Below are 72,089 nucleotides of genomic sequence, written 5' to 3' on the forward strand. Positions count from 1 at the left end.
ATCCTCTTTGAATTTTATATTTCTCAAGAATGTTGCCGGCATATGGTGTAGCTCTAGGGGAGATTACCTTCTCGTTGTCGTAGATGTAAATATTTTATGGGTGTGAAGTTGCAAGATTCACACCCTGTCTCGCTCCATACGATATGGCACTTTAAGATTCATCTTGTTTAATGAATCGCTCCAGCGAGTATAACTACTCATGATGTGTTTAAACCTGGGTATCTTGCGCTGAGCTCTTATAGCTGTGGAATCTGGGTCATGTAGTGTAGCGCTGGGGCAGGGAAGGCCATTCACTACGGAGGTCTCTAGCACTCATGCCGAGGCAAGATCTGCAAATACCTGAAAGTTATCAGAGTCTAACCTTGCCCCCCCCTCCCCCTCTTATGTGTAACCACTTCCTTCAACAGCAAGATGATCCCTCAATCTGGACACAAGAAGGATTACTAGAATACAATAACACACATAGCAGAATGTAAATGCAAAGTATTGTACTCGTAAGAGTTTTATTTCATGAGCCTTCATCTTGAACTCTTTCATCTCATAGTGCTTAGTTTCCATAACCATTTTCAACCTGTATACTTAAGTGGTATCGTATGTATCTTTTGGTCGTTTTGGTTATTAATTTCTCGAGATTTGCCTAAATCCATTCTGAAAGGAAGTTTGGCTTTAAGTGAATCCTAAGACTGCTCATTGACTATAGAATTCCGAATGGCAAAGCAAGTATGCCGCCTCAGCGAAAGATTCTTACTAATTGAGAGCTAACAGTGGGTTTCATATGAGCTTTAACACTGGTCATTCCATAATTTTAGATATGGATAGGCATTTGATTTCGTATCTTTATCGTTATCACTTTTCATCTGAAAGAATTTTTCTAGAGAAAATCTCTTGTGAAATTTAGTTTAGTTTTTCCATTCGTGATTATCCCTTTTTGTGGAGTTTCTTTCTCTTTTATTGATAATTGTTGTTTAAATTCATGATTAGGTGTTGATTGCCAAAATAGAAGGTTTAAGAAGTTTAGATTTAAAAAATTCAAACTAATAGATCTTCAAATAGAATGTCATTACAAGTTGACGGCACTGATTTCGAGACCTTGGAAGTTACAACTAGGAATTTGAACGTGTACTGTACACGGATAATTTATTCAGTTGATAAAAGTGGTGAAAACTCTTTTTGTACGTGTACAACTACTTTTATTTATATCTTGGAACCCTTGAAGTGGTCACATTCTTTTTAGTGTTTACTAAAAAAAAAAACGGGTTAAAAAACTGGTTAAAGCTGTGACATCAGCCAAATTCAAAATGAGCCCGGAGGATAGATATATAGACATGTATGACTAGCCAGGTGAATCCAACATTGACAGGACCGCTTCTAGTTACGACAGGATTATGCCGACTCCCTTGGCGTTCTTTATTTAAATTATTTGTGTGTTAGTGTTTGCTTTTCGTTAATCTTTAAAAATGCATGAAGATCTTCGTCCTTCATGCTTGATTTTGGCGACCATCCTGTTAGCCCTCAATGGCTTGTTACTCAATCTTCGTTATGCGGTCCTGTTGTAGAGTATAATGTGGCTTCAATTTATATCAAGTCTTTTGTGTTAAATGTTGGCTAGGACACCAATCTTGATTAGCCAGATGTTACTCCATTGGATCCCTCTTTGGTTACGGCTCGTTTCCCCTTTGCTTACACGTACATCGAATTGTCTGAGCTACTTATCCTATACACATTCTCCTCTTTCCTCTTACACATGACATTACCATAACCTTTTTTTTTTTTTTTTTTTTTTTTTTTTTTTTTTTTTTTTTTTTTTTTTTTTTTTTTTTTTTTTTTTTCCAAGGTGTTGACTACTGCACTGTAATTGTTCGGCGGCTACTTTCCACTTGGTAAGAATAGAAAAGACTCTTGAGCTCTGTTAAGCAATTTTTCTAGGTGAAGGGTACTTCAAAATCATTGTTCTGTGCTCTTGGTTGGTGCCCTAGCCTCTATGCCATGGTCTTCCACTGTCTTGCGTTAGAATTTGTTTGCTTGAGGGTACACTCAGGCATACTGTTCTGTTTCCTGATTTCATTCCATCACTGCTATTTTCCTTGGGCATAATTATAGTATCCTGCTTCCCCAATTATTATTGCAGCTTAACTAGTAATAATAATGATAATGGCTAAGGTATAGTTTCATCCGTTTATAGAGAGAGAGAGAGAGAGAGAGAGAGAGAGAGAGAGAGAGAGAGGAGAGAGAGAGAGAGTCTTAACAAAATTATCTGAAGGGACAGTGGGCACGTAGTTAAGGGTGCAAAATAAACAGGAACACTTGGCCAGCTATGAATAGAATTAGGACTTCGTTACCAAGACTGCCTCACAAGACTGACCTTGTTCAAGTGTCATTGCTCTGTTAGCATATTTACTTCTTAAGAGATAAGAGCTGATAATCTGCGATAGGATCAGAGTTTGTTGGCGCAAATTAACCGGAAAATTTGTATTTGTTCCTCCAGAGGTCACTTGCTTCGGTGATTCCCTGTTTTTATTTTGAGAGAGAGAGAGAGAGAGAGAGAGAGAGAGAGAGAGAGAGAGAGAGAGAGAGAGAGAGAGAGAGAGAGAGATTCTAATTTGAAAGTAGCCAACATGGGTTACTCAGTATTATTTTCGTACCAACAATAAAGTCATTTTCTCTATTTATCGTGCGCTGGTCTATTTGTATTTTGTTTACTAAATACCGTGGACTTTTGAACTGGTGGAAATTGTGAGAGCAAATTTTGTTTCTTTATAAATGTTTTTCATTAATTCTTCCTTGAAATGTTCACAGAAAGCTATTACAAATTTTCCCGTTATCATTTGTTTGTATTCATGTTAAGCATCTTTTCTCATATCTATATAAGTTAGGATAGGTCCGTACTTTGGAGCTGAAGGTGATATCAATGAAACTTCTCAATATTTAGATTTAGAGTGATACATCTCATAATATATGATCTGGAAGCTTTTACTGTTTGAAGGTTTGAAGGTCGCTCATGAATGGCAGAGGCAAGGGACAGTGACATAGCCATAGCAAGCAGGACAATGCCCTAGAGACTGACCATGTGTCATATGATCAGCGCCCAAGCCTCCTCTCAAATCAAGCTAGGACCAGGGAGGGCCAGGCAGTGGCTGCTGATGACTCAGCAGATAGACCTATAGACTCCCCCGAACCCCCCAACCTTAGCTCACAAGGATGGTAAGGTTGTAGACACTAATGGCACTAACGAGATTGAGCGGGACTCGAACCCCCAACTGGCGATCACCAGGCAGAGACGTTACCAATCAGGCCACAACAACCCTTGGCATGCTATTAGCCTGGTGAAGATATACTATCTTGATTAAGAGTAGCCCCATTGAAGTATTGACCACCGTATATTTACAAACGCTATCAGGGGTATCTAGGGAATATGGTAAGACCATGTGACTCTCTGGCGCGCTGTGCAGAAATAAGGGGGCCGGGGGTTAGGACTCTCCCATTCCTTAGGATTACAGTAAACCCTGATAGAATGCGGCCAAAAGAATTACGAGTAAAGTAACCAAGTGGTTTCCGAAAAAAGAGAAGAAATTGTGTTGGTTCTGAAGCCAAGTTTTCTATCTTCGAGATGGGGATTTTGACTTCAATTCCTCCACTTGGTGTTTGTGTTCACATGCAAGTTTGTTTTTTAAATCTCTTGATATTCTAAATTGTTTCCACCAGATGTGAAAAGACTTCCCCTGAAATGTACTGCGAGCGAGAAAAGAATTGTCCAACTAGTTTAATCTCCTCGAGGGAATTTACCTCGAAAGTTGCACAGGTTTTATAAGACTGAAAATTCATGTAACATCACATCATTGAAATTGCTTTAGCTACCTCGGATGTCCAAAGGAGGATATTTAATTCTGTTTTATCTCAAATACTCTGAGCGCTATTATGGTGGAATTTGGAATTAAATATAGATTCATTATTTGATATTGCTACAATGAAACAAATTGCGATTATAGATTGAAATTTTATTAATTTGGAGAGTGATTCCCTTGATAAATTTTCGCCTGCTATCTACATGCCACTTGATAGTTCTTATAAATCCCTTGGGGATATAGAGATGTTAAAGTCCAAGGAATTATTGAGAGCAAGTAGGGCAGATTGCATGGTGCCGTTGAAAAGGCTATACATTCCCTCATTAGCATCAAACAGCAACTGATGCATAAAGAGTAAGGCTATTAGATCACTAACTTCAGCCACATTTAAAAAAAAATCAAATTTTAATGTTGATTACTGTCTAGAAACTTGCTCCTTCTAGATCGACGATATATCAATAATTTGTCTCCGGAAGTCCATCCCTCGCTAGAATTTTTTCCGGACAGAGTAATTATTACTATTGGCATCATAACTTTCATTCGAATTATTATACTTTTCGAATAGGGAAAACGGTTGGCAAGATATTTAATATCTTGCTTTTCCTAGAAGGATGGTGGGAGAATAAATGTTTGTTTCCTTGTTTCGTAACTTTCGATGTGGATAGTTTGGATACATTTAAAGCTATGACAAATGACACGTTAGAGAGAGAGAGAGAGAGAGAGAGAGAGAGAGAGAGAGAGAGAGAGAGAGAGAGAGAGAGAGAGAGAGAGAGAGAGAGAGAGAGAGCGCGCTTTGTTGTTGAGGCCAGCACTAAATAAAATCTACGCAATTTACCACTCGCATTTCAGTTTGTTTTCTATAGGGGGAAAAAAGTGAGGGGGTGGGTGTGGTGAATAACGTAAGATTTTTATATTATCAATACATAATTGCAATTGATAATCTGATATATCGTCCATGGATATTCCAGGCAATAAATTTTAGATAAACCCACCTGGAAAATTTGAATTTGACCGTGTAGAAAGTTCACACAGACGACGCCATTTTCATACGAATGAAAGCAATAAGAGTGTGTATTGGCCCTTTAGGGGTTTGTGTTGTTGTGTACAATGAGAAAGGGGAAGCGGGTCATCCGGTTGAATTCGAGCATGTGTTGTACTCGTGCAATTGCAGTGGACAGTGCGATGTTTATTTTCACCTCCCAAGTGTTGCGCATCCCTTTGTAAGAGAAGTTAGCTAGCCAAATGTCCTTAATTGACTTGACGGTCATAGCAGGTGCTAAGACACATTTTACGGGATTCGTGGAAGAGACTTGAAAAGATGGAGCTTGGCACTTTGATAAGGCTTTAGTGAAATATTTCTCCTATTTTGTAAAAATAAAGGTATATACTGTATCAAATTAAATGTAATTTTAAGGATATTCTCATTAATATCCGTAAATTATGACTTTGTTATATATATATATATATATATATATATATATATATATATATATATATATATATATATATATATATATATATATATAATTATTTAATGAAGTTCCTTGGTTTATTTGTTCTTTCCTTTTCTTTAAATTTGTATCGATAGATAAGAAAGACATACCACTGCCTTGATCAATTTCTATAACTTTAAGAAAGCCTGCAAAGTATTGTCTCATAATCGCCAAGGTTTTTTGAAATAAAAGTTAAAGGGTTTTCCCATATTTGGGTTGGTTGATTGATGGCTTGGCGAAAGTCGAAAATTGAATCCGTAAATAGTATCTTGGGAGTTTCAACCGTGAGTGCACGGTTTCTGGAGAGAGAGAGAGAGAGAGAGAGAGAGAGAGAGAGAGAGAGGAGAGAGAGAGAGAGAGAGAGAGAGAGAGAGAGAGAGTTGGCAGTGAATGAGATAGGACGACCATGATACGCTGCCAACTTTGTACTTCTTTGGAAGGGATTGCCAGTCATGTCTATTTCCGTGATATTTTCCAACATTCTCCACGATTGAAACTTCTTATCTGTTGTTATGTACTGTTACAAGGCTGGAAAGTAATCTCCAAACTTTTGGAGTACACAAAGAAGTTGGGATTCTGGCCTAAAAAACTATAGAAAAACCAGTTTTTAGCGCCAGCAGCAAGTGTGGCTATTGGAATGTGAGTAGTGTTGTCGATGACGTAGGCATGAGTAAGTTCGTATGTACTTGTCTTGAGAGACTACCTGGAGGGGCTGGGATTTGGGGGGAAGGGGGCGGTCGTATCATCGCCTACAGTGTTACGGTGGTGAGTGCGGGACACCAGAACGAGGACCAGTCTCTCGCACGCCAGAAAGTTGATTGGTCGCTACCGCTCTAAATCTTCGAAACAGTTGGCGTGCTCGTCCACCTAAACACACCAAATACACGTGCTTCGTGCTCACTTGCAAAGCTGTCTTCGGACCACTCCACTACTTGTGGATCTCGTCAATTGTGATTTGTTTAGTTGATCGTGGCAACGCCTGCGAGGAAGTTAGCCGTTAACGACGGGAGATCCTTTTTTTTTTTGCAAGTTGATTGCGCCTAATACCTGAAGGAGATTGACGTTCGACGTCAATGTCTCTAGAACCCCAGACCTGTGATATCTTCTGGTGATAGAAATAATTACCCGGTACCTGATATTTTTAAGTTTAATTCATACGTGTGCCTTTTTTAATATTGAATTGGCCCTAACAAACGGCCAGCTGCAATACCAAGATGCTTCTAGAAGTTGAACCTGTGTGGCTCACCTGCGGCTATAAGGAGGTAGGTGTTGCCCTCTTTTCTCTGCAGTGAACTCCCTCTTCTCTTAAAGTTAATCTTTAGTACATCTTTAATGTCCCCATGTTAAGGAATCTTCGTTATTGAATTATCGTCTCGTTAGCGTTTTATTTTTCAATTAATATGGGATCGCTACCTTGTGTGATTTCATGAGGGATGCTGTGATTATGGTTGCCTTCACCTGAAGCATTGCTTCGCTATTTTCGTTTTGGTAGAAGTTATCATCATTCATAATAAGTGGTATAAACACTGATAATTGCAAAAGCATTTGCAATATCAATTTCATCGCGTAAAGTGAATAAAAAAACAATTCTTAGTGTGTTATATAACGGCACATAATGTTTGGAATTGTGATGGACTATTTCAAATATGTTGTCTTGTGACAATGCTCTTATATTTTTAGAAAATGATTCAGAGCCAAGATATTTATTAGCATGGGCACGTTTTTGACACACATTAGAGGACATTTCCTATCTTACGTAATATACCGTCAGAAAATTCCATTCCTTATCTAATGAAGCATTTTTTTTTTACTGTCCTTGGGACAAATTTGTCGAGTTGCTCTACACTTACACAGTCAGACTTTTGCCTTCAATTAAGCTCAATTAAGCCTAAAACTAATAACTCCATCCAGCTGTCATTCCTAGCCAGTTAGATTTGTATGACCTGAACGCCGTATCATATGATTCACCGGGTTGGGTAACCAAGCCGGATCTTGCCTTTGAGGAATTTTTAATTCGCCTCAAGATTTTCTCTTCCCGGTGTAGTTTTCATTTTTATCTGAGAGGCCTATGGTCATTTTCCTAATTGGTCATTGATGAACTTCATTTCGCTATAATTCATAGAATTTTCATAGATATTTTACGAGTGACCACAAAATTGATTGCATCATGATAACATAAGGTTTTTATGTATCAATACTTAAATCCAGTCAGAGCGAAACGCATATCATGATTATAAAGCAGTTCTTGACCCGGACTATCGACGAACGAGATTTTAACAGATAAATTTAGTTTTTATATACTGTATATATATATATATATATATATATATATATATTATATATATATATATATATATAAATTTATATATATATATATTTATATATATATATATATATATATAAATTTATATATATATATATTTATATATATATATATATATATATATATATATATATATATATATATATATATATATATTTATATACATATATACATATATATATAATTTATATATATATATATTTATATACATATATACATATATATATAATTTATATATATATAATTATATATATATATATATATATATATATATATATATATATATATATATATATATATATATATATATATATATATATAAAGGTGGTTTTAAACCTGGAAAATAAATAATTTTAGCGATTATTGAAAGTTTGACGTTAATGAGAGAGAGAAATATGCGAAGGAATTAATTTATCTGTGGGTGTTGCAGTCAGAAGTGTTCAGTTTCTAGTTATTAGAATTAATCTTATCTCTAAACTTGTTTTTCTTTTTCTTATCGTTTCTTCGTTTGTTTGTCTTTGCAATCCTTGAGCTCATAACGTATTTGCAGTTCTGAGATATTGGCATAGTAATGCTGATTTTTAAAAAAGTGTATTGTGGTAATTAGCAAACTTTTTAAAATGTATGGTATATGATTTAATTTGTTTAACATAGTATGTTAGTCATGTTATTTGATATGCAGGACTTTTACACGCACATACTAATTATATATATATATATATATATATATATATATATATATATATATATATATATATATATATATATATATATATATATACTGTATATTGAAGCAATTTAGATATTTCGAAATTTGCAAATAATTATTTGATAAATGATTTTTGTATATTGTTTTTTGTCTCCAGTCATTTATCAAATAATTCCTTTGTAAATTTCAGATTATTTAAATTTTACACAAATATTTGTTACTGCTACATACACTTGACAGTAATATCAAATAGCTACACTTACTATATAAACTTAGCTTTCAACAGCTTGAAATTTATTTTTGGCATAGAAGGATTAAGCCCTCCGTGAATTAAGAATACCAAAATATGTGATTAGGTTTATATGCTTTTACTCCTTAGTATGGAAAATTAATTCTAATTTATACAGATGGCTCAAGAGTTTAAAAAATATATGTAAACATGGTCGTTATTGTTTGCAATTATTTTTGCTTTGAGTCAGTTGATTTTCATTTATGAATGTTTTTAAATCGATAAGTACAATGGTAGATTTACTAAACTTTTTTTTTTTTTTGTGCATGCAGTATACTTTGTTTTTATATAGCCACACATTTTTTACAGTAAAATAAATATTGAACATGCTTCACTGCATAAACGTGATCTTGTATGTTAATACGTTTCTGAATAATCTTTGCAGGATGGTGGAATGCGATGCCAGTCTTCAGAGGAAGAAGAAAGAGCTCCATCTTACTTATCTTCCCTTACTTCAGAGGATGATGAACCTACGCGTTATGATCCAATTCCTACCGATGTTATACCCTGCCAGCCACTACCAACAAGCATTAGGACTCCTCAGGTAGGATTATTTGTTTTAAGGTTTGTTGTTGTTGTTTGTAGAGATTGCCTGGCCCTTTTGGCCAGACACGGGCTTTTGCAATCTTGCAGCCCGTAGGGTTTTACGGTTTAAAGTGAAATACTACACACCACTGCTTTTATATCCAACATAAAGATATTTTTGACGTTTTTAGAGAAATAATCTTTGCATATTTATTTTGTTCATTCTCTAGGAGCCGTCTTTAGTCCTTAGTGAGCTGTTAGATGCTAATGAGCCTGTGACAAGTGACCGTGGCTCATGGGGATTACGTGGAGATAAATCTCATTGTGACGAATTTCACCGCACTGCACCTAGATACAGGTAAGCATATTGGGTGTTCATCCTAAATTCTATAGTTTTAATTATGTTTCAGTATAAAATGAAGAAATTACATGATCATTGTTATTTTATAAATCAAAATACGTCATACGGAAGGACAAGTTGAAGATACATTTTATACATTCCAATACAACTTATTTTTATTTCCAGCCGGTTTGATGACGAAAGCCCCGTTCAGAGTAGCTGGTATCGTAGCAGTGATGACGACGTTATGTTATCTCCACGTTCATCGCAAGCATTCATTGATACTACAGGAGCACCTCCAGGGCCTGGTGATCACAGCCCACCCCCTGGACAAAGTGCTGTGAAAATCCTTATGAAGAATATCAATTCTATCAAAAAGAAAATCAAGCGCTATGAAGAAGAATTTGAGGCAGCTTTTGGATATCGACCATCCCATAGTGAAAAGATGAAGGATAAGAATATTAAGAAAAGTATGAGCGAATTGAGCAAGGCCCGAAAAGAACTGAAACGTAAGTAATAGAGAAGAAAATTATCAAGTATCGTTTAAATATATCTGTACAGTACTGTAATATACCTATATGAATTTGAAAAATAGTTATGATACAGTTGTTACTCCATGATTGAACTTTTTGTTGTTTACAGAAATGAAGGATGATGTGGCTGGCATGATGACGGTACCAACTGTTTTTCCACTTTCGTTACTTCGATGCCAAGAAGCCACCAACCCTAGTGCAAGGAATAATACCCCAACATCAAATACTGCTGACACAATTAGGCAAGTTGAGGACAGGCTAAGAGAGAAAAGGACAGCTGTAGGCCGACCATGCGATCTGAAAAATATGAACAATGCCGAAATGCAAGACGAAAAGACTGCTCTACAGAAAGCTCTTTTGTATTATGAATCTGTCCATGGCAGACCAATCACAAGAGAAGACAGAGATTTGGCCAGACCTTTATATGATCGCTATCGTCAAGTCAAGAGAATAGTTGTAAGAACAGGCTCTGTAAGTATTAAATCTTTCTCTCTTATTTCAAGTAAATGTAAAATTATCTCAAGTCAACTATGAGTAAAATAATCTCCCTTACTTCAAGCAAAATTAGAATCATTGGCTGTATAAATTTCAAGTAATAGTATGGCTGCTTCACCCATGTCGCTAAATTAGAACCTGAACACAAGAAATATACTCATTTGAGCTAAGGCTAATGATATTCGCAACCTTTTAAGTTCTTTTTGTAGATTTTTCATCCTTTTGTCTTTTTACATCATGAATTTATTGTGCATGCATTTGAGATTAGATAATTTGTAATTAGATCATTTATAAATGAGACTATAAACTAAAAAGGAAATATATTTTTTTCAGAGAACAAAAGAAAACCTCGTTGAACTTGCACCAATATTAGAACATGTAGCCATGGACTTCACCTTAGCCTCTCCTCAACATCGTGGGTCGTTACAAGATGAAAATGAGAGACCTGTATCCTTACCACCTTCTCCTCCTACAACTCCACCTGTATTTGAGACACCACCTGTCTTTGACTCTCCTCGTTCAACACCTACTCCAAGTGATGATCCCAAAACTGGCAGAGCTTTGGGTGATCTTCACGCTCTTCCAATTAGTGAACTCAGAGAAAGGAAGAAGGAAGCACGCGAAGAAAAGAAAAAATTGAGGCGGGCCCTTCGGGAATTTGAAGAAAACTTTGAGCGGGAATTGGGCCGTAAAGTACAGAAAGAAGACAGAGGGCCAATGGAACAGACATACTTAGATTACAAGCATGCCAAGGCTAAGCTTAGACTTCTTGAGGCTTTACTCTCAAAGCATGAGCCCCAGAAGGTTTGAAAACATCGCTGTCTTGTGTTTGGTATGAGCTTATTTTTGTTGTAACGTTGTCCGAGGACAGCACTCGAGCTTCTTTTATGTGGTAGGACGGTACCAAAAACATGATTTGGTATTTTCACTTGACATAGTCATATTCAGGATTTGGTATGCTGTATTTCAATGATATTTTCTTCATTTTAATTTTATCTCTTGAAGTGCAGCTAGGAGGATAATGTATGGGTCTGGAAGCAAGAGAATATTCTTAGTAGTATGTTTTCTATTTAGTTCATGTAAACACAGATGGGTCACGCATGAACTGTGATAGTTTTGAAAGTTCCCGTAGAAGGTTGTTAAATGAAGAATTCCTAGTTTTCTTGATAGAGTTACAATACTAACCTCTTAGAATTAATAAGACCTCAAGATAATTTTTAGTCAGATAATTCTTTTATTCTGTAAGTTGGGCAAAGAAAAATGATTAAAAAGTAATTTTGTAATGAATTTACAAAAGTTCTTTTTGTTATAAAATGCCAAGAACTGCATTTCAAACTTCCAGTGCTTTCTGTATAAAAGCTGAATTGTGCTAAGTGTAAGGTACCTGAATGTAGCATTAAGGTACAAGAGCTGTGTGGACCCTTGGGGCATGTCATTATCATTATTTTGTGAAACTGGGAAACTTAATTTTGCAGTATACCCTTTCTCTTTTTGTTACTTTTGATAGAACTCATTCTAAAAATAATGGCCTTTGGAAAAAAAGAAATCTTGAGGATTACAATGACTTACGTAAGAAAGAACTTTAGAATTTATAAGAACCCAAATACAGTACCTAGAGTTTGTTTGGATGCTTGACAGTATGTGTATATCCTCACTAAACATACCTTGTATGCATTTACAATTTGTATTCTTTACGTGTTGGGCAAATATTACCCTATCACTTGTAGATGATGTAGCCTATTTTATATGCCATCATTCTGATGAAAACATCAGGCATGAGGGCAGTGTGTGTTCCATATTTGGTAGATTTTTTATGTACTATACATGTTCTACACAAGATTAAGCCACATGTCAGCATCAGTGCATTGGAACATCATTGTTGTCACAACTGTATATCATTTGTAAGGAATATATATATATATATATATATATATATATATATATATATATATATATATATATATATATATATATATATATATATATATATATATATATATATATATATAGTTTGAGGAACCAAGATGTACGGTGAATGCAGTTGCATAAGTTGTTTGGTTTGTAAAATACTTTCAAGAGGTGTTTGTATAGCATGCTATATATTGATGATTTTGACTTTAGACATATGTACACTAATATTCTAGTTATGCCTTAACAAATACATTAAAATATTTTACTTGAATATGTTCTGCTTACATTATATTAGTAATGATGCAAATGCATTCACTCTTAAAACTCGAGTGAAATTTTTGTAACAGGCTGTAGGGTATAATAGTCATTGCATTCACAAGTAGGACATGATTTAAAACTACAATCCCAACTACCACACATTATACAGTACGTACTATGCTAGCCTCTAGTTCAATACAGCTTCAAATTGCCTGTTGTTACTTTGATATGAATAAGTAGATGAATAATAGTATTACATATATATATATACACATGTATGTGTATGTATACAATATACATATATATATGGTTATGTGTATGTTATTTCTAGATTGTGAATTGGTCTTGTACCTGTTAGGCTATATATGCAGTTAGTAGAAGATATACTGCACTTTATAAACGAAAATTAACTATATATATATACATATATATGCATATATATCTATATATATAGTGTATATATAGATGTCAATGCACACATACATATAGTACTGTATATATCTTATGTTGTATATGTATATATACATTTATATTGTAGAGTAACAAACTCCATTTCAAATAAAGACTGAATTGACTTTGAAATGGGGATTGTTACCTGGTGAAAATTTTATATATATATATATATATATATATATATATATATATATATATATATATATATATATATATATATATATATATATATATATATATATATCTGTTTATATGTACTTATGTATGTGTGTATATATATAAAGCAATTGTGGTGTTTGCTCAAAGCAAGGATTTTACTTTTTTCCTCAAAAGATATTTTTCAAAACTTGAATCTAGATGATGCCTCTGTAATTAATTTTCATAAGGCATTAATTATGAAGCATTAATAGAAAACATTGTTTCTATGTAGAAGATATGAAACTGCTTGGCAGAAGTTCCTAATGTGCTTGTAATAAAGAAGAGTAGCATACTATACATATTTGGAAACATCCCTAAATTTAAAAAAAAAATCTATATTTATACAGACTGGATGAATAGTTGCTTGATGAAAGTATTGTCATGGAATTGAAATAAATTGGTTTAGTAAAACTGCATAGTCATTTGTCTTCAATCTGGTATAGACTAGTTGTAACCACAATACTTGGATAAGAAACACAGTTGGAAAAACTAAATAATGTTATTCATTCATTCATTTGACTGAAACTCTATAAATGACCTCAACAGCTTTGCTTCATATTTGCTTGTGAATGCAATTTTGAATATTTGAAAAATAATTTGAAGAGGTCCAAGTTACAAAGACTCATTTTATATAGATTAACAATAAACTGAATGAGCAACTACCATGAATATTTTCTACCCTGTTAAATCATTCATTGGGACAAATTATATTTATTACACAACAACTTAGTCTTCAATTTATCTAACCATGTGGAGACTTTGTTTGCACACGTAAGTAGAATTGGAATAATGCAAAAGTTGCATCAAATGGCAGTTGTGTCTCAAATAAATGCATAAAGCCATCCCTGACAGGAAGCCAATTGAAAAGGCCAGTACTTGAATAAAATAGTCTATATTTGTGCAGTAAATTAGAGCCAAGTTAAATTTTTGTCATAGTATTTTTGGTATAAGGACAATAATTCTAAGGGGTGAATGGTAAATTTTTAATCTGCAAATTCTAAAATAGTGAGGAAAGTATAAAAAATTTTCATTCAGAAATACAAACTCTAATGTACTACTGTATAGGCATTCAAGGCAGGTAATCAAGTGCGATTGTGAGTGTAGCCAATTAAGTAAACTGCCTCATTCTGATATAGCTTTCAGTGGAGCAACTTTAGCTATTCTTATTGGCTAGTGGCCTCTCATTCAGTATAAGTTTGTCCTTTAGAATGTAAGCAGTGACAGTTTCATTGCTCACATATCTAAAGTTTTGGAACGTCTTTTTGGCAAAACGTTTAAGTACCGTATATACTCGTGTAATGTTCGATTTTTGAAGGCCTATTTTTCAGTTAAAAAAGTAAGGGTCGAACATTACACTAGATATATATTTGAAAAATTTACTTATCAGTAGGTCATCGTAGGCTATGCTTATACGTATATAAGATTACCTACCGGTAGGTAAACATAGGCCAGGCCTATATATACAGTACTAACAATGTTCATTTAACACCAGGCATATTATTAGCATGGATTTTATTTCCTAACACATCATAAATAGTTTTTTTCCGCTACCAGTAATGACTTTACCATAACGCAGCAGGTATGAAGCTAGCAAACAGTCGGGTTGCGTATGTTATAACGTGATATGGTTAATGAAAAAATTAGGCTCATTTTATTTTACTTGGTATGGTATATTAATTGATATTGTTAATAAACCGGAACAAATTTTTCTTAATTGAACGTTATTTGTCGTTTCAGCGGACAGCGGCTGCAATAAGCTTGAATTTTGCAGTAAATTTTTTATATTTCTTGGTGGACATCTTAATGGGTTATGAGTAAATTCTTATTCATTTATATTGTGAGGGAAAAAATGATTTAACGGGTAATTATAATCACCGTAATTACCTGCAATTACCGGTAATGGTAATTTGTTACTCAAAACGATGAACTAATTTTGTTTGCTACTTTGGGTCTTTTCGGTTTGAGTGCCTATCGAATTTTAATTTATTTTTTATTCCAATGTATGTATTTTGATGTGGAAAACCCCAAAATGATAACCATTTTGTGGAGAAATTATTTATTGATGGATGTGATAGGTAGTGGCTGTAAGGGGGGGGGGGGTCGCAGGGGCTAGGCCTAGGTAGGGGTACAGGGCCCTAAGTTAGGTGGTTGTATTAAGTTCGGTAGTGTCCCAAAAATCACTGTGGCCTTAAGGGGGGGCGGAGGGCCCCCCCCCCGGTAGGCCTAGGTAGGGATACAGGGCCCCTATGCTAGGTTAGGTGGGTTTTCTTAGGTTCATTAGTGCCCTGAAAATCAAGAAAACGCACAGAGAAATTGCAGCATTTCAGTAAGATATTGATTGATATAAGCCAGTTTAAGTGTTAATAAATAATTTCTCCACAAAATGGTTATCATTTTAGGGTTTTCCACATCAAAATACATACTTTAGAATAAAAAAAAAACATTTAAATTCGATAGGCACTCAAACCGAAAAGATCCGCTACTTTCAGTGTTTGCTTGTTTTTGAAAGCTATTAGGCGGTGATGATAATCGGTTGTTTGCAACTAAAGTGTTCGCTAGAAAATGTACGCTGAATACTCAGTTGTTATTGTAAACAGATGTTAGTATTTAGGTGTTCCGATTAGTTTTATACATTTGTTTGTCGCACTTAGGCCTAACCCTTACTTTGTTGGTAATTATGGTAGGCTGGAGATACAAGACCTCTAGCCTACTGCCAAAATCAAGACTCGAACATTACATGAGGTATATGATGAATTCATGATTTTGAAGGCAAAATAAGGTGGTCGAACATTACACGTGTAGGCCTATATACGGTAGGTGTACCCTTGTAATCATCTGTTCCCTTGTTTGTAACTTGGCTTTGACGGAATGTAATGCCCTCACAATCTCCAATACTGTACAGAAGTTACTTGATTGTGGCCGGAATTTTGTATGATTGGCCTTGATTTTAGTACTGCCTGTGACCATGTTAATCATGATGCCGGTGTTTTCAAACTCAAATAGCTAGGAGTAGTTGGAACTTTTCCTAGCGTCTTCATTTGATATTTAAGTAATAGATTGCAAGGAGTTATTGTTGATGGGCACCATAGTGAATATAGATATGTGGTATCTGCTCTTCTTCGGGGTAGTGTTCTTGGCTCATTACTTTTCAAACTTACACATTTGTGGTTTGGTTAAAAAAGCTGGTTACGTATGCAGATGATGCTACAGTACTCTGTCTGCTACAATTCCATCTGAATGCAGATCTGGGGTTACTTAATCCCTTAATAGGGACATAAGTAGAATTAGTGCATGAAGCATGAAGTTGCACCCTAACAAAAATCTAAGTATGATTGTAAGTAGGTCGAGAACAGGGGCTCCAAAATATCCCTATCTTCACGTTGATAATGTTTCTTTAACTCTATACAACTGCTTTAAAATTGTAGGTGTGACTCTTGATTGCAAATTTATTTTTGAGAAACACATGGTCTGCAGCTTCTTCAATTGCACAAAAAAATAGGATTATTATGAAAGTCTTTCAAGATGTTTGATGATCCAACTATTCTGAAGTGTTTTAATTCTTTCATTCTATCTAGTTTGTAGTTTTATTATACTGTTTGGTCTTTAGCTGCTGACTCTCATCTTAATTTGTAAGACAAGAACTTGCAGTCTATTAAATTTCTTATTTCTGATGTAGACACCAATGTCTGGCACCATTGTTAAATTAGTTCTTTATGCATAATTTACATAATTCTGACCATCCTTTACAATCAGATACATCCAGACTGTACCCTTCTGTGTGTAGTAACTAGGCATGCAGTTTATTCGGTGCCGTTATAGTATGTGGCCTACGGAATTTTGTCTCTGATATAGTATGTGGCCTACATACTGTTATTACGAATATTGATCATGTAAGTACACATGGATTTCAGTATTTAACTATGTAGTTAATGTTAATGTTGTGTAAGGGGGGGGTCCAGGGGGGCGCAGCCCCCCCCCCCCCCCCCCCCCGGGTAAGGACACGGCTTTTAGCATAGGTTAGGTGGGTTTTTTAAGTTAGCTTCTCCCGTCGTACTCGTAGGTAAGGACACGGCTTTTAGCATAGGTTAGGTGGGTTTTTCAAGTTAGCTTCTCCCGTCGTACTCGTAGGTAAGGACACGGCTTTTAGCATAGGTTAGGTGGGTTTTTTAAGTTAGCTTCTCCCGTCGTACTCGTAGGTAAGGGCACGGCTTTTAGCATAGGTTAGGTGGGTTTTTTAAGTTAGCTTCTCCCGTCGTACTCGTAGGTAAGGACACGGCTTTTAGCATAGGTTAGGTGGGTTTTTTAAGTTAGCTTCTCCCGTCGTACTCGTAGGTAAGGACACGGCTTTTAGCATAGGTTAGGTGGGTTTTTTAAGTTAGCTTCTCCCGTCATACTCGTAGGCAAAGAAACTGTTCTTTTAAAATTGTATTGTTAGATATTAAACAATTGTGAAAAATAATTGATTTCATTACATATATATACAAACTCTTCCTAAGGTAGGACACATTCAAAGCGGCTTAGGTAGGACACATTCAAACCAGGTAGGCCACATACTGTAACAGATCCAAAAAGGTAGGCCACATACTGTAACAGATCCAAAAAGGTAGGCCACATACTATAACGGCACCGTTTATTCTAACAGTCATGGCATGTGTTCTAGCTTAGGGTGCCCTGACCTCACCTGACTTAGATTCCTGTGTCTTTTACTTCGCAGGGGTTGAGGTTATGGACATTGTTCATATCAGATCTTGTAATGAAAAAATACAGGAGCATCACAAAATTTTAATACTATTTGACTTATGAATAATCAGTCAAGTAAGATATTTTTCTTAGATTTTTAATAAACAGGACCACTTTTATTCAGCGTAACTATCTGATAGAGTGGAAGTAGAATAAAATAAGTTGCATGTCTGTAGAGCTACTTACAGTACCATATCTGTGCTATTCAAAATCTCAGCATAACTAAATAGTTGTTTGAAACTATACATACATTAGCTCTTTTGTGCCAATAATAAAAATAATACAAGTATGCATAATAGGGCTCTTCTAGCCTAACTTAACACTATGGGGTACTCGTCTAACCCCTTAACCAACACCCTGAACAACCCTCAGACCACTGATTGCTTACTCCTATACTGTATTCTCCTCATTTCCCTCTTCACTCCCAGTCACATCATCCATGTACTGTTTTTTTTTAATTTCCATGTTTCTTTATTTTAGTTACGTTCATAATATTTGAATATGACAGTATGTATACTTTATATGTATCATAGATTAGTAATATCAATGTTCTGTGTGTGGATGAAAATCAAAAGTGGGTCAAAGGACAACAATGGCTAATCTCATTATTAATGGCCATATAGCGGGATTATAATCATTGAGTCTATAGCACCCTGAATTATGGTGAGTTTTGGTTTAGGCCAAACCCCCCCCCCCCCCCAACCCAATAAAATAGTTCATGGTTACTTCATGTGCTCCACTTGTTTTTTAAAAATCAATTTACGCCTTCGTGAATTTCCTATGTCTCCTGTATTCTCAAACCCCTCTCTGAGGTTCTCCCTACTCTGGACGAGGGTGTGATAGGTGTATTACTTTTCGTGTGCTAAGGTACCATCTAAAAGACAAACTCTGGTTCATTGATGATTGTAGACATACTTATTTGGAGGAGCAGGAGGCCTATCATCTGTGGAGGAGTAACAGATCAGGTTTGACTTGGAATAACTATACTCAACTTAGAGCTTTAGCTCAGAGTTTATGCTTCAACTGAAAAGGAATACAGTTTAACCATAAAAGAAACCCTTTCTGGTACAACCCAGGAACATGAGTGAGGTTCTACCCTTAAATCTGCTCTCTTTGGTGTAGACGCAACAGTACCTCCTTTCCTTAATCCAGATGGCTCTGTCACTTACTGCCCTAAGGAAAAGGCAACCCTTTTGGCTCTTGTGTTTGATGATAGTAAACAGAGTAATAAGAAATTTGATCTTCCTCATTCCTCTTTTCCTGAGGCTAAACCAAGTAGTTTAGCCTTTCGATCTCATGAAATTAAACCTCTCTTGATGGACCTTGATGCTTATGGTGTGTACCCAAATGGTATTTTTTCTTTGTTTGTTATAAAAACAGCAGATTTCTTAGCTCCAAAGTTCTGTTATTTTGCGCAAGAAAAGGTTCTTTTAGTACTTGCTGAAGAATCAGTAATGTTACTCCATTATGTAAATGTGTTTGTAGTAACTCAAGTCCAGCTAATTACCGCCCAATTCCCATAACTCCCATATTATCTGAAGTTTTTGAACGTCTTTTGCCAAAAGTTATATATAGGTTTGCAGAAGGCAATCATTTGCTCCCTCTTTTGCAATTGGGCTTTTGTAAAGGCCTTGCGACATGTGATGCCCTTATTAAAATTTCCAACACTGTACAAAAATCCCTTGATTGGGGTCAGGAAGTTTGCATAATTGGCCTTGATTTTAGTATTGCCTTTGACCATGTTAATCATATGGCCCTTGTTTTCAAACTTGAACAGTTGGGAGTACGGGGGTCTTTTCTTAGCATTGTTATTGAATTTCTAAGTAGTATATCGCAAAGAGTTGTTGTTGATGGGCACTATAGTTAGTATAGGAATGTGATATCAGTTGTTCCGCAGGATAGTGTTTTTGGCCCATTACTTTTCATACTATATACACATGACATGTGGTTTGGCGTAGAAAACAAGCTCATTGCATATGCAGATGATGCTACTCTCTCTGCATCAATTCCATCACCTGAATGTAGAGATTGGGTTGCGGAATCCCTTAATAGAGATCTAGCTAAAATTAGTGCATGGCGCAAATTATGGGGCATGAAGTTGAATCCTAACAAAGCTCAAAGTATGACAGTAAGTAGGTCGAGGGCAGTGGCTCCTAAGCATACTGATCTCAGCATTGTTAATTTTCTTTAACTCTGTATGACAAAATTTTAGGTGTGATTTCTTGACAAATAATTTTCTTCTGAAAAACACTTTAGGGGTATGTGTCTTCATCAATTGTACAAAATAATTAGCTTATTGAGAAAGATTTTCGGTGATTAATCTATTTTGAAGTGTTTTAATTCTTTCATTCTACCTTGTTTCGACTGTTGTTTTTCTCTCCGGTCTTCAGGCGCATATTCTCATCTTAATTTGTTGGGCAGGAACTTAGTCATTTTAAATTTCTTATTCCTGATCTAGATATTAATCTCTGGCACCGTTGTTCAATTAGTTTGCTATGCATGTTGCATAAGGTTTCTCATAATTTTGACCATCCTTTATACTCAGATCTTCCTGGACAGTACAACCCTGTTCATAATTCTAGTTATGTAATTAATTCTAATGGTCGGGTCTTCTCCATCATGAGACTCAATACTACACAGTATTCTAGAAGTTTTATTCCAGCTATGACCAAATTGTGGAATGATCTTCCTAATTGGGTGGTTGAATCGGTAGAACTTCAAAAGTTCAAACTTGCAGCAAACATTTTTGTGTTGAACAAGCTGACATCAGTCTTTTATAGTTTATTATTATTATTATTATTATTATTATTATTATTATTATTATTATTATTATTATTAGCTAAACTGCAACCCTAGTTGGAATAGCAGGATGCTATAAGCCCAAGGGCTCCAACAGAGAACAATAGTCCAGTGAGGAAAGGTAATAAGGAAATAAATAAAATACAAGAGAAGTAATGGACAATATAAACTGTTTTGGGAACAGTCATGACATTAAAATAGATCTTTTATATATAGACTATAAAATCATACAATAACAAAAGGAAGAGAAATAAGACAGAAAAGTGTGCCAGAGTGTACCCTCAAGCAAGAGAACCCTACCCAAAGACAGTGGAAAACCATGGTACAAAGGCTATGGAACTACCACAGACTAGTGAACAATGGTTTGATTTTGGAGCGTCCTTCTCCTAGAAGATGTACTTACCATAGCTACAGAGTCTCTTCCCTTATCAAGAGGAAAACAGCCACTGAACAAGTACAGAGTAGTAATTGTAACATTTAAAGAACACTGGAGCGTATGAGAGAGACTGTGATTCGACCACTTTAAAAAATTCATCTTTCTAGAGATATATTGGCCAAAGTCCCTTCCCTCTACCTCTACCTCTGCCGAGATTAGAGCCTGGTTTTCAAAAGCAATGTGCACCTTATGTATTTTTAGGGGATTAAGCATTTGATCTGCATGAAAACTTAATGAGGCCATATGGAGGAAGAATATCAAGTGCAAAAAAGAGAGTATTCAATTATCGTTAAGAAGAGGAAGAAGGTATAGCGAAAGTAACAAATGGAGGATATTCCATCAACCCCTTAACGTATGTCTCAATCTCGTTATAAATATTGTCAAACAGATGTGTTCTTCATAACTTTGTAAGATTGGCTTTCATTTTGAAAAAAAAAAAATTAACAGTAAATGAATTAGAGAAGCTTGAACTTTATAGTAGTGGCTACCTTTGTGATTAGACATTTGCATTATCTTAAGGTATGTAGTAGTCTTAAAATTGTAACAACTGGTTAGCCACTTCTTATCATAATATGTCAGTGTAAGAGTATAAATACCACAGTATGTAATAGCGATGTGCAGAAAGTTTTTTCTATTTGAAGGCGTGATTTAGGTAAGCTCAGTTATAGCCATGAAAGGTAATTAACGAAAAAAAAAACACATTTTCACACACTCTTACTAAACGTTCTACACCACCTTTATTCCTTAAATGCTTGAAACGATGCTACCAAAATGATTACAAAACTTTTCTTGAACGTTCCATACCAGTACAGTATTGAAATGACACTTGTATCCCCTACATTTTGAAGAAAAAATGGCAAAATGTACCAGATAAGAGAGTATCCCAGTGATTCACTTCAGCTGTCCTATCTTTTTCTATCCTCCTTTAATCACCTATGCAATATCCTGCTGTTCACGAAAGAATGTTGAAAATATTTAAAATTTAATAATCTTTTGTCCTAGCTAAGGAGCAGAAACTTTTTTAATAATTTAATTGTAGGTGAATTTTTCTATAATTCTAATAAAATTGTGTTCTCCAGTATCAATAAAATGGCCTCCAATGGACGATTCTATAAAAAAAGTTATGATTTGCATAAACAACAATGGCCATGAAAACCAAATACAGATGGAGCCACCTGTCTTCCAAGGACGACAGAATAAGGATTTCTGTTTCCTTGATTTTCAAAGTTCCACATTCCGAATTTCCATTTATGTCATGGAGCTGAGAGTGTGAACGTCAACTACGGATATCATATGTAAGTATTCTTTGTACATATTATCTGTACTTTTACAATGTGTTGCGATATATTAAAGACAAATTGTGAATGATATGGTCTTCATCACCTTCCTATTGATATGTCCCTTTCCCAGTTATTGACGGATTGTTCAAATGAAAAGATAATAAGAACAATAGAAAAAGTTAATTACAAGATTAACGCCACTGAGGCAGCAATCACTTTTAATAAAACCTGCTTAAAAGAGGGTCTACTCCCAAAATATTCTTTTTTTAAAGATTTATTGATTTGGACTTTATATCCATTGTGCTTCATTCCGTTCCCGTATTCCAAGTATTACATTCGTGAGTAAAATATCGTACTGGTGTTGAGAATTTCATCTTTATGCTGATGACATTGCCTTGTCAGAATATTCTAATCCCATACTTTCACACAGTTCCTCATACTTTCGTTTGCAAGTTCTCCATACTTGAAAAGGGGTTCCATGTCCATTTATATTGTGCAAATAAATTTTCTCGTGCTCTTATTTTTTTCATCAACTGTTTATCTAGACCTTGCCTTGATATTTCTGGTCGAGTAGTTACACGTGCAAAGCAATGAAACTTTATTTTATCTTTTTTAAATATTCTATTTTTTATCTTTTTTAAACATTCTATTTTGAAGCTCGAGTATATCCTGTGAATCGTGGAACCGTATTCGATAACTTCCGTTGTAGTGCAAAACAGGAAAATTTTCATGCAACTCTATTCATTGTTCGTTGCCATTAAGAGGAATTTTGGAAGTGAAATTTGTTGGATATCTTCTCAATTTGGTGTTTGAAATTTTTGCGTAGATATTTTCTATGTATCGGTTTAGTCGATTTATGAAACCTTTTTTTTTTCCTCGTAACCTTCAACACTAAACAGTGTAGCAACAGCAATTTTATGAAATAAGTACCGAAATCAATTTAAATAGTTTTATTTAAAGTGGAAAAAAGTACAGTTACACGCTCGCGTGCGCTCACACAAGCGCACATAAACACACACACTTGGCCTTCAAGCTGGCCACTTTAAAGTTACTATCTGAGTTCTTACGGAGAAAAATAACTAATAAAGATACATTGAAATACAATATATTACATGACATTGGGGTAATCGGCTAAACTCCCACTAAAAGTTTGTGACATTGGTTATACACTTATGAAAGTTGTGACTTTGATTACACACCTATGCAAGTTTTGGTGACTGGTTACACACTTCTGAAGGTTTGATGACTTTGGTTACAAACTTGTGAAAGTTTAGTGACTTAGGTTAGACAATTGTTAAAGTTTGGTGACGTTGGTTACTAGTGAAGGTTTAGCGACTGGTTGCACACTGCGAAGATTTAGTGACTGACAAACTTGTGAAGGTTTAGCGAGTTTTGTTACACATTTGTTAGGGTTTAGTAATTTTGGTTACACACTTGCGAAAGTTTGATGACTTTGGTTACACACTTGTGAAGGTTTAGAGACTTTGGTTACACACTTGTGAAGGTTTAGAGACTTTGGTTACACACTTGTGAAGGTTTAGAGACTTTGGTTACACACTTGTGAAGGTTTAGAAACTTTGGTTACACACTTGTGAAGGTTTAGAAACTTTGGTTACACACTTGTGAAGGTTTAGAGACTTTGGTTACACACTTGTGAAGGTTTAGAGACTTTGGTTACACACTTGTGAAGGTTTAGAGACTTTGGTTACGCACTTGTGAAGATTTAGTGACTTTGGTTACGCATATGTGAAGGTTTAGTGGGTAAATTTACAGTTTCATCCATTGTGGGGAAACTGGAATAAAAATATATTTGTTGCATCAGAAATAGTGTAGTTCCAACGAATTTAACGTTTATTTTGACTGCAAACCATCCGATTTAGAGATTTACTATGTAGTTGGAGTTAAAACAAGTTGTTCCAGAATGCATTAAGACCCTACTTCATCCCAACAATTATGGGGGACACCAGGTGGGAACACGGGGTTTTGGGTGGGGGGGGGGGCGTAAAATGATATTTGCAATAAATTAATACTTATCCTTCCGCCACCCCTCCCCCTATACCCCTATCTAGCCCTACTTGGGGGGGGCGGGCTCCACCCCCCTGAGACCCCCCCTTCGACCCCCTCCTTAAGGCCACAGTGATTTTCAGGGCACTACTGAACCTAAGAAAACCCTCCTAACCTAGCATAGGGGCCCTGTATCCCTACCTAGGCCTACCGGGGGGGGGGGGGGACTACGCCCCCCCTGCGACCCCCCCTTAAGGCCACAGGGATTTTTGGGACACTACCGAATCTAATACAACCACCTAACCTAGGGCCCTGTACCCCTACCTAGGCCTAGCCCCTGCGACCCCCCCCCCTTACAGCCACTACCTAACACATCCATCAAACCAAATCCAAAGTGATGGTACTGCTGTATACATAGTTATACTATCACCATTGTAATATACTCTATAAATTAATGAAGCTTACCTTAAACTGTTGGTTCATAAATATGTGCTGCTGCTTTGAGGAAAATGTGAAGCCGTTGGGAAGGTTCCTTGGCATGCAGGACAATTTTTATTTTGTAAAATTAAATTGTGTCTCTGGCACAAATGCACTAGTTTTTCAACAAATTCATTGTAAGTTAGGAAACAGTCAGGACAAGAAGATGGGGTTAATGTCTAGGAGAGGGCCGCATGAAGATATCACTGATATTTAATTTATTTTTACTAGAATATGTAGGAATGTATGTATATAATGGTATACCAGTGAGATAATTTAGTGAAAATCAATAAGTCGAAATATCGACGATCAAACTCACGCTACTCTTGTCTTCCTCCCAGATTTTTAAGTCTTTTGTTATTGTTGACTGTCTTATTTTTGCTCAAATGAGCCCTGTAACCACTATAATCCGCAGACAAACTAGTCCACTATGACGTCTTCACGTTTGGCCAATCACAGTGCGACAATACATTTTCTTTCCCAATGACGTCTTCACGTTTGGCCAATCACAGTGCAACAATACATTTTCTTACCCAGCCATTTTATTTCGTTCCTAGACATCGAGGCCGTAGCAAGCACGTCATCTGATATTGCACAAGAAGTTGAAATTCCATCTTCTTGTCCTGACTGTTTCCTAAGTTACAATTAAATTGTTCTTACTTATTCGGGTTTATATTGAAAAACTAGTGGATTTGTGCCAGAGACACAATTTAATTTTACAAAATAAAAATTGTCCTGCTTGTCAGGGAACCTTCGCAACGGCTTCACATTTTCCTCAAAGCAGCAGCACATCTTTATCAATCAACAGGTTAAGGTAAGCTTCATTAATTTATGGAGTATATTATAATGGTGACAGTATAACGATGTATACAGCAGTACCATCACTTTGGATTTGGTTTGATGGATGTGTTAGGTAGTGTCCTTAAGGGGAGGTCGCAGGAGGGGCGAAGCCCCCCCCCCCCCCCCCGGTAGGGGTACAGGGCTATTAGGCTAGGTTAGGTGGGTGTATTAGGTTTGGTGGTGGCCTGAAAACTCCTGTGGCCTTAAGGGGGGGTCGCAGGGAGGGGCGAAGCCCCCCCCCCCCAGTAGACCTAGGTAGGGGTACAGGCCCCCAGGGTAGGTTAGTTGGTTGTATTAGGTTTGGTAGTGCCCCGAAAAATCACTTTTCTCATCCTCCCCCCACCCAAAAACCCCGCTTCCCACTGGGGTCCCCCATAATTGTAGTAGTAGGATTATGCTTACATTTTGTGTCTAAGTTAAGTCTTAGTTTCTTGTTTATTCATTTCCTCATGTTTCTATGCACTGTGCAACAATAATCTGATTGTTTTTTGCCGTTTTTCGTCGTTAATACTTGAAAAACGGGTGCGGCCTTCTCCTAGACATTTACCGAAGATGGAATTTCAACTTCTTGTGCAACATGAGATGACGTGCTTTCTATGGTCTCCATGTCTAAGAACGAAATGAAATGCCTGGGAAGATAATGTATTGTCGCGCTGTGATTGGCCAAACATGTATGACGTCATAGTGGACAGGCGCTGTGATTGGCCAAACGTGTAAGACTTCATAGTGGACTAGTTTGTCAGCGGATTATAGTGGTTACAGGGCTCATTTAAGCAAATACAAGACACAGTCAACAATAACAACAGACTTAGAAAAAATCTGGGAGGAAGACATGAGTAGCGTGAGTTTGATCGTCTATATTTAAAGAACTAGGCATTTGCGACAGATAATATTTTACAGAAATACTACAAGAGACTTGCTTTACTCGGGAAATATATTATTATAATAGATTTCCCATAATGGATGAAACTGTAATAATACCGTTTAGTGACTTTGGTTACGCACTTGTGAAGGTTTAGTGACTTTGATTACGCACTTGTGAAAGTTTACTGACTTAGGTTACGCAATTGTGAAGGTTTGGTGACTTAGGTTACACACTTGTGAAAATTTGGTGACATTTATTACACACCGATGCAGGTTTAGTGAATTTGATTACACACTTATGGTGTGTTACACACTTGTGAATGTTCGTAGACTTTGGTTACACACTTGTGAAGGTTTAGTGGTGTTAGTTATACAACTGTTTTGTTTTAGGGGCTTCGGTTACACACATGAAGTTTAGTGATTTCGGTTAGACACTTGTGAAAGTTTGTTGACTTTGGTTACACACCTGCACAGGTTTAATGAATTTGGTTACATACTTGTTCAGATTTAGTGAATTTTGTAACATCCTTGTGAAGGTTTTGTGAATTTGGTTACATGTGAAGTTTTAGTGACATTGGTTACACACTTGTGAAGTTTGTGACTTTGGTAACTCTTTTATGAAGTTTTGGTGAATTTTGTTACTTATGAGGGCTTAGTTACTTTGGTTCCACACTTGAAAGGATTTAGTGACCTTGGTTACATACTTGTTTAGGTTTAGTGACTTTGGTTACACACTTGTGAAGGCTTAGTGACTTTGGTTACACACTTGTGAAGGCTTAGTGACTTTGGTTACACACTTGTGAAGGCTTAGTGACTTTGGTTACACTTGTGAAGGCTTAGTGACTTTTGTTACACTCTTGTGAAGGCTTAGTGACTTTGGTTACACTCTTGTGAAGGTTTAGTGACTTAGGTTACATACTTGGGAAAGTTTAGTAACTTTGGTTACACACTCGTGAAGGTCTAGTAACTTTGGTTTCACACTTGTGAAGGTCTAGTAACTTTGGTTTCACACTTTTGAAGGTCTAGTAACTTTGGTTTCACACTTTTGAAGGTCTAGTAACTTTGGTTTCACACTTTTGAAGGTCTAGTAACTTTGGTTTCACACTTGTGAAGGTCTAGTAACTTTGGTTTCACACTTGTGAAGGTCTAGTAACTTTGGTTTCACACTTGTGAAGGTCTAGTAACTTTGGTTTCACACTTGTGAAGGTCTAGTAACTTTGGTTTCACACTTGTGAAGGTCTAGTAACTTTGGTTAAACACTTGTGAAGGTCTAGTAACTTTGGTTAAACACTTGTGAAGGTCTAGTAACTTTGGTTAAACACTTGTGAAGGTTTAGTGACTTTGGTTACATACTTGTGGAGGTTTAGTGACTTAGGTTACATACTTGTGGAGGTTTAGTGACTGTGTACACACTTGTGAAGGTTATCGACTTTGTGTACTCCCTCGTGAAGGTTTAGTGATTTTGTGTACACACTTAAGGTTTAGTGATTTTGTGCACACACTTGTGAAGGCTTAGTGATACTTATGAATGTTTAGTAACTTTGGTTACACACTTGCAAAGGTCTAGTAACTTTGGTTTATAATTGCGAGGTATGATTCGCCTAGGACTTGGCTATGAAGTTTCGCAGCTGACGAGTGTTGCAGTGGAAGGTCGCCACAGTTTTGAACAGACCAAAATGTACGTGACCTTGACTGGATTAACCACGTGAGAGACCTCGCCGGGTAGCGAGGCAGGTTGAGCAACCCTCCCTCGATATTTTGCACATATTTGATGGGGATTCGTTGAAAAATGGCGACACTGAAAAATACGGATATTTTCTAACATCGCAGCGAGTCACAAACCTTAGTTGTAGATGACCCCAGCCTTAGTAACTTTGGTTACATGCTTGTGAAGGTTTAGTAACCTTGGTTACACACTTGTGAGGGTTTAACGACTTTGGTTACACACCTGTGCAGGTTTAGTGAATTTGGTTATGCTCTTGTAAAGGTTTAGTGAATTTGGTTAAATTTGTGAAGTCTTAGTTATACATTTTAAATACAAGACTTACCTGGTAGTTATGTATATAGCTTACGTCCCTGACGTCAACGGCAGAAAATTCGAAACTCGCGCCAACTGCCAGTTGGATAGCCAGGTGTACCACCCCTGCACCCTAGCGAGGTACCTGGGAACCATTCCAGTGACCCTGATATATTCCCTGCCGTCGCCAGCGGCGACACGTGAATTCTACTCCGTCATTACTGATCGTTTTTTTTTTGGTGAAGTACAAATCTTTGGTTATTGACTCCCACTTGTTTTTTATCTCGCTTTGGATATTTTTTTATTTTGTTTGGATTAGATGATTTTTGACCTTTGCTTGTCTGAATTCTCTTAAATTTTTCAAAATGGCCACCCCCCCTATTACTTTTAGGTTATGTGTGACTAGTGGGTGTAAGATCCGTATGGCTAAGGCCTCTCTTGACCCCCATTCTCTGTGTTGCATGTAGGGGTAAAGAGTGTGATTTAGGTGATTGCTGTGACGAATGTGTTTTGCTGTCAGAGCATGAATGGATTGATTTTGATAAATACAGGCGTAAACTTAAAAGGGATAGGTTGAGGCGTAGTTCTTCTCGCTCTTCTAGAGATATTTCCTCCTCCCATGTCATTAATCCTATTCTTTCACCTGTAGTGGTAGATCCTGATCCCACTATTGCAATTGCTAATGAACCTCCACTAAAAGATATGTTAGTGGCGATTCAAGCTCTTGGCACTAAAGTTGAATCTTTGGCTGCGGACAGGACACAGTTGATGTCCGATGTGCGTCTTTTGAAAGGTGAAGGTGCAAGTGCAGTGAAGTTAAGTGCAGTGGAGGGTGCGCCTGCTCGTGTCTGTCGTCCTCCTAGTCCTAGACCTCTTCCAAGCTTCCCAACCCCTGGGAGAAGGAATGTCGAAAGGCGAAAGGAGACGAGAGATTGTATCAAACGAGCAGACTTCTCCTCGAACGTACCTGTGGTCGCCTCCCAGGACGTTCGCCCTCACCATCGGAAAGGTGTGGTTAAGTGTATTTCGTCGTCTTCGGATGACCCCTTTCCTAAAAAAGGCTGGAAGCTCGCTTCCAGGCCTCTTAAGAGGTCCTATGATACGGCCTATCGACGTCCTTCTAGTTCTAAACCTGGATGCAGTCATTGGGATTCTCCAGAGCCTTTCGAAAGCCCCCCGACCAAACGTCCTTTTAGGACTGGACGTTTCCAAGGATCCTTCTGTGCACCCAGGACCAGGCTTTACCTCATTCCAAGCTCCCAAGCAGCCTTCAGACTGGATTTCACCTCTAGGCGCTCTCTTCCGTTTACCGGTGATGAGAACGTTATGATCTCATCGCCGTTTTCACAACGTTTGGATCCTGACTTTGTTCTTCTTCAAGACATGCAAAGCAGGCTCTCTTCCTTTATGCAATCATACCAGCACAGCGACAAATCTCGTATCAGCGATCGTGATCGGAGAAGTGAGCCAGGACGTGTTTCCGAGCGGCCTCGTAAATGGGGATCGAAGCTTCCTGCTAGCCGATATGAACGGCCTTTAGGAAGCGATCGTGATCGTTCTCCTAAGTCCGCAGTCCACGGTTTTTTTATTGAACGCGATCGAGACTGTGCCTGTGCGTTCTTTTAAGAAAGATGTCGGATGTCCCTTCGACTCGGGCTCCTGAACTTCCTACTGAACAGGCTGCCGATCCTCCTCAGTCAGGTTCAGACTGCCGAACGTCCTTGCAAACAGGCTACCGAACGTCCTTTTAAACAGGCTGCCGAACGTCCTATCATTCAGGAAGTTTCCCTCTCCGCCAATTATTTTAGTGAGCGTCCTTCAGGTCGCATTTCCGGGATGGTTACAGTTGAAAGAGTCGCTGAACAACGAGCGATTCGTAGTACCGATTGCATGCCAGTGGTTGACGGCAAGCGTGTTTCTGAATATGATCCTGAACGTCCTTTCCCTGGTCATATTTCGGATGTTAGTTTGGATTACAAGGAGGAGCCTTATCCTTTTCAAGACATCGATGCGGTTCATGTACAGGAACTTCTCGTTTCTGATCGGGCTGATCGCGAGCGTTCGGTTGAGCCGCACGCAACTCTGCCGCCTGTTACTGTTCGCAATGAGCCTATTTCTATTGCGGGTGGCACTCTGATTTTTTCTGATATTGATACCGCTCTTAACCCTACTGCTCCCGGAGGAACGTCGCTGGAGAAGGAAGTAGAAGCCCAGCTTTCTCCTTGGAGTTTGATGACGTTTCAGAAGACGAGGACTCTGTTTCTTTCAGTCATTCGGCTTATCTTTAAAAACTTAGTTTTTACGGAAGAGTTTTCGGACTTTTTTGTGTCTATAGCTCCGCGCTCTCTTCCGTCTTGAGTTTACTCTAGGCAAAGCCTCTAAGAAAGCCCATTTTACTAAGATGGTTCTGTCACGTTTGTCCAAGAGAGCTCTTAAATTAATGGGTGACTGGTTACTGTCTAAGAAGGCCTTAGGAAAGACCTTTTTCCTTTCCTCCAGCTAGACGGCTTCGAGGTCGAGCATCTGGTACGAGACGGGAGAAGTTCTCGGCTTGGGGATTCCTGCCTCTGCCCAGGGAGATTTCTCAAGCCTCGTAGACGCTCCTCGTCGGTCGGCCATGAGGAAGACCAAAATTTTTTGGTCCACTTCAGAATTGGACCACCACCTTAAAGGGATTTTTCGGGCCTTTGGAGTTTTTAACTTCCTAGACTGGACGCTGGGGGCCTTGGGTAAAAAAGTTGAGGCTTTTAAAGAGGGGGATACCTCTGCCCTGGTCCATTTGATGTCTTGCATGGACAAGGCCTTGAGGGATGGCGCTAATGAACTTGCAGCTCTTTTTTTTTTTTTTTTTTTTTCCACAGGCATCCTTAAGAAAAGAGATCAACTTTGCTCTTTTCTTTCGCCGGGGGTGACTCCCTTCCAGAAGTCCGAACTTTTATATGCTCCTCTTTCTCCATTACTGTTTCCGCAAGAACTTATCAGGGAGATCTCTGCAGCTTTAGCTCAGATGGCCACTCAGGATCTTGTCTCAAGTCCGCTAGAAAGGCTTTGCCTTCCTCTTTTATCAGCCGCAAGTCTAAGGAAGATACTTTTCCCAAGTTTTCCCAGCCCTTTCGAGGAGAAGATCTAGTAGGGGTAGCTCCAGACCTAATGCTAGAAGGAGTAAGAGAAGAGGTTTCAGGGCAGGGCGAAGCAGAGTCTGACTGCTTTCGCCTTCAGGCAGTGGGTGCCAGACTACTCAAATTCTGGCAAGCATGGGAGAAGAGAGGGGCAGACCAATGGTTTATTCAGATCTTGAGGGAGGGATACAAGATCCCCTTTCTAGGGAGCCCTCCCCTGGTCTCAGTGCCCGTGGATCTCTCTCCCAGATTCAGAGAGGAGGCAAAGAGGCAAGCTCTTTCGAACCAAGTGTCTCTTATGTTAGAGAAGGGGGCCATAGAGAAGGTTCAGGATATCCGTCCACCTGGTTTCTACAATCGGCTATTCCTGGTACCCAAGAACTCGGGGGGGGGGGGGGGGGGGGGGTGGCGTCCAGTTCTGGACGTGAGTGCGCTGAACAGGTTCATTATCAAAACGAAGTTCACCATGGAGACTTCGAATTTATATTTGGGGATGACGATACGGAGTCAGATTTTTCGGGCTTTTCCGTCTCCCTCAAGGATAGAGCAAGCCAAGTTGAAACTGAGATCCTTTCAAAGCAAGGAAGTTTGCTCAGCAAAGAAATGGAAGAGTCTGATAGGAACCCTCTCCTCCTTGGAGCAGTTCGTCCCACTGGGAAGGCTGAATCTTCGTCCTCTCCAGTTCCATCTCAACAGCCATTTGGACAAGGAGAGGGACTTAGAATCGATGTCCATTCCTATCACGAACCCCATCAAAGTCTGCCTTCGGTGGTGGGAGGAATCAGATAAGTTCCAGGAGGGTCTGGACTTGTCCATGAAAAGCCCAGATCTTGTGTTATGCTCCGACGCCTCGGACACAGGATGGGGAGCAACCCGACAAATTAGAAGTCTCGTGTCTTTGGACAGAACCCCAGAAATCCTTGCATATCAACCACAAGGAGTTATTGGCAGTTCTTTTAGCCCTCAGAAGTTTTGAGGCTTTAGTCACCAACAAAGTAGTTAGGTCAATGCGGACAACACGACAGCATTGGCGTACATCTCAAAACAAGGGGGAACGCACTCGATATCTCTGTACGAGACGTCAAGAATCTCCTGATGTGGGCAAGAGAGAGAAACTTTATTCTTCTCATGCGTTTCATTCAAGGGGAGAAAAACGTTATGGCAGACAGTCTCAGCAGACTGAATCAGATCCTTCCAACAGAGTGGACCCTCAACCTTCAGGTGTGCAAGAGCCTGTGGCGTCTTTGGGGTCGTCCTTGCATAGACCTCTTCCCTCATCCAGTACCTCTGTAGCTCAAATTGCAGATTTCCTGCTTTATCTTCGAAGGAAGTGCAATTTCTCTCCTCCTACTATCAAAGGCTACAGGAGTATGTTAGCTACTGTGTTTAGGCATAGAAACCTTGACCTCTCTGGCAATAAGGATCTGCAAGAGCTTCTCAAGTCTTTCGAGACTTCAAAACGACGGAATCTGGATATTGTTTTGAAGTATCTCATGAGCGACAGGTTTGAGCCACTGGGTTCAACTGCCTTGAAAGACCTCACTATGAAGACTTTATTTTTGGTCAGTCTTGCGACAGCCAAAAGAGTGAGCGAGATTCATACGTTTAGCAAAAACGTTGGATTTCGTAATGGCAAAGCTGTCTGTTCCTTGCAGTTAGGCTTTTTTGCCAAAAACGAACGCCCTTCTCAACCTTGGCCCAAAGCATTTGAGATTCCAAATCTTACGGATCTGGTTGGAGATGAGGTAGAAAGAGAGTTGTGCCCAGTTAGAGCTCTAAGATCCTACTTGGAGAGAACAAGAGATTTACGAGGCAAGTCTGAATCTTTGTGGTGTTCAGTAAAGAAGCCCTCTTTACAGATGTCAAAAAATGCCTTGTCTTATTTCGTCAGGCTTTTAATTAAGGAAGCTCATATTCATTGTAATGAATCAGACCTTGGACTTTTAAAGGTCAGGTCTCATGAGGTCAGAGCGGTGGCAACGTCGGCAGCATTCACGCAGAACAGATCTCTACAAAGCATAATGGACACGACCTTCTGGAGGAGCAAATCTGTGTTCGCGTCGTATTATTTGAAAGGTGTTCAGACTTGTTATGAGGACTGTATCACTCTGGGTCCATTCGTAGCAGCGAGTGCAATAGTGGGTGAAGGATCCACCGCTATGTTCCCATAATCCCAGTAACCTTTTCTTCTCTTGGTACTTTTAATTGTTTTTATGGTTGTTTGTGGAGATTGTGTCAATCTTCCACAATCATTGATTTTGTCAGGTGGTCATGTTTGTGCCTTGAGAGCACCCGGAATTGGTTATTGGAGGTGGTTATGTCATGATGAGGATTTGACACCGGTTTGACAGTCCCTTCGAGATCTTCAGCTCCCTGGGAGGATCGCTGGATCTCATAAGGCTAGCAGACATAATGAGGCAGAGTATCATTGAAGTCAGCTTCCTTATCAGGTACGAACCCTTAAGTTTTGTTTTCATTAACTCTTAAGTAGAATTTCAGATATGCTAGCAGTCTCTAACCCTCCACCAAAGGTGTTAATCAGCAATTCGTCCCATTGCCTCCCTCAGTCAGGGCATAACTCTCCAGGTAATCGCTCTTTTATGTTAAAGCTGTCCGCTCCCTAGTGGAATGTGTAGCGACTGTACTAACCTCAGTTAACCTCAGAGCAGACACTGGAAACCATACAGAACAGAGCCATGAGGACGATCCTGGGAGGACCCAACTGGACCAGACTCACCTACTCAGGACTGAAGCATATCTCCTCCCCTTAGCAGACAGAATAGACATCCGTAACTACTCAGTCATTATCAAAACTTTCAAAACTGATGTAGCCCCCGTCGCAATAAACTTACACATCTTGTTCATAGACCAGTTGACATCGACCCCCTAAAACATATTCAGGTCAACTCCAAACATCCCTTAGAAATACCAAATTATCAGAATGTAGTTGCATTCCTTATGAAGGATTCCCTTTACAATGGTCGTGTAAAGCCCCCACCCCTTGTGCCCCCTACCCCATCAAGTTTCTCTTTACAGCCTTCCCTCTTTCTAAAGCCCACTTTCCTTCCAGAGAAACAAAGTTGGCTGCCCTTACATCAATAAATAGTACTGTTGCTATCAATGTTTACTTCACAGAGAGCACCATTGACAGGGAAGTCCCAGCAGCTGCTTCAGCTGACTTCTCCACTCAATGCAGACTGAGATGGAGGCTCTCTAAAACAGCAGCATCCTTGCAAACGGAGCTTGTTGCAATCTGGAAGGCCCTTGAACATGCTTCCAATCTCAAGCCGTGGCACTAGTCACACACTCCAGAGGTGCCATAGCTGCTATAGCTGCCATTAAGAACACTTAACTCTTCAGAAAAAACTGATCAACTCTTCCATAAATCACCTAGTGCACATACATTCTCTCAACAATGAACAGGTCACCCTAAACTGGATCCTCAACTACATAGGTATTCAGGGTACTGAAGAAGTAGACTGCCTTAGCAAAGTGACCCTCCGAGTAAGCACAATTAGCATTGTCATGTCTCCCTCTATTGTAACGTTAAAATAATTTTCAACTATCGTCATGCTCAACTCCTCACTGCAGTTGGAGAAGACCACTTGGCATCCGCTCAATGGCCTGGTATATTAATGAAACCAAATTCAACCCCTCTGGCCTGCTGTAATCCACCCCCAGGTCCCTTGCAGTTATAATCACTGATGCAGACTAGGCTACTCATGCTCCTGCAAGCTTATCAACCCTGAAGGCAGATCTTGCTGTTACTGTAATTCCCCAGCTCCCTTCCCTCTTCCTCATTACCTACATTGTTCAAAAACTCTCCCTCTAAGGCAAATCCTTGACCTTGGCTTGTCCCTAACTCCAGTAGTAGTAGCCAGACATGTTTTGGCAAACAGATACTTTCAGGTTTCCTGCGTTCATACCTGCCGCCGAGATAGTAGTTGTGGGACTAGTTGCTAGTCTCCAATCATTTCATCAACTCTACCACCTACACTCTGCCTTCCTCGCACGCTCAAACCTTCACTGGGTCTTGCTACTATCAAGCTTTATCTCTTGTCTAAAGTACTTTCGTTCCACAATCCTTGATCCATATCTTAAGTCATACATAGTTATATAACTTGTCCAACCCAGCTTTAAGATATGTAAATGGGTATGTTGTAAGAAAAACATAAGTCCACAGCTTAGTCTGTGGACCTCTCCTTCCATTTAACTCGTGGGCAACGCTTGATGTAAAACACTCCTGTTAGAGAGATATCCTATGGTTCTGGCCTCCTTGTCAGTTCTGCTACTGGGACTTTAGGTTCCCACCACTATCACCACCCTTCACTCACATATTCCTGCTCCTCACCCAGCTCCTTGGACTCGCTGGGTCTCGCTACTGTCCATTCTCATCACCTCTCGCTGAAATAATGGATGGTTTGTGTCTAAGAAAGTTAAATGATTTGTGGGTATGGAATAAATGTTTTATTTCTTTTCTTTATATACTGCATTGTTATGAGAGACTAATAATTTATATATATCCCCTGTGCCCCCGCCCCAAAAAAATGCCTTAATCAGTTATTTTTTAACAGGTATTGACAGCAGCCTCTATCACGCAGTAGGGAGAGAGGATTAGGGTAATCTTCAGAGAATTTAGACTAGGCACTGAACCTGTATATAGGAAAGAAGCTGAGACCATTCTGGTAAGTACATAGGAAGATGAATGTGATTTATTGCCTGTTGCTCTTGTGTTAGTGGTCTGTGATGCTGCTCTACAGTATATTCATATTATCTTGCCTGTGATCTGCAAGTCTATTACCCTCTTGTTAAACTGTATAAAACAAAAAACTAGTGGTTTTCATTTGTGATAAGTAATAAACAGTTCATGGAAGGGATGTAAACAAATGCTTTATAAAGCCATTGTCTATTGCTCTTGTTCGGCAGTCAACCGTGTGTAGTTGATGACTATTTTGTGTGCGCGCGAAGTAACGAGGAAGAATCTTATGAGATTGTCATAGACATTAATAGTTCACAGTAGCGATTGAAATGGAATGGGACTGTGTTCGAGTTTAGTCTGAATTGTTCCAGAATTATTAAAACCCCTTCCAAGAATGAGAGATTTAGGCACTACTGGTGTTGGTCAGAAAAGTTACGAAGACAACGAAACCTTATCACAGCACAGGTTTACAATGGGAGATTTTCTAGACATTATCATAATCCCACAGAGATCTGCACAGCGTTGTATGCGGCCATACTATTCAGAAGCTGCGAGTCTTAAAGTAACTTTGCAGCTTAATGGTAGACTGGTTATTGATAAGGACAATATTGCTTTAGGGAAAATTATTGCAGAACAGTATTTTTCAGTTATTTATTTCACATGGTTGATTTGAGTTTAGAAAACTTCGAGTGTCCAGCATGTGAATAGTTTGTCGTCTTATTTAAAATTTGTATATCTTGTTTTCGTGAGGCTGGAATGTAAAGGGGTACTACTTTTGCCTTTATTTGAATTTGACAAAATGATGTTAATGTAATCCTAAGTTTTTTTTATTAAATCTTTCTAATAAGTCATTTATCATAATTTTTTCCTCCCACACAGTGTCCTGTTGTTAGTATAAAAAAATTTCCCTTTCACCTATGTTCTGACATTCTTTTACCCAAGTTTGAAACCATCTTACCTAAAGAATATAGAGCTATGTATAAATTATGCAAACTTCTCGGATCATCTTGCGCGTTTATTCAGCAAGCCCTAGGCAAAGGAATATGAGAAGGAATTAAGATTCTAGCTGGGTCCCCTCCCCCAGTATAAATCAAGGGGTGGTGCCCAGTGCTCTGTTCTCTTGACCTGTTACCTAGATTTTTGAGTATTCCACCGTTGTATATTTTTTGTGTAGTGAACGTTGGGTTGTGGTCGGCATTTGGACACTAGGCAGTTCGGGTGCTACCTCTGGCCACAGTCCGCAAACCACTACATCACCCTCACGAGTATTCATCTCCTATTGAGCAGGGACAAGCTGTTTTGCTTGGAACTGCTTCTGTATTCTCCCTTACTCAAAACTCTTCGCTCCTATCCCAGTCTCTTCTGCTTACTGGGACTTGCTACTATGAAATTTCTCAATTACTAAAAATTCTCCTTTGGTTCGTTTTGGAGTCTGGTTTTTGTGTCCCGGCAGTCACACTCTTAAGGCTGAGCGACTGCACCGGCCTTCCAGATCCTGAGTTACCATGGTTGCCAGCAAAAGTTCCGTTCCTAAAAAGTTCAGCTATTATAAGAAAATTTGACACCCACTGCTATGCTCTGTGCTGAGCAGCTGCAAGATCAAGATCACACTGTGCGAGACCCTTTGGGGCTACGGCATCTTGTCAAAGAGACCCTGCTCAGCTGTAAATGCCAGGCAATCTGAACGAACGGCCACAATCTTTCGAAATTTAGTGTAATTTCTTCTATGGCGGTAATCGATCATGCTGAAAATGCTCTCAATTCGGTATATAGCTAATGTTGCTCATGCAAAAGTAAAAAATATCTCTTGAACTCGTTACCCACGGGTCTTGCATGCGCAGTACATTATGTATAGTTTGTCAGAATAGAGGAAGAGTGATGTAATGTTAATTTTGCAAGCGTAGCGAGCCACAGCGGAGCTAAAACTGTTAGGAGCGAAGCAAATCGTAGACAATTATAATACTTTAATTTCCAGCCACTTAATGAACTATTATTTTTCCAACAGGTTATCTTGTGTTTATTTTAAATTTCTGACCATTATTGCTACAAATCACAAGTTTTGGGTATTTCCAAACCCAGAAACCCTGGTTTCCCACTGGAGTATTCCATAATTGACTTTATATAAGGGGGGGGGTGGCGTCCAAACACTCGTAAACGAATGGTCTGCCCACAATGATTATGGTTAGAAATGCATAAAATACAAGAAAACGAGTAGGAAAAATATATGGCTCATGTATCTGGTTAGAAATTAAAGTATCCTATTTTTAAGATTGAAATATTTTTCTACATAAGGAACTTTACGTTTCTAGTTTTTACATTTCTTTAGCATTTCCATAAAAGGTTAGTTTTAATATTATACATTTCTTCGATTTTGGGACATTAACTACAAACATTCTCTGTTTCAGTAAATTATTTAATTAAAAATATTTTCTGCTTCAGTAACACTGAAGTGTTTTAGGCACGTATTAAATTGTTACTTAAAAATTTTCAGGACTTGTCTTTCTGTGGTATTTGCTTTCCTGGCGAATTTTGATCGCATTTGAATTTGATTGCTTTACGTGATAACTTGTTAGATGCAGATCCTAGTTATTGAAATTAGTAAATTGTTCAACTTTGATATTGACAAAGATGTATAGAAGTTTTCACATAGAATTTGTGAAGAGGATGATATGAATGAACATTTTTGAAATTTGATGTAAGAAGTGATTGATATTATTGGATGTCAAGGCAGGACAAGAGACACACGATGGTTGGGACATGTGGTTTAATGCGTCCTCAGATACAGACTGACTCGGTTGCACTCTGGAACCGGCACACTCACTTGGCGCCTGCCCGCCATGGGAAAACTTATCTTACTTGCAGGTACTCCATCATCTCCCCCCCCCCCCCCCCCCCCGAGATTAATACATGGGTATACATGGAGAGGCAATGATAAAAAATAATGCATGGATAAACATGGATTAAATTGGGTGCATGTGCGAGAATAGAAAGACAGGTACATAGCTGTCAGTAATGCAAACACAATGTGCAGGTAATACATGTTCATAGGATAATATGAAAAGCAAAGGCAATAAAAGAACAAATATGCAGGTGCGAGAATAGAAAGACAGGTATATAGCTGTCAGTAATGCAACCACAATGTGCAGGTAATACATGTTCATAGAATAATATGAAAAGCAAAGGCAATAAAAAAAAAATATGCAGGTGCCGCTGTAATGTACGATGATCACATGTAGTCATCCATCCACGCAGGCCTCAAAGTGCGCTGTGATGGGCGTGGCTCCCGTACTGCATGTGGGCTGGGCGTAGGGTGATTGCCTGGTAGCTGCTCGGGCGTGGGCGTGGCTGGATGCGTAGCAGGTGTGGCCCGTCCAGGCTGGGACCCCGATGATGTGGGACGCAGGTGCTTCCTGTTACGAAGGGAGAGGCGCCCGCTGCCATCTAGTTTGACTAGGTATTGTCAGTATGGGAGCGTTTCAGTCACGGTACTGGTGCGGTCCCACAGCTTGGGCCTGATTTTGCACTCGCACTTGGGATCCCGGGTTGATGGCTGGGAGCTTTCTGGATGGTCCAGTCCCGGTGAGGGCGGCACCACTGTCAGCCATCTGACGTTCTCTTTGCCGTAAGGTTGCCCCCCAGTGTTTGTCTACCGTGAGGTGCCAGCGGGCCGTAGGTACGCCATCTCGGAGCTGCCTGCCCGCTGCCATCTGGGCGGGTGACTTGTTTATTCCGCGGAGGGGGGTGTTGAGGTACTGTAGGATAGCCATAGAGGACTTGTCCGTGTCGAGGGTGCCGCTGCTGCCCGTGTTCGCCATTATTATCAGCTTCCCGATCTTGACTGCGGCCTCTGCCCTGCCATTGGACTGCGGGTACTGGAAGGATGATAGACGCACAGACACGCCCCATAACCTGAAAAATTCCCCCATTTCCTTGCTTGCCAGATTGGTGCCACCGTCCGTGGAGATTTGCTCCGGGGCCCCCATCTGGCGAAGTAGCGACGTAGCTGAGTCTTGATGTGGGAGGAGGAGGTTCCGTGGGGGAAGTGGGCCAGCTCCAGCCACCCTGTGAGCCTGTCTGCGTAGGCCATATACGAGTGTCCGTCGTGCTGGAACATATCTGCTTCCGTCATCTGGAAGGGGTACTCTGGGGGCGGCGTGATGATGAGTTCCTCCGCGGCCTGGGATGGTGCGTGTACGTCGCATTCTTCACACGAGGATCGGTGATACTGCAGGTCCCCCTCGAGTCCAGGCCAGTACCCCGTCTGGCGCGCTCGTCGTTGCATCGAATCCAGGCCTTGGTGCCCCGCGTGTAGGTTGGCAGCCACCTGCTGACGGAGAGGCTCCGGGATAACTAGGCGAACGTTGCCATGTTCAAACGTGTATGTCACCAAGTCATGGATAACGGCTAGCCTCTCCCTGACACTGTAGAAGGGCCGAAGGCATGCAACTTCCTGGGACTTCCTATTGGCCCAGTCCCCGGCCAGGACCCTGGCCATGAGCAGCTGGTACACGGGGTCGCTGACAGCGGCGTGCCTGACTCTCGCCTCGTCCACGACACAGCTGTCGTGCTCTACTGCTGCTAAGACGGCGGCCGCCATGGTGTCGGTGAGGTCTTCGTCGAGGTCCATGTCATAGGCGCTGGGATTGGCTTTCAGAGCGGGGTATCGGGACAAGAAGTCCGCCGCGCTGTTACGCTTCCCCGGCAGGTACTTGACCCTGAATCGGTACTGCAGAGTTCTCTCCTTCAGCCTGAAAAGGCGGGGGTTCGAGATTTCCGCGAGGGCCCGATCCCCCAGTAACTTGGTTAACGGGCGGTGGTCTGTAACAACGGTGAGATTGGGGCACCCCAGCAAGAACAGCCTCGCCTTCTGGAGACACCAGGCTACCGCGAGGGCCTCCCCCTCCACGACAGCGTAGCCAGCTTCGGCGACAGTGAGATGGCGGCTGCCGCATAGTGCCAGGCGCCACCCACCCGTGCAGCAAAAGGGCGTATTGGCGGAGCTGCATGAGCAATACTGTTGAAGGATTACAAACCCTATGCCTTCTTTGCTCCAGTCGGTGATCGCTGCTGTGGGGCGGCTCCTGTCGTAGTAGGCCAGTCCGTCCTTTGCTAATTGGCAGATAGCGTCTTGGGCGTGATGAAATTTGGTGCAGAGTGCCTCGTCCCAGTACACTGCCTTCCCAGTTGGTTTTTTGAGGAGCTCCCTGAATGGGTTCATGATGGGGGCTGTTGCGAGGAATGGCGCCAGCTGGTTGACAAATCCGTACCAAGCCCTTATGTCGGTGATAGAGGGCTGACGTGGCATCGGGAAGTTCTTGATGGCCGCCAAACGTTCCTCTGTTGGCTTGTAGGCCTCCCAGCCCAGGTTGAAGCCCACGAAGTCTACTTCCCTTCTTGCGAATTGGAATTTCTCCGGCTTGAGCCTGATACCCTTGGCTGCGCATGTTTCGAGGAAGTCGTAGGCATGCCAGAAGGCCCCTTCGATGCTATCGTTCTAGAATAAGGTGTCGTCTACGCACTTATATTTCCTCTGGATGTCCTGGATGGCGTCGTCAAATCGTCGAGTATACGCATCGCCGGCAGAGCAGTGCCCCATGGGTGTACGACGGTAACGAAATCTCCCCCAGGGGGTAATGAATGTGGTTAGATCGCGACTTTCTTCGTCTAACTCCACCTGGTGGTATCCCCAGTACGCGTCCGCCACGGTCTTGAACGTGTGCTTAGGTACCCCGGACACCATATCAAATAGGGCGGGGGTGTGGTGTGTCTCACGTAGGCAAGATGCGTTGAGGCGCTGATAGTCGACTGTACGGCGTGGCTGTCCTGACTTCTTGGCGACGACCATCATCCGGGCGCACCATTCGGTTGGCTGCCTGGCGGGTACCGGTTCTATGACGCCACGGGCGACGTCTTCTTCGAGCTGGGCCTTCACTTCCTCTTCCCTGTGTTTTGGCACTGATGCTGGGGTATGGCATGCATAAGGCATAGTTCCTGGGAGCAGGTGAATACGGTGCGGTTTCCCCTGCATCACTGGCAGTGGCTTCCTGGCTGTGTTGAATGTCGTCATAGCGAAATGTTGCAGGAGCCAGGCTTCCAACCTGGCTGCATGTTCCTCCTGGGGTGGCATGGGCACCTCGGCAGGTCGGGGTGGTACCTGGGCGGTCCGTCTGGCTGTGCCATCGAACAGGCTCACGTGTGCCACCGCGGGGGAGGGATGGGGGAACTCCTTGGGTACCAGCGTTAAATCCCTGCAAGCATCCAACGACAGGAAGAGGTGCTTTGCCGACTGCACGAAGTACACGTCCTGCTCCGTGGTGCGACCTTGCAGGGTGACGTGGCACACGGCAGATCCAAGGCACTTCAGGGGAAGGTTTGCCACATCCCGCAAGCCAGCCTGGGGTGTAAGAGAAGCTGGGCGGACTTGGAGGTGCGATAGCAATGAGGGCCCAGCCACACATACCTGTGCCCCAGTGTCCGCCACGGCGGTGACTGGCACTCGTACTCCTGTGTCGTTGTTGGCGCCCGCAACAAGCACAGCGCTAGACGTAGCACTAGACACATCTGTCGGGGATCCTGCCAATTTTGCCTGTGACTTTCTGCAGCATCTGTAGTAGTGGCCTTGCTTGTGGCACCCGTTGCATAAGACGGATTTAGCGGGGCATGAAGCTCTACCAGAGGCATGGCGCCCACCGCAGTTCCCGCAGGGAGGGGGTGGGGGACCCCTACGTGTGCCAGCGACGGTTGCACTCGGATGATCTGCCTCGGGTGTCTCGCTGCCAGCTGCACAAGCAGATTCCCTCCAGTTGCATTGGCGCGCAGCGGCGTCGACGCGGGCCGCCTCGTAGGCACAGCACCTGGCCCTAAGGGCACTAACACTATTGATGTCATTGCTACACTGGTATACATGGCGACGCATAGCCTCGTCGCCTAGGCCCACCATTAACTTGGGTAATAACATGTATTCAGCCAGATTACACTGACACTTGAGGGCACTGGAAATTGCAATCGGTGGCCTTTTGAGAACACTTTAAAAAGTAATCACTGACACTTTCTCCTGGGCCTTGTACCGCATTAAAAAACTCCGACCATAACACTGCACGGTTTGTAGAACGCAACACAATATCGCGAATAAAATACATGGCTTCCGTAGCGGTGAGGTTGCTCCATTCCTGTGAGGTGAATCTGGCGTCCAGCGCCCGTTGTAGAGGGGTGTGCAGTATAGCCTGATGTTTACTGCTGAACTGTATGGCATATTAACCGCCATTGAGAAAATAGCGTTGGAGAAGGAGGGTAATTTTACAATTTTTAGTTATGCAAGGAGTGTCCTTCAAGCTATGGAAGTTTTTAATTCTATAGTTTTAAAGATTTTAGAATGGCTCTTCCTTATTGGACGGAGAGGTATAACAGTTCAATTTTGTTGGGTTCCAGCACATGTAGGTATGTCCGGGAATGAGAAGGCAGATTCACTGGCTAAGGAGGCTGCATCAGAGTTGCTGCCAAGAAGGTATCCCATTCCCTGTAATGATTTCTTACCTGACATCAAGAAATTGGTTTGCAATAAATGGCAACAGCAATGGGATAGTCAAGATGGCAATAAAATGAGGGAAGTAACAAATGACATATCTCCTTGGAGGTATAATATGATGCCCCGAAAATGGGAGAAGTCTCTTTGTCGTCTCCGTATTGGTCACACTCGGTTGACACATGAGTTTCTGCTGAAGGGCCAACACCAACCGTATTGTGACAACTGTTTAGTACCTCTAACAGTAAGGCATTTGTTGACCGAATGCCCCAATTATAACAACTTGCGGAATAGATATTTGTTTGAGGCTCGAGGTGAGGGTGGCAGGTTCATCCTTGTCAAGATTCTTGGAAATGATGTGTCCTACCATGCAAGTGGCATTTTTAGATTTCTTTCAGAAGCAGGTCTTCTGAAAAATATTTAACTTATGACATTCAATGTTTATGATTTTAATTGAATACTCTTTAATTTTTTATTTTTGTATACATAAATTAAATGTTACCGGCATCAATGACCTTAGATGTCAGGATGCCTGAAAACTTTAAATCATTAATTCATTAAGTGTGATTAGGTATAACCTGTGTGTGAATAGGTATAAGTGTGTGTGAATATAGGTATAACTTGCAAGATTGTGAATTTGTATAACTTGAAAATCTTTATTTAACTTAAAACATTTTGAATACATATTTAACCTTTTTTTCAGATCGTTCAGATGTTCAGCTTCATGCAAAACAAATTGTTGAAAGTATGGCTTTTCATTGTAGGCTATAGGACAATAATTAGAATGTATCTATTTTCAAAGGTAAGAGGAATTAAGTTTCATAAAAATCCACAATGATTCTTTTATTTAATAACTTGAATCTGTTCCAAAGTGAAATTTAAAATATTTTGATATAATACAATCTAACAAATATTCCTTCCAAGGTATAGAGTAGGTCTTTTGGCAAAGATAGGACAGGTCAAAAGCATTAATATGTACACTATATGCTTCTATTTTTTCAGTGTATTTGAAACTAGAAAAGAAAGGAACTACCAACAGGCTGAATATTAAAACGCCAACAGTGAAGAACCAGATTTAGAGACGTCAAGAACGAAATGACTGGGGAATATGATAGATAATATAAAAAAGGTAATTTCAAAATTAAACATCTGTTGTATGAAAAAATACTTTGTTCACTTTACAAGTTACTGTAGGTATTTAAAATACAGTACTGCCTTGGTTTTTTCTAAAGGAAATTTTCCAATATTTCTTTTTCATGAGTGTTCTTCTGATCTTGTCTTTGTTTACTGTGATGATATTTTGTATAGTTTTCTTAAAGAAATTACTTTTATTGTCTTTTGCCCATTGCTTTGTCTTTTATTGCGTACTGCATTTTCTGGAGGTTTTTTCTTTAACGTTCTCAGTTTTCTTCTGATCTTTTCTCTGTTATTTGGACATTCTTGGTTACGTTATTGTGAATAATTATTTTGGTTGGTTTCTGTCATCTTCAGGTTAGGTTGAGAAATTTTGGTAAAAGTTCCTACTCGAACTGTGCCGATTTGTAATTCTCAAATATAATGGGCCAGCTGTTTTGGGAACCTTTCGCGACAAAATTTCTAAGACTACTTTTAGAGTAGTTTCACTTCCTATTCTTGCTTTCCCGAGTGTCTTATGGAGGTGGCAGGTTTCATCTTTAAGTAGTTTTTTTTTTTTTTTTTTTTTACAAGAATTTAGTTTGTATTTCCGGTATTTTTCATATTTCTACATAAGTATTTTTAGAATTTCTTGTCTGTGGTAATCTTGACAATCAAATTTTCTCATGCAAAATATTTGTTCTCATTTTTATTAATGACACGAGTTTTGTTGAACTTATTTTTTTTCTTAATGTGTTTAACTATCATGTATTGGTTTGAATTTCCGGTGATTTTGGAAGACCTAGTTTTAAAACTTTCATCTTGGTTTTTGTAACTGAAGTGTTCAAGGTATTACTTCTCTATTTACTAGAGTATGTTCTTGACAAAATGTATCTTGTCCTTGCGACTGATTTTGGTCTTAATACGTGAGGTTACTTACTTTTTGAAGACCTTTCCTGATATAGTTGGATTTCTAGCAAATTTTGGATATGTTACTTTGAATATTTTATGGTAAATATAGATGCAAATGCTATTTAAGAAAATCGGTTAATGAAACATTGAATTGTTTATGATAATATATATGGCTTGTATAAATTTTCTTAAATTGAAGATGATGACAATGGAATTTATTGGCGTTTGATTTTAGTGTGTTTAACTCTTTGGAATCTATCCATTAGGGAACTTAATATCAAAGAAATGACATTTTGATCTTAAAAGGATTTATATAGAAATTACTTTTAAATCTGCCTCTGTTGTTTATGGAGCTAAACATTTCAGCTTATATAAAAAAAAAAGTTGGTGTTTAATAAGAGTTTCGGTGCGAAAGTTGAATACCAAGATACTATTATATTAGGTATTTAGGTAGGCCGCTAATAGAAACATAATATTTAATGGTAACATACCTAAAAGAAATATTTTGGCATGTATGAAAATTGTTTTCTATAGATTAGTTCTCATTGCAAAATAATCTTTAAAAATGAAGACTAATGTCTAGGGGTAATAAAATTTGCTCAAGATTTGTATAATAGATAAATGCTCTATATCTTTGCAGGTTCTATGATGAATTAAATGACAGAGGAGTTTATACGGATATGACAAGCTCAATATTTTGTACAGGAGAAATCTTATGAGACTTTCGGTAATAAAGAACTATTGATATTCGCCAATAAAGGACTATTTATTCAGGTATTGTGGAATAAAATTTAACCATTTTGGGTTTTATCGTAGGCATTATTTGATGCTCAAACATTTCTAGGCGTTAAGGTAGTAAAGGTAAGCAATGTGACTACCACAAATCTCATTTTAAACTTACTGTACATGTACAGCTTTACTTTAGTTTGTAGTTTTGTGTAAAGTTAAAACTAAATATTTCGTTTAAAAAAATTTTTAATCATGCTATACTGCATTATTTTAGCTTACACAGTTTCGTGTAAAGTTAAAAAACGGCTTAGCCATCCATTCTAAGTTCAGTTAGAATACTGCGAAAAAGTAAGTTTGACCAACATAGTAAGAATTTTTGCGTGAAAAAGTAATTTTCAGAACCATTGCAAGTTTTTAATTTTTCCAAACAATTAACATGTTTATCAAGTAGATAAATGGCAAAATCATTCAATAATTTTTTTCATACCGTGAAAAATTTATTTATTAAAATAATTAAGCTAAGATATTGATTTAAATTTTTTTTCTTCCAGATACAATGTTACAAGTTATAAACCTACAAAGGTTGGATAAAATGTGACTATTAATTATGCCAAGATATTGATTTAAATTTTTTTTCTTCCAGATACACACGGTTACAAGTTATAAACCTACAAAGGTTGGATAAGAGGTGAATTGGAGCAAATAAAATCATAGAATAATAATCTGATAAAATTTGTAGGAAATATGAATAAATAACACTAAATAGATATTGTTTTAACAGTTTTTGTTATATTGATGCCTTTTACAACTATGGTAGCCAACTTTCCTGTTTGCACGGTTTTCCTCCATGTTCGGCCCGTAGGCGATAGAAGATTATTGGTGTTAAAGTAAAACTAAATTTGAAAAGATGATGGTAGTCCTGGAGGGAGCCATCTTGTCACTGTCACTGATGATAGTAGTTTGAGGGAGCCATCTTGTCACTGATGATAGTAGTTTGAAAGATTGTAAGGCCTTTGAAATGTAAACCTGTTGCAGGTGAGGTGGTCCAACATTTTACTCCGTAAGGTTCCTGCGGAATATAAAAAAAAAAGTTACGGAAAAATACAGGGCATGTTGTGTAGTGCCTTACAGTGAGGGGAATTGTGTTGTGCCTTACAGTGAGGGGAAGAGATGAATTAAGAAAATTTTAGGTTATTACCTCAGTGAAGGTAGTAGGTTTGAAAGCAACTGACTGGATTTTCTGTTTTCAACAACTGCTTTTACCAAATGTGGCTGCAGTCTACTTGGCGAGTTGATGTGAGCTTGTAAATTACCACTCAATTGTACCAATCCGCGTACATTTAAGTTGGTAATGCAGGAGGGCGTGTTGTGATGTAAACGACAATATTCACAGGAGGGTCTCATACTTTTCTAAAATCTCCCCCATTTGCTTTATATAGCCTACTCTCTCTCTGGTGTGTTCCTGCCAATAAGGGAGGAACTAATGTGGCCCATTTCTACCATGTGGCAGAGGGGCGAAATATTCCTTATCCGCTTGTTGCAATGCAGGCTGTGTCTGGTACTTGTGTAACATCTGCTTTCTCATTCCCTGGTACTTCTATGTAACTGAGAAACCAGTTTACTTGCAGATTTGCCTCTTTTCATTGTGCTGACATAAAAGTGCTTTGATATCAGTTAGTGACCTTTTTCTTTTTCTTATTGCAAGGCTTGCATTGAGGATCTTGTCAGTATAGATGACTACAGGTCCTTCACTTTCCATTGAGTGTTTAGTCTTTTGTATTGCAACAAGCTCTGTCTGCATGGTGGAGGCATTGAAGTTGTAGTATACTGCAGCTCCTGTTGTCTGAATCCCAGGATCTATAGTACCATCTGTGTAGTAGGTTTACATCCCTGCAGTTTCTGTGCTCCTGGTTGCTTCCTGGGCCACAGTTCTTAGTTCCTCCATTGAGCAGTCTTCCTTTCCTCTAGGAAGCTTGTGTACCTAAAGGTCACCTCTACTTTCTTCCAGGGTGGGATGTACAGTGCCCAGATTTGTGTCTGGGATTAGTTGAAAAATGTCTAAGGCTATTTCCAGGCTCTTATTGCTGCGATCCTTGCCATAGAAGCTTGTGGTCTGGATCTCAGGGTGCTTTGTGAGCTCCTGTCGTACTCACCTTTTTATTAATGAGTGTGTGTCAAACATTTTTGCTATTGTGGACGCATCTTTGTGCAATCCTGTCTTCTAGAGATGGCAGGTTGATTTCCAGACTCTTGTAGCACAGCCTAGTCCATGTAGGTGCTCCTAGCATGAGTCATGGTATTGTTTTGAATTGCCTCTACAGTGGCTTTTTGAGTGTTAAGTTTCTTAGGGTGGGAGCAACATAGTCCACAAGAGTTCTGGAGCAGGCTAAATTGTTCTTCTTTTGAATGTGTTCATTTGCTCAGTCGTTTAGTTTTAACATTTATCTCATGGCTACCAGTCTTTAATTTGCTCTTTTCCTTGATACTTTATTCCTCCTTGAAGGTAAGTTGTTTGTCTATGACAACTTCTGGGTATGTGTAGGTATCCGCCCACTCTAAGGGTTCCATTCCTATGGAGAGTGGTTGTCAGAGATTTTGGGCTTTTATTGTCATAGCCTTTGTTTTGTCTATGGTTATTTTTAATCCCAACTCGTTTGACTTTTGGCCGATGTCATTCAGTGCTCTTTGCAGTTTTGCCATTCTGACTGACCCTCGTGCTATTACACATGCATTATCTGTATAGATTAATATCTCTACTCCTTCAGGGAGTTGGAGAGGGTATGTTTTCCATGAGGATGTTGAAAAGGAGGGGGCTAAGATTTCCTCCATGTGGAGTTCCATTTTCCAATTCATGGACAGTTATCACTACTTGGAATTTAACTCTGGCTTCTCTTCCTAGCACATAGTTCTTTGTCCATGCTAGTAAATGACCTTTTACTCATTTTCTGGCGACCGATTACAGCATTGCTGCTGGGCTGGCTAGCTTGAAGGTTTCCTCATAGTCTATGAAGACTATAGTTGCCTCCTTCTGGTTTATACAGCTGAGAAAATCTGTTATGCATTCAGCAGTTCCGATCCTTCCTGATACACACATAGCTGATTATGCAGGGGACCAATTTTGTACTTCATACTGTTTAGCACCATTTTTTTTTCATGCAGGATACAAGAACTATTGGTCTCTGGTTTTCCAGATCCTATGGCTTAGGGATCAGCTTTTCCAGATCCTTTGGCTTAGGGATCAGCTGAGTGTCCTGTGGCCTCCAGGTCTGGGGCCTTGTGTGCTCAAGGTGTGTCTAGTTCATTAACCTCAGGAATGTGGCTTCTCCTGCTGGACCCATGTGTGTGATCATGGTGTAGATTATTCTGTCTGCTCCTGATCCAGTGTCTTTGCCTGTTTTGTACACTGCTCTGTTCCTCGATTGTGTATGGGGTGTCAGTGTCATCCTGTAGTTTGACAGGCTGTGCTGATCTCCTCCCGCCTAGCCGGTGCCAGTTGCTCCTGAATCATTCTGGTTTCAGGGGAGTGGTTAGCTGATCCTGTTTTACATGAAGGTTATTGCAATCCTTTCTGCCTATTCATGGGGGTGTGGATGAATTGCAGCTGGTTTCCTCTCTTTTTCCAGCTACTCTGTTCAGCCACTTCCATGATTCGGAGATGTGTACACTGACAGGATTGTGCACCATTCCATCCATTTTTCTATTCTTATTTCATGAATTCTCTGTTGGACATGATTTTTATCTGCTTGCAGCAATTCTCTATTCTCTTTTGTAGCTCTTCCTCTATTCTCTATTGTGGCTTTTCTTCTGTAGAGTTTTGTGACACTGTTTAGCCATGTTTTGAGTCGTCTTAAGTACCAGGAGTCCTTGTAGATGTACGTCCTTCTCCTTGCCTTCAGGGGCATTGCTTTGCTTGCTGCATTGTGAAATTCATCAACTAGGTTCTTTTCTAGTGGATCTATGACTTCAGGTTTGTAGTTTGCTGCCCACTCTTCGAGGGCCAGTCGGGAGCTGACCCAGTCTGCCAGGTCTTGATTCCATCTTGATGGTGTTTGTGGTATTGAAGATAATTGTTGCATCAACAATTCTGTTAACCTTGCCTGACCAAGGTGAGTGTACTCACCCTCTGGTTAGGTGTGTGACTGCAATTGTGGCAAATGTCAGATCTAGTCTGCCTCCTCTTACGTGTAGGGTGCCCTGTGTTTAGTAGGGAGATTTTTAAATTCCCCTAGGGCAAAGGCTATGTGCTCTCCTGACGGGTTCGTCGTTGGGGATAATAACATGGGATGATAAGCATTAGAATCCCCACATAATTGTTGGTGAGCTTTTTGTGTGCAAAAAGCTGTGTCAGCTTTAGTTCTCCTGGTTCCTCTATTTTCCTATAGATATTGTAGATTTCTATTTTGTGGTTCAACAATGTTCCTCTTACTGCTACTGTCTCTACATTGTTGCCACAGGGAATTGGATTGTGTATCCTTCTTGTTGGTATTTTTCTTCTTCTAGATTGCCCGGAACTACGTCTGGACGGGGGCTCTATGGACCATACGTCCTAGCCCCCAGGCTGTTGGTATTGATGTTCTAACAAATGTAGCTGGACCTTTGTAACCTGCAATGCTAAATTTTGTGCCTGTTAGGAATGTTTCTTGCAACAGGAGATTGGTCTCTTTTACAGACTGCAATTAGGGAGGAAATTTTGAGCCTCACTCCAGCTGCAGTCCAATTAAGGATCTTCATTCCGAAGTGTAAGTTGAAGAGAACTGTCTGGGATCCCTGGGGGCGATGGCGTGGATGAGGTGAGAGGAATGATGGGGGTGGGATCTTTGGAAATGGATGTGGAAGGTGTGGGGTAGAGTGGAGTTGACGTGGGAGGTTAGGGTGTTAGAATGCGAGGGGTTAAGGTTATCTCCTGGATAGTGTTAGAGGGAGAGGAGAACTTAGCCTTGGTAAGAAAACATTTTAGTAGTTTTATGTTGGCTTGAATTGTGCCTGCAAATGGTTCAGCAATAATTGATACAAAGTAACTACATTTAATTAAAATAAACAGTAATTTGTTTTAAACAAAACTATTTACTATGGACGGTACACTAAAATAGAAGGATAAAATCTATTTCCACAGTCACTAAATGAAAATAGGTAAAAAATGTTACTTCATTCATCTTAACTAATAAACCTTGACTTTGCAAATTAATAAAACTCGGGACAATATTTCACACAAGCTCAATTCCTAAATAGGGAGATCTATAAAACTTCAAACCTCATTAACTTTAGAAGTACTAGTTAACTTCTGGCCAAATCTCGAGATTACTCAAATCTTAACCGAAACTTGACGAAATACGCAAATCTTAACAAAAGGATGCCTAAATACTCAAATCTTGTTGACAAAATGCTCAATAATCTCGACCAAAGGCTGACTAAATGCTAAAAAATCTTAACCAAAAGATGACGAAATACTCGATCTTAACAAAATCTGACAAAATGCTCAAAAATATTAACTGAAAGCTGAAGAAATGCTCAACAATCTTAACCAAAAGCTGACGAAATGCTCGAAAATCTTAACCAAGAGCTGACGAAATGCTAAAAAATCTTTAACCTCTTGAAAAATTTACAACGTAATTGGAAAATTAATACAAAGCGTAATCTTCTAATTTTAATGAAACCTTCATAAAATTATGAACTTTGAAAACTTTAATTAAACAACTAAGAAATTGAATATATAAAAATGGTTTCATGTATTGCTGCTCAAATTAAAACCAATGCTGTTGTTGCTGCTGTCGAAGATGATCGCCTTAAATGGAGGTCAAAGCGATGGTCAAGCATCTCCAACTTCCAATTACCATTCTCAAGAACCCCTAGATAAGCATAAAATACCACATATCAGTTACACTAAAAATGGTAACTTAAACTATCGAAATCGCTAATAAATTATTCAAACACAGGAATGCCATTCAAATTATATGTATTGTATCAATAATGGATTTCACTTAAAATTATCAAAATAATAATTACCTAAAGGCAATGGTCCACTTTGCGTACTAAGTATATCACTTGTATACAACGAGCCAAATTTACAGTAAGGCCGAACGAATAACCACCTAAGTAGTAAAGCAACGAATGTAAACAAACGACTAATTAACGTAAAAGTGGCAAAATGAGAGAATACCAAAATAAGATACAACACTTGAATTATCTAACCAGCACAAAGTAACTGAATATAAAATGAATCTCTTAACTATGACTGGGAAATTATAATATGGCAATCCCATAAAAATGTAAATGATATAAATATTATCCAAGGGTATGTTTATTTGTGGGGGCTAAAATCCAAAGCAAGGGATTTTCGTTATCAAATGAACTATGGATTATAAATGACAAAATTTAAATGACCTTTAAAATGATGACGTACCTCACAACCCATACCGTCCATGTATGCTGTTTGTAAAAGAAACAAATCACAATTGCTGTGTTGGCTCTTGGTGAGGCTTCCAAGAAGAAGGCAACGTAAGATGCGGATCCATGGTACAGATCACTTATTTTTTCACCATGACGATAGAGGCAAGTAAATCCAATGTTGTCACTGGTGAAGATGGCTAAGGACTAACTTTGATTTTCATGAAAAGCCGTCCACTTCTTCTTTCTGTAAGAAATGTATAATGAGCAGCAAATCTCTTCAACGACCCAAACCATCTTAATTTTTAACAGGTTATTAAGGAATTGTCATCATTTTATGTAAACAAAAATGATTTAAATACTAAAAATGCAAGTTAAAATAAAAACAATCCTTTACAAACTTACCAAATTACCACATTATAAAAAGAAACAGAAAACAAAAAAATAACTTTAGCGTTATTTTTCAACACTCCCGGGGAAGAAATCAAATTTTACATAAGAATTATGTAAATTTGATCAAATAAAGAAGAAAAAAAATATAATTAGTCTGAAATATCATCGTTTAGAATGGTTTTGAATTTTTGCCATGATATCTCAGCAGCTTTTCTCAGTGGACGTTTTCTATAAACGTCCATGCCTGAAATCTCTTCTTTCGATGCTACAGCATCCTCATCATCATCATCTGATCCTACAGCATCATCATCAGACTCCTTCCTCAAGAGTGGTATTAAAGTAGTAACATGCCTTTTAGTTATTTCCTTGGTTTTACCCTTCAGAACTTTTGCAGCAGCTACCTCTCCGTTGATATTCTTGAAAACTTCTTTGACAATTCCCATAGGATAATTAACAGGTTTATATCCATCATCCTTAATCAGCACAATATCGCCGATACTGATTTGTTTATGGTTTACAGGAGCATATCTATCCTTCTTATCAGTGGCTTGTTTAATATAGTGTTCATTAATTCCCGATGATAGATTTCCAGCAAGTTAGTTCTAATTTGTTTCAGCTTCTCATAAGATGTTTTAATTTTATGTACAACATCAAAGTCAACCTGAAAATCCTCATCAGAATCAGGGTCAGCTTGTAATGCAGGAATAATATTCAAAAGAGACCAATGAATATCCATGAATAAGTTCCTCTGGCATTATAGGGGTTGGTACATTATTAGAACAATCTCTTAATGCTTCTTTGAATGCAATAGGCCTTCTATTGATCAAATGTACAGCATGACAAACAAGATATTCAAAATCCCTAAATTCAATGACATTATTTCTGATTGACTTCCGTATCATATGCTTGGTCATTTTGACTACGCTCTCAACCAATCCTCCAAGCTGATTGCAACCATTATAGTACTGTTGAAAATGGACTTTCTCAACATTATTATCAGTTAAATACTGAACAGTCTCAGCATCCTTCAGGAAATCCTGAACAATGTTGGCTCCTGCTACTATTTGCGTACCCAAATCACTTACTATAAACTGAGGGACTCCATATTCAAAAGAATGCAGTGAAAAAGAATGCAAAAACTCTTCAAATGTCATATCCATACAGATCTTAAGATTAACTGCTCGTGTGAACATGCATGAAATAACAAGGATCCAAACCTTTACTTTATCTTTCCCTTGTCTCACATAAAATGGACCACAATAATCAAGGTATACATTACCAAAAGTTTATCAGATGGACTCAATCTAAATTCCCAATAGGCTGATTGATTAAGTTTGACAGGTCTTTAGTTATATCTCTGGCATACAACACATTCCTTCAGAATCCTTTTAACTGTAGAGAAGATATTTGGTATCCAGAATTTCTTACGTAATTCTGTCAAAAGGGCATAGCAACCAGCATGTTTCAAAGGCAAATGTTCACCCAATATAATAAGTTTTGTTAGAGTACTCTCTCTTGATAAAAGAATAGGATAAGTTTGGTTGGTTACACTGCGCTTCTCATTAAATTTACAATTCACTCTTATTAAATTATGAGTGTCTGGATACAAATTCAACTGTGATATCAAATTACGCATAGCCATCTTGCTTTTAGAGTTACTACTTGAATAGTCAATAACATCTGGAAAATGTATTTGTTGTTCCCGAGAGATGATTTGAGTCAAAGCCTTAACACGGAGGTCCTTCTTATCAAAGCCATGTGACTTGTTTATTAACCCTTTCCATCGATCCCAGCATTCCAGAACTTTCGCATGTATAGATATCAACTTATTCATATTTGAATATCTATCTAGAGGAATTAAGAGCTCTAGTCTTACAGTTGGGCTTTCTTTTATACTGGTTGATGCACTATATGGCTCAATGGTTTCTAAATTCTCGACCATTGGTACCTTGAAACCTAAAATGTCACTTTTACTAGCTTGATCGAGATCACGTATAATGGGACCCTTATGGTAATTAGACTTCATTAAGCTTTTGAATGACAGACATCATGTAATTTTGTCAGCTGGGTTGTCCATTCCACTCACGAAGGAGAATCCAACACTTCTCCCCTCACATAGCTTTGTTATACGATTCAGTTTGTTCATTACGCACACTGACCTTTTCTGCATTTTATCAAATATATGAGAAAATGACTAAAGCCATGACAGGGAAACAAAACTATCTGAGAATGGCCCCAAGTCAACTATTTTGATGGGCACCAGGCACTGTGTGCCACTCAGTTCATTATAGGTATCCAACAAAACCTCTGTACCCAAACATATAGCCTGTAATTCTTGTGAAGGAATGGACTTTTCATGCAATTTGGATCCAATGAGTCTGTTTTTCCCTAATACAAAGCTTTTTTCACCACTTCTTATATTGCATAAACATACAACTCCATAAACTCTTTTGCTAGCATCAACATAAGCCTCAAGTTTATATTCATCTGTCCTTTCACCAACACATCTCTGAAGCTCAAAAACAGGAGCAGAATTTACTTGGTTTGCAATATTTCTCCATTCCCTTTTTTGAAAGTCTCTAAGTTGTGCATCCCATCCGAGCGTTCTCTCACATTGTAAATCCGGCATAAAAAGTCTAGCTCTGTTAAGAAGAGGACCATTTATGTTGAAAACATCATAATTAGATGCAATGGATCGCAAAATTTCCCTCTTTGTAGTAGCCTTCTCATCAAGGCACAATTTCCTGGTTGAAATTGTATCATTCCTACGATTCCAGATCATCCCAAGTAATTTCACCTCCATCTCAGATTTCTTGCATCCTATATCCGATTGCATATTTTCTCCATCAATTTTATCTTGTAGCGTAGAATCATTAGAAAACATCTGCTGTAGTTCAATTTTGTAAGGACCAAAAATACCTTGTAAAATCTCATATATATCCAATTCAAGGTTTCAGATGATTCACAAGTAAATCCACCATTGTCCATATAGAAGAGCTGATACATTATCCATTTTGCATTTCTTAGTCTAGGATTATCATTCTTGCTATCCAGTACTAAAATTTTGAAAAGAGCCAACATCAAAATTGTAGGACTGCATCGAAGTCCAAAAGGAAGGCGAACATTTTTGTAGGCAATTATAGAGAAATCCCCTTTCTTAACATTCTTATACCACAAAAAGAGTAACTTCTGCTGATCAAGCTCACTGAGTGCTATTTGATTGAAGGCTTTCTTAATATCGAAGATCAGTAATTTAGATCCGAATCTCAAATGAAGCATTGCAGACGTTATCTTCTGATTGAGTGATGGGCCAGCATACATAGCCTGATTATGATTGACCGTCATCACACTGGACCTGCTAGGTTCACAAACATTGGACAGGAAAACAACTCTGCATTTTGTTGTTTCCCGATCCAGTCTAAAAACTCACGTGTGTGCTAAAAAACTGCACTCAGGATGCTCATCCAGGTACCTTTCTAGATTTGGTATTCTTTCAATTATTCAAAATTTTTCTTGTTCTTTAAAATTTTCATTCATAAATTCCAAATTTGCCTTGTTCCTTTGTAATTTTCTCGTGTTGGATCTCAATACAGCCTTTGCAAGGTTAAAATTCCGTCCAAGCAAATGACAGCTCTTTTCATTCCATAGAAGAGGCATCTCTAGCCTTCCTTCCTCGTTTCTTCTTGCGTTATCAAGGGTAAACTTAATCAAATTTACATTACAATCTGACATCAAGTTTCCATCTTCATGGTCTGGTTCACAAATAGATTTCTCATACACAGACCGCAGCATCTCCTCAGTTGCACGTCTCAGGTCTGATTCTTCAATCATACCTTTTTCATTTAAAATAGCGAAGTTAGCTTGAACCTACACCTCGCATTCCAAACTTAAGCCACTTGGCTCACCCATAGAACTTCCAAATCCAATATACTTGCAGCATTCATCTATGCCATCAAATACAGGGGATTTGTTTCCATTTAACTCGCATGTTTCCTCATAATCGGCAACCGAGCGAGAGTGTTCCGAACACCAAGAACAAGAAAAATCCTTTGAAAGGTAAGGTAGATTCTGATGCATAATCTTGACATTACCCATTAACATCACTCCTGCAGCTGATCCCAAATAAACAGATAGGTGCTCATTGCCAAATTTTAATGAAATATCCAAAAAACAATGGGCATCATTTGTACCGAGTATCAAGTCAATATCCTTTATTTTATCACTACCATCAGTCAAATATTTATCAGCTAATTTGAAGCCTTTTTTTGCAAAGGCCCTGGCCACTTCTGAAATTCCTGGTAATGACAAATTTATATCTATGCTTGGCACACACAATGCATGTATTACACAAGCCTTATCATCAAAGTTGCACTTTAATTCAACTATCTTGGATTTATACTTCTTACTTGAATTAAAACCATTAACTGTTAAAGAGACATTATCTTCTAACACTTTCAACCTATTATCACTTGCAAGTTTTTCCGTTGATAGGGAAGCAATGTGGAATGTGATGAGGTTATATGGAGTTGGTGGAAGGTTGTTGCAAGCAGTGAAAAGTTTCTACAAAGGTAGTAAAGCATGTGTTAGAATAGGAAATTAAATGAGCGATTGGTTTCCGGTGAGAGTGGGGCTGAGACAGGGATGTGTGATGTCGCCGTGGTTGTTTAACTTGTATGTTGATGGAATGGTGAGAGAGGTGAATGCTCGAGTGCTTGGACGAGGATTAAAACTGGTAGGCGAGAATGATCATGAATGGGAGGTAAATCAGTTGTTGTTTGCAGATGATACTGTACTGGTAGCAGACACAAAAGAGAAGCTTGACCGACTAGTGACAGAATTTGGAAGGGTGTGTGAGAGAAGGAAGTTGAGAGTTAATGTGGGTAAGAGTAAGGTTATGAGATGTACGAGAAGGGAAGGTGGTGCAAGGTTGAATGTCATGTTGAATGGAGAGTTACTTGAGGAGGTGGATCAGTTTGAGTACTTGGGGTCTGTTGTTGCAGCAAATGGTGGAGTGGAAGCAGATGTACTTCAGAGAGTCAATGAAGGTTGCAAAGTGTTGGGGGCAGTTAAGGGAGTAGTAAAAAATAGAGGGTTGGGCATGAATGTAAAGAGAGTTCTATATGAGAAAGTGATTGTACCAACTGTGATGTATGGTTCGGAGTTGTGGGGAATGAAAGTGATGGAGAGACAGAAATTGAATGTGTTTGAGATGAAGTGTCTGAGGAGTATGGCTGGTGTATCTCGAGTAGATAGGGTTAGGAACGAAGTGGTGAGGGTGAGAACGGGTGTTAGAAATGAGTTAGCGGCTAGAGTGGATATGAATGTGTTGAGGTGGTTTGGCCATGTTGAGAGAATGGAAAATGGCTGTCTGCTAAAGAAGGTGATGAATGCAAGAGTTGATGGGAGAAGTACAAGAGGAAGGCCAAGGTTTGGGTGGATGGATGGTGTGAAGAAAGCTCTGGGAGATAGGAGGATAGATGTGAGAGAGGCAAGAGAGCGTGCTAGAAATAGGAATGAATGGCGAGTGATTGTGATGCAGTTCCGGTAGGCCCTGCTGCTTCCTCCGGTGCCTTAGATGATCGCGGAGGTAGCAGCAGTAGGGGACTCAGCAGTATGAAGCTTCATCTGTGGTGGAAATGTGGGAGGTTGGGCTGTGGCACCCTAGCAGTACCAGCTGAACTCGGCTGAGTCCCTGGTTAGGCTGGAGGAACGTAGAGAGTAGAGGTCCCCTTTTTTGTTTTGTTTCTTGTTGATGTCGGCTACCCCCCAAAATTGGGGAAGTGCCTTTGGTATATGTATGTATGTATGTAAGTTTTTCAGTTACAAAACTGGTCTGACAGCCACAGTCCTTCAAACCTCTAACAAGAGCTCCATTCAACATTTCACAGGTAAAAGTTGGCAAAACAGAGGCGCCACCAGTGGTATGCAAAGCCTTAGTTATAATCATTACATCACCTGAGGTTTCCCTGTGTTTCAAATTACCTGCTTTTAATTCCTTGCTACCTCTCGCATTCATTTGTAGTTTTTCATCATGAGATTTTTCACCTTGATGATCACACAAAATTGAAAAATGCCAACCCTTACAAAAATAGCATTTCTTAAAAAATTTAAACTTGCATTTGTCAGTGGTATGTCCAATGTTAGCACATTTCTTGCAACCATTAAGTTCTTCTAAGCGTCTCAGCTTATGCTCTGGTTCTTTATATTTTATACACTTATGTGTTGCATGGTTTTCCTGGCAAAGAGTGCACCTTTTCCTCGGAGAAGCGGCGTCAGCAGTACTAATTCTGTTAGTTTCATTATCCTCATATTTAACATTAATTGCAGGTGATGTAAAAGATTTTCCTCCTTGTCTCCTCCTTTCATTAAACTTCCTTGTGACGTCCATATAACGTTCAGATGCTTCAAAGAATTTTTCCTTTATCTCCTCAAGTGATGGACACATGATTAGTCACATTTACAAGCTGAGCTTTAAAGGTCTCATTCATTCCTTGCCAAATGAAATACTGCAAAATATCATCTACTTTGATTTCCAATGTAGAAAAAGTTTGTTACATTGGTAATTTTTCCAATATAGGAAAAAGGATCAGTACCGTACTCAAGCTTCATTACACTTAATTGCTTAATTACATTGAATTTCTGCAGCGAACGAGAAGCCAGTGCTTCTTTAAGCAATTTCTTAGCATCAGTATAGGTCTGCTTTGAAATTTCAGATTCACGAGTAAAATTGAGGCTCTGCCTGATACCTTGAGAAGTACTGTAACAGTTTATCTCTCTCGGTGTAAGAACATGTGGCAATAGCCGATTCAAACTCAAGAAATTTTTCAACATTTTCACTTTCGGTGCTAGCGTAAACCGGAAGTGGAACTACAGTACAGGACTCTTCAATGATGACGTACCTCACAACCCATACCGTCCGTGTATGCGGTTTGTAAATGAAACAAATCACAATGGCTGTGTTGGCTCTTGATGAGGGTTCCAAGAAGAAGGCAACGTAAGATGTGGATCCATGGTACAGATCACTTTATTTTTTCACCATGACGATAAAGAGGCAAGTAAATCCAATGTTGTCACTGGTGAAGATGGCTAAGGACTAACTTTGATTTTCATGAAAAGCCGTCCACTTCTCCTTTCTGTAAGGAATGTATAACGAGCAGCAAATCTCTTCAACGACCCAAACCATCTTAATTTTTAACAGGTTATTAAGGAATTGTCATCATTTTATGTAAACAAAAATTATTTAAATACTAAAAATGCAAGTTAAAATAAAAACAATCATTTACAAACTTACCAAATTACCACATTATAAAAAGAAACAGAAAACAAAAAAATAACTTGTGTTATTTTTCAACATAACCAAAAGCTGACGAAATGCTCAAAAACCTTAACCAAAAGCTGACGAAATGCTCAAAAATCTTAACCAAAAGCTGACGAAATGCTCAAAAATCTTAACCAAAAGCTGACGAAAAGCTGAATAATCTTAACCAAAAGCTGACGAAATGCTCAAAAATCTTAACTAAAAGATGACGAATGCTCAAAAATCTTAACCAAAAGCTGACGAAAAGCTAAATAATCTTAACCAAAAGCTGACGAAATGCTCAAAAATCTTAACCAAAAGCTGACGAAATGCTAAAAAATCTTGACCAAAAGCTGACGAAATGCTCAATCTTAACCAAAGGCTGGCGAAATGCTCAAAAATCTTAAACTAAAGGCTGACGAAATGCTGAAAAATCTTAACCAAAAGCTGACTAAATTCTCAAATCCTAACCAAAAGTTGACGAAATACTCTAAACGTTAACCAAAAGTTGACGAAATACTCTAAACGTTAACCAAAAGTTGACGAAATACTCTAAACGTTAACCAAAAGTTGACGAAATACTCTAAACGTTAACCAAAAGTTGACGAAATACTCGAAACCTTAACCAAAAGTTTATGAAATACTCGAAACCTTAACCAAAAGTTCATGAAATCCTCAAAATCTTAAACCAAAATTTTAGTTTATTCAAACAAGACATAAAACAGTAGGCTAAGCCTTAAAAAATAGACTATAGAAAATTAGATACTTTTCTAAAAAAACGGATTTTGAGCGAAGCGAAAAATCTATTTTTGGGTGACATGGCCATGACGTCCTGATGGAAGGTTCCTTTTGGTAGCTTCCTTGGGTATATTAACTACAAGGATATTCCCAGAGAATTAAACCACAGGTTATCACAAAATTCTTACTTCTGGTGCGAGTATCCTAAAGGTTTCCCTTTAAGACATCGTATATCAACAGGGGACGCATGTATTAACACGCCACATAGCTATCTGCACCCCATATAGAGTTAACACTTCGATATGAAAGGGTGGAGAATAACTGGGGAGCCGTTCCACAGTTACACTCGTCCGTGGCTACTTTTGGTACTCGAAACGTAAACAAACGGGCGCCATTGCTAAATGACGTCACGTCCGTCCTCATCCTGATGCCAGCTACTTGCTAATCTCCATGATACAGCAGGACAGGGCGGGGCCTGAAAGGCTGTACTAGAATAGCAGAGAGGGTCCATCCGGACGTCATGGCCATCTCACCCAAAAATAGCCGTTTTTTGGGCTCAAGCCATAACGTCCTGATGGAAGAGTACCAGAGAATCAATGTATCGTGGAAATTTTCCCCCTATTAGAGTAAGTGCCAAGGGCTTTGAACAGAGGTATGTAATGTGACCTCGGTAGAGGTATGGCGTAAGTATTCAATTAGGAATATTACACAGCATAGGTGAGAATATAATACAGACAAAACATATTATTCTTCTCATTTCAAAAGAAAGGGGTAAATGAAACTATGACATTCATGTATTTCATAGTGTAAATAGGAGAGAAGAGAGACGCACAAGTAATAAAAATAGACATTTTATTTCACAATTGCAGGTTATAATAGTAATAAATGCAATAAGAGATGTAAAGTTAATTTACAATAATAAATAATGTACATAGAAATTAGAAGACTTCAATCTTGAATCTGAAAGAAATTTCAAATAATTAGAAAGCACAAGTTCCGGAGGAACGTCAGTCTTTAAAAAAGGGAAAAACACATCATGCCCTAGGCATGTGGCACTCATGTGAAGTCTATGACATTTTCACCTTGTAAAGAACAGTCTATGAGAAACACTAAGTGTCCATGAAATCACTATGTATCACACGAGGGTCAACACAGGCACCCGTAGAGTTAAAGTCCCAAGTAACTCACTGTTCTATGCAGAGTTAAACTGCAGGTTTCATAACACTACCTGCGGCTACCACGAAATGTTTGACTTCATGCACTTGCTTCGCGTAGTGCTTGAAGAAACCGCGTGAAGATTTCCATCCTGTGAAGCTCTTGAGGCTTTCGAAATCCATACTCTGGAAGAAATTCAGAGAAGACGCGACTTTTCTAGGATCGTGACCTGCGGGTGTACTGTCAGGATCCGCTCTGCGAATGAAGTAGGTGATTTTCGCTCTTAGTCGTTTCAGTGACAGGTCGCTACCCGATGTTTCTCCTTTGAAGAGTTGGCCTCCACCAGTCTGAAGTTCTTCGAAGATAGACCTTGAGACACTCTACTGGACAGAGAGACATCTTCCTTCAGGGGGCAGATTCTCCAGGGGCCCCATCTCTTGGTGGGTAATTCGTTTTTTGCGAGAAACGTCAGATCAGGGAAGAGGGTAAGTTCTCCTGGGTCTGTAAACAGGATATGACCCTCTTCTCTTGATAATGCCACTATTTCGCTGACTCGGGCTCCCGAGGCAAGAGCAAAAAGGAATATAATTTTTTGAGTCAGATCCTTGAGATGGCACGAATCGTTGTCCAAGTTGGAGGCAAAATGGAACACCTTGTCCAGGGACCAGGAGATAGGTTTTTGGTGGAGGTGCTGGGCGTAGTCAAGCGCATGCCTTTGGTAGTTTATTGAAGATATCACTGGACAGATCAATCTGGAAGGCGTACAGTAGTGGTCAAGTCAAAGCCGATTTGCAGGTAGAAATCGTGTTGGCTGCTAAGCCTTGTCCATGAAGGTGAATGAAGAAGGACACGCAGAAATCAATGGTGATTTCCGTAGGTTTTTTTGCTTTGACGAACGAGACCCATTTTCTCCAGGATGATTCGTATTGCGGTTGTGTGGATTCGGTCTTGTATTCCTCGCGGAAGTCTAGACTTTTCTTCGAGATCCCAAACCTTTTCTTCGCGCCTAGGGAGAGAAAATCATGAGATGAAGGTCCCTGACTTTCAGTGATGAAGCGAAGACAGTCTACTTCTGTACTTGCTGAGAGAGAACTGGGCCCGGGAGGGGGATCAGCTTGGGCTGGAGCTCCAGGACCAGGGGGTACCAATTGCTCCGGGGCCACTTGGGAGCCACTAGGGCCGCTGTCCCTTTGAAGGTTCTCAGTTTGGAGAGGACTTACAGCTTAAGGTTGGTGGGAGGGAATAGGTAGATCCTGGACCATCTGTTCCAATCCAATGACATGGCGTCCACTGCTTCTGCCTTGGGGTCCTCGTACGGGGCCACATAACGAGGAAGTTGATTGTTGTCGCTCGTTGCGAAGAGATCGATCTGAAGTTCCGGGACTTGGCGAGAGATGAAGGAGAACGATCTTGCGTCTAGAGACCATTCCGACTATTGGGCTTGTCCTCGATAGAGCGTCCGCCGTCACGTTGCGGAATCCTTGAAGGTGAACTGCAGACAGGTGCCATTTCTTCTTTTCTGCCAGGCGGAAGATTGGAAGAAGCACCTGATTTATCTGGGGCGATCTCGAGCCCTGACGATTGAGACATCTGACTACCACCGAGTTGTCCAGAGTCAGACGGAGAGAGTTTCTTCAGAGTGAGAAGGACCGCCATGGCCTCCAAGATGTTGATGTGAAACGTCTTGAATAGGGGAGACCATGTCCCTTGAGCCTGTTGTTGGTGGGAGTGACCTCCCCAACCCTCCATCACTCAACATCCACACGGACGCCTCGTCCGTGTGGATGTTGAGTGATGGAAGTGGGTGTTGAAGAGGAATGGACCTTTTCAGGCCCTTTGCTTCCGACCACGGCTTTAAGAGTAACCGAAGTCTGTTTGGGAGCCGTCTCTTGAGGTCTCCGAGCGATGGATGCAGAACGTCTCCAGACTCCCGCGGCATCCTTTAGCTGTGCACGAAGCACTGGGTTTGTCACAGAGGCGAACTGTAGAGAGCCTAGAACTTGTTCCTGCTGTCGTCTTGAGATACTTTTGGATTTCAGCAGTTTTTTGACAGACCCTGCTATTTCCTTCCTTTCCTTCTGTGGGATGGAAAGGCGGTGTGACTTTAGATCCCAATGGATTCCTAACCATTGGAACTTCTGAGCTGAAGAGAGGCAAGATTTCTTGGTGTTTATCTTGAATCCCAGGTGTTCTAGGAACTGGGCGACTTTGTTGCAGGATCGTACACAATCTTCGGGCGATGTCGCCCAGACCAGCCAGTCGTCTAGGTATATCACCTGGACGCCGCGGAGGCGGAGCTGTTGAACGATGGCGTCTGCCAGCTTGGTGAAGATCCGTGGGGCCACGTTGAGCCCGAAGGGCATGGCCCTGAAAGCGTAGCTTTTCCTTTGGAGTCGAAATCCTAGGTAGGAGGAAGCGTGATAGTTCATTGGAACGTGCCAGTAGGCATCCGCCAGGTCTATCGAGACCATGTAGGACCCTTGAGGCAGAAGGGTCCGTATTTGTTGAAGAGTCAGCATCTTGAACTTGTTGTTCGCGATGAACTTGTTGAGGGGGGATAAGTCTAGAATGACTGAGTTTGTCGGAGTCCTTCTTGGGGACGCAAAACAGTCTCCCTTGGAACCTGGTTGACTTTACCCTCCTTATCACCTTCTTGTTCAAGAGTTCTAGGACATTCTTCCAGGAGGGGGGTTGACTGTTGGAAGAATTGCTGGAAGGTTGGGGGTGGTTGAGTCCAGCTCCAGCCTAGTCCCTTCTTGACGATGCTGTGTGCCCAGGGATCGAAGGTCCAACGATCCTGGAATTGGCGGAGTCTTCCTCCTACCGGAAGCACTTCATTGCTTCTGGCTTCCCGAGGGTTTGCTACCTCGGCCGCTAGCTCCCTTTCCTCCTCTGCCTCTGGAGGGACGGCGAGACGCATCTCTGCCTGAGCCTCTACCTTTGGGACGAAAGGTAGTGGATTGCTGCTCAAATGCAGGCGTGAAGACCGGTAACTGTGACAGGACCGGTTGGGTGACCAGCTGTAAGGTCTGTTGTGGCTGAGCTGCCACTTGGGGAGTAGCGGAACCCGGAAACTGCAGTCTCTGTTGACGTTGCTGGGGTTTTGGCTTCGTGGGTTTCCTCATAGGTTGAGGGCCGTCGTCCGGAGAGGATTTCCTTTTCTTCGACATGCCCCACTTATGGAGAAGGTTCCTGTTCTCCGTGGCGGCTTGTCGGTGATCTCTTTCACTAGGGAGGAGGAAAGAGGTGTTTACCCCAGATGTTGGAGGAAATCAGCCTCCGGGGTTCGTGTCTCACTGTAGCACTTGCGAACACGAATTCACGACAGGCTCTACGAGCCCTAGTGAAGCTGTACAGATCCTTCACGACCATTGCCAGATGTGTTTTGGCAAGGACCATGTAAAAGTCTGGGACCCTAGTGTCACCGGCCATGACTTCAAGCTGTACTTGGAGGGACATAGATGCGGCAAGCCTTTCCTTCGTATCATGTTCCCTACGAAGGAGGTGATCGTTGAGTTTTGGGAGGTCCTCGTTAAACTGACGACCAGCAACGTCAGGCTCTAGCTTCCCCACTATGAAGGTCGACTGGACGTTTTTCCAGCGCCTATCATCAGGGGGAGTAGTCAGGGAGAAGGGCCTGCACTCCTCCAGTACAGGGCAAGGTTTCCCTTCTTCCACTGCTTTCTGTACCACAGTGAAGGCCTTTTCAAGAAAGGAGAAGGTCGCATTGTCTGGTGCGACGAAGGTCGGGTACTTTTTACTAAGCGCCGGCATTTTTGAATTGGTGAAGCCCCTACTTTTCACCGCGTTGGCTAGCATAGCTTGGGCCTTCAAGAGATCGAACACAATAACCTCCTTCGGTTCGGTCTCTTCTTTAAAGGCGGGTTTGGACCTGAGTCGGACGTAACAGTCCGGGTAAGCCTCAAAGTTTGGGAAGAACTCCACTTCTTCCAACGCGATCGAGCCGACCTTCTCACTGATGAAGATCTTGCCCGTGGTGAATGAATGATTTAAAGTTTTCAGGCATCCTGACATCTAAGGTCATTGACGCCGTTGCCCGTGGTGATCGGCATGTGGTCGGCATACCTCCATGGGTTAGTATCCGAGCAGGCAGGGAGGTCCTTAACCGAAATCCTTTTCAGTTGCTTAGAACTTCCGAGGTTGGACTTGAAAAGCTCATGAGTCTCGCGAAGTTTCTTATCCATGAGAGCTTCAAGCATCTTGAAGATCTCCTGAGTGCCAGATGGGATGGGGTCCGGGGTAGCGGATGTTGAAGGAAGTGATTCCTCAGTCGGTGTAGGAGTTGGTGCAGGGGTAGAAGCGGGAGCGACCTCATGCTCCGAATCAGGGTATTCCACCTGATCTTCCTCATAGTCGAGCTCCTCGCCCATGAGGTTCCTCTCCGTAGTTTCCGACAATTCCGACATACGTTCCACGTTGTCGGAATCTAAACGGCACTCATGCATGGACTGGGCCATGACCACATCAGGTTCCACCACTATCTGGATGGTAGGAATCTGATCACTAGGGACCACTGAGTCTTTTGATGCCTTTGGGAATAGCAAGGCCCTCAAATCTTCGGTAGCGAGATACGGTCCAGTGGCGTTCTTCTGGAAGCCACGCACCCACTTGCGTAGCTTCTCTCGAGCGTTGTCCCTTACCTCTGCTGAAGGAGGATCGTCGAACGCTTCGACCAGACGACTCTTGCAGACTGTACAGTGCTGCGGGTCCCAACATTTCAGGTCGCCTTTCTTGGCGGCGCAGAGGGCGTGGGTCCGACACGCCTTGTGCCCGTAGAAGTCCGGGCGCTTCACTCCACAGAAGTTGTGGTCACACTTCATATACTCCTCCTATAAAAGAAAGAGATCATGAGTATATGGAAGGCATAAGAATGACTTACATTACTCTAAGGTTAAATTCTAATTAGTTAAACTTTCATTTAACATTAAATAATTCATGAATATTGTAATGTTTGAGAAGAGCGGGAAAAGGAAGTAGATACACATACTTGTGAATCCCGCTCAGTTGGTTACCGTAACCTTGTCAATAGGCAATTTCATTTGTGACCGAGGGAGACAAAACGGAAATCCTCATGGATCACCGTGGTGGGTAGAAGCTAAGTTCTAGCAGAGATTGCATGCGAGGTGTATCAGGGACTGAGACCACTCAGACCCTTGGGTTAAAGGGGTAGTAGGAGACCCCGTATAGATCCAGGTTCCGGCAACCAACCGTGCTAAGACACACTGAGTATGCTGGAAATTTTAATATGCAAGAAGACAGCACAGCCACTAGTAGAATGGTAAGAAAATACCTATCTATCGGAGTGGCCAAGCCATCTGGCTGCAGTGTAGGGCTGTCGGCATGTAGTCGACAGATGATAGAAGGGGTGCAAGCCCCTTGGTGCTTCCGGAGGGCGCCGGCAGACCGGCGGCACGCCGGAGGCCGCTCCAGCAGGGTGTAAGACATTAAGGCAGACACATTGCGGATCTAAGCATAATACCAACTTGGCGGCACGCCGGCGGGAGGCGGAGGCTCCGACAGCCGAAGGCTGACGGCTTGGTTAACAGTTCATAAGGTAAAGCAGAATTTGCTAGAATACCCAGACCACCGGCAATCAATGCCGGCACGCCGGAGGCCGGCCCGAAGGTCAGACAACCGAAACAGGTAATAGAGGGGTGGGCCATCGGCTGTATGCCGACGGAAGGCAGCAGCCCTCCAGCACACGGAAGGCTGGCGACTTAGGGGAGGGAGGGTATCTCATGAGTGTGTCACCAAAGGAAGGGCGGTATCGCCGGCAGTAGAGGCGGCAAGGGACCGGCACCAAGGTAGATAGAGAGACATAAGGAGGGATTGGAGGGGTAAGATCACATACCCCTCTGGCATCCCTCCTGAGGGAGTGTACCCATGATAGGAGTGGTTCCTAGCATCCAATGGCAGGGGGCTGGCAGTCGGCCGGGTGCCAGGGTAACTCAAGGGAGGGTTAGGGTACACTCAAGAGGGGGGAACCCCTGCTGGACAAATCGCTGCCAGTGGCTAACCCCATAGGACGCTATGAAGGGTATATGCACCAGAGCGGCCTGCTAAACAGGAGATCAAGATAGCCCTATCACTCCACCCGAAGGAGGAGTTGTAGGACTAGGGACAGATATGTATAGGCTAGTCTACACCAAGGGATAGGTGGGGAGGGAGAAAAAGAGGAGTCTTCCATAGGGGAGGCTCTGTACAAGAACGGCCACCAAGGAAGGGAGGACGCTCCCTAGCCTAGGGTAGGTAACCAGAATGAGAACGGTGCAAGAGTACCGTCTCAAACTATAACAGTACAGAACTAGGCCCCCCCCCCCAGGCCTAACCTAGATAAAGAGTGTTAAATCCCAAGGTAGGTAGGCTGAAAGACACATCGCAAGTTGCATGGAAGGTTAAGTAACCTAACCATAAGCAACTGAGGAAGGACAGGGCCGTTCCTCTTTCTCGGTCGCAACCCTAAGGGGGGATCATTCCCTTAAGGTAGACAGAAGCGATAATTACTCTGATTGTGGACACGATTCCCCTTTATAGAAGGGGGAGCATGGCCACACAGAGGGAATGCCCGTAGGCAGGGGATGAAGGGAGCATATGGGGGTTCCTACATTTAGGTTAGGTTAGAAAGGTACGCAATCAAACCAGTCCCCTATATGGTCCCTGAAGGCGAAAAAAAATTGCATCACAGTTAACAGTATGATAAATAATGCCAATATCTTAATAACTTAACCTAGGATCACTGGAATATATCATGCATGAACACAGGTGCTAGGCAATCTAGCATAGGGGCTAAGCTAGCAATCTACTATGGGGTCAAGCGATGACCGGATAGTAGAGCGTTAAAACACGATATATAAAGTTCCTAGCTATGAGGACTAAATAAATAAAAATATCACTTAGTTAAGAGGCCAGAATAAGCTGTTCTGACTAGCTAATTAAGGCATGCAAGAGAACAGTGACGCCATAAAATGGCGTGTCCGGTAGCAGCACAGCTCCGCCACAAAACACGAAATATTACGAAAAGTATGTTACTTTACGGCCAGAGCTTATTTAAACAATACTGGGGCCTGGCACTCAACTTTCCAGAAGAAGGCGAGGCAGAAGGTAGCGACATAATGAAGATGCAAGTTGATAAAAATCGCACAAGGGGGAAATCCGTCCATGCAAAGTAGCTACAAGCAGAAGAATGAGGTCGGACGTGACGTCATTTAGCAATGGCGCCCGTTTGTTTACGTTTCGAGTACCAAAATTAGCCACGGATGAGTGTAACTGTGGAACGGCTCCCCAGTTATTCTCCACCCTTTCATATCGAAGTGTTAACTCTATATGGGGTGCAGATAGCTATGTGGCGTGTTAATACATGCGTCCCCTGTTGATATACGATGTCTTAAAGGGAAACCTTTAGGATACTCGCACCAGAAGTAAGAATTCTGTGATAACCTGTGGTTTAATTCTCTGGGAATATCCTTGTAGTTAATATACCCAAGGAAGCTACCAAAAGGAACCTTCCATCAGGACGTCATGGCTTGAGCCCAAAAATAATACCAGTCATACTAAATCTCCGTAGACTTAAATGTGTTAAAACGGTATTATTAGTTTCATCCATTATGGGAAATTAATTGTAATAATATATTTCCCGAGTAAAGCAAGTCTTTTGCAGTATTTCTGTAAAATATTATGTCGCAAATGCCTAGTTCTTTATATATCGACGATCAAACTCACGCTACTCCTGTCTTCCTCCCAGATTTTTTCTAAGTCTGTTATTATTGTTGACTGTGTCTAGTATTTGCTTAAATGAGCCCTGTAACCACTATAATCCGCAGACAAACTAGTCCACTATGAAGTCTTACACGTTTGGCCAATCACAGCGCCTGTCCACTATGACATCATACATGTTTGGCCAATCACAGCACGACAATACAACAGCGCGACAATACATTATCTTACCCAGGCATTTCATTTCGTTCTTAGACATGGAGGCCATAGCAAGCACATCATCTCATGTTGCACAAGTTGAAATTCCATCTTCTTGTCCTGACTGTTTCATAACTTTATGAACCAACAGTTTAAGGTAAGCTTCATTAATTTATAGAGTATATTATAATGGTGATGGTATAACGATGTATTCAGCAGTACCATCACTTTGGATTGGGTTTGATGGATGTGTTAGGTAGTGGCTGTAAGGGGGGGGGGTGTCCACTGGGGCTAGGCCTAGGTAGGGGTACAGGGCCCTAGATTAGGTGGTTGTATTAGGTTCAGTAGTGTCCCGAAAATCACTGTGGCCTTAAGGTGGGGTCGCAGGGGGGGGGGGGAGCCCCCCCCCTTCGGTAGGCCTAGGTAGGGGTACAGGGCCCCTAGGCTAGGTTAGGTGGGTTTATTAGGTTCAGTAGTGCCCTGAAAATCACTGTGGCCTTAAGGGGGGGGTCACAGAGGGGGCGAAGCCCCCCTCCCTGGTAGGGCTAGGTAGGGGTATAGAGGGAGGGGTGGTGGAAGGATAAGTATTCATTTATTGCAAATATCATTTGACGCCCCCCCCCCCCACCTAAAACCCCGGTTCCCACCTGGTGTCCCCCATAATTGTTGGGATGAAGTAGGGTCTTTCTGCATTCTGGAACAACTTGTTGTTTTAACTCCAACTACATAGTAAATCTCTAAATCGGATGGTTTGCGGTCAAAATAAACGTTAAATTCGTTGGAACTACACTATTTCTGAAACAACAAATATATTTTTATTCCAGTTTCCCCATAATGGATGAAAATGTAAATTTACCGTTAAAACTAAACTCAGACATTGAAATTTTTTCAGAGAGCAAAAGCTAAGATCTGTAAAACTGATAAATGGGGCCCGGCTAAATCAAGAGATTGAAAAATAACAGATTATCACTTACTCTACTCTCTTACTGCACTATTGTCCAAGTCGTTAACTTTAACACATGCCACTTAAAATACAGAGACTTACTAACCTCTTTACATATCTAGTTTACCCACCAAAACCACTTTCATAAGATAGGATAGGAAACTAAACGCACCCTAATACGCTTACAATCAGAGAAAACTTTAGCATCAACCATTGCTATCAAATTTAAAAATCCAAGTATCTTAAACTTTGCAACCAAAATCAAAACTACCTGTTTTCATTATGTAACTTGGATTCTTTAACCTCGCTTGATTTGCCGATTATCCA

The 72,089-nt window shown here is 40.3% G+C and overlaps 2 protein-coding genes and 1 long non-coding RNA gene across 4 annotated transcripts; 2 read left to right on the forward strand and 1 right to left on the reverse strand.

Annotated features, from left to right (window-relative positions):
- The first annotated feature begins 6,111 nt into the window (after positions 1-6,111).
- On the forward strand, positions 6,112-14,029 carry LOC137624556 (protein FAM13A-like). Its single transcript, XM_068355457.1, has 6 exons — positions 6,112-6,597; positions 9,042-9,200; positions 9,412-9,539; positions 9,708-10,030; positions 10,164-10,525; positions 10,883-14,029. The coding sequence occupies exons 1-6, from the start codon at positions 6,550-6,552 to the stop codon at positions 11,357-11,359; spliced, it is 1,497 nt and encodes a 498-aa protein (XP_068211558.1). The 5' UTR covers positions 6,112-6,549; the 3' UTR covers positions 11,360-14,029.
- Positions 14,030-22,432: 8,403 nt separating this feature from the next.
- LOC137625025 (uncharacterized) lies at positions 22,433-46,965 on the forward strand. Of its 2 annotated transcripts, none has more exons than XR_011040804.1 (5): positions 22,433-22,639; positions 36,520-36,630; positions 44,870-44,968; positions 45,169-45,295; positions 46,832-46,965. It is a non-coding gene; the product is annotated as an uncharacterized lncRNA (long non-coding RNA). The 2 variants fall into 2 exon arrangements; XR_011040805.1 differs by lacking the exon at positions 22,433-22,639 and adding an exon at positions 23,804-23,861.
- An 8,926-nt stretch (positions 46,966-55,891) lies between these two features.
- On the reverse strand, positions 55,892-57,042 carry LOC137624802 (uncharacterized). Its single transcript, XM_068355756.1, has 2 exons — positions 56,617-57,042; positions 55,892-56,584 (listed from the first exon to the last, which is right to left on the reverse strand). Exons 1-2 carry the CDS (start codon positions 57,040-57,042, stop codon positions 55,892-55,894), a joined length of 1,119 nt encoding a protein of 372 aa, XP_068211857.1.
- Between the last annotated feature and the right edge of the window lie 15,047 nt (positions 57,043-72,089).

The sequence above is a fragment of the Palaemon carinicauda genome, chromosome 31 (genome assembly GCF_036898095.1).
Source record: "Palaemon carinicauda isolate YSFRI2023 chromosome 31, ASM3689809v2, whole genome shotgun sequence".
Classification (NCBI taxonomy): domain Eukaryota; kingdom Metazoa; phylum Arthropoda; class Malacostraca; order Decapoda; family Palaemonidae; genus Palaemon; species Palaemon carinicauda.

Excerpts from the sequence above, each read along its gene's own strand:
- LOC137624556 (XM_068355457.1), top strand. The coding sequence starts at position 6,550 with ATGCTTCTAGAAGTTGAACCTGTGTGGCTCACCTGCGGCTATAAGGAG. Across the intron at positions 6,598-9,041 it reads TCACCTGCGGCTATAAGGAG|GATGGTGGAATGCGATGCCA; the intron begins GTAGGTGTTGCC and ends TAATCTTTGCAG. Across the intron at positions 10,526-10,882 it reads TAGTTGTAAGAACAGGCTCT|AGAACAAAAGAAAACCTCGT; the intron begins GTAAGTATTAAA and ends TATTTTTTTCAG.
- LOC137624802 (XM_068355756.1), bottom strand. The coding sequence starts at position 57,042 with ATGACGGTCAATCATAATCAGGCTATGTATGCTGGCCCATCACTCAAT. Across the intron at positions 56,585-56,616 it reads TATATATGAGATTTTACAAG|CAGATGTTTTCTAATGATTC; the intron begins GTATTTTTGGTC and ends ATTGAACTACAG.